Source organism: Aquarana catesbeiana, linkage group LG12 (assembly GCF_042186555.1).
Source record: "Aquarana catesbeiana isolate 2022-GZ linkage group LG12, ASM4218655v1, whole genome shotgun sequence".
Classification (NCBI taxonomy): domain Eukaryota; kingdom Metazoa; phylum Chordata; class Amphibia; order Anura; family Ranidae; genus Aquarana; species Aquarana catesbeiana.
The window spans coordinates 43,049,248-43,121,336 of NC_133335.1; the positions used below are offsets into that span (position 1 = coordinate 43,049,248).

Here is a 72,089-nt window from a genome sequence, read left to right on the forward strand (position 1 = left end):
TTTTTTTTTTTTTTTTTTTTTTTTTTTTAGGTCATTGAGACACTTTGCTAATCCCAAAATAATACTCACAGTTTGGGTGTAATATTTCCGCCTCTGTCTGTTTTCGTACTGAAGAATAACTTAAAAAATGTGATGCTGGCTGTTTCCATCTTGCTTGTGGGCATGTGAAGCCCACAAGCATTGATTTCCTGGATGGTGTATGCTGTTCATTCACAGTTTGTTCACGCACTGAATCTTGGGAAGCCTGACACTAAGCTCCCAGGAGACAGTGCGGCGCCGGGGAAAGGGAATAAACATGCCTACTCCCATGGGAGGAGAGACAGGAAGTGCCACAATAAAGTATAAAGGTAATTACAGCGATAAAAAAAATTTTCGTGCGGCATTTGAACATCTATGCAATTAACTGAAGGGGGGAAGATTAAGTTAAAAATTTGAGTCGAACCCTGCTTTAAAGTTTGAAAGACCATAAACTGGCCCTTTTAGAAAGTTAGGAGACCTCTGATCTAAAAGAAGAAAAATTATGATTGGCATACAAATGAAGCAACACACAAATTGTTTCAGTACAGAACTTTAATATAGAGCATTTCAGACAAATTACAACATGGTTAGAAAACAAACGAAAAAAGAAAAGTAACTCAATATAGGTCCAATTGTACATCACGTATTTCACTTTCATATGCGTTTTTTACAAGAAAAAAAAAGTTTTGCTTTAAAGCTTAAATGCTCTTTATGCATGAAGATATGAAAACTGTCTCATGTACAGACTCAAGTATATATGTTTTTTTTTTGTATTTTAATTTATAAGAGCTACATCCCAATTCCCCAGTGAAAACAGTTCTAGAGATTCAAACCATGGTTTAAAATAATAAAACCCTTGTTTAAAACAGTGATCACCACACTGCTGCAAAAGCAAAATATGTAAAAAGTTAACCGGCTCCCTAAAGGAAGGTCTGTTTGTGGGATATTAAAGGATGCCAATTTACTAATTAAGGTCTAGGTCAGACGGGTCGCATCTTGTTTTCTTTAAGAGCCACACTGTTCTAAAATCAAGCTAAACTCCGATTGTGGGGTTTAAAATAAATCCGTGCTTTACCATGAAGGGCAAAGCAACAGGTGTGCTTAACTTCTGCTCCCAGTAGCGCATACTCAACTTTACCTTCATGGTCGCTCCATTAAGCTACAGGAGGAGGAAACTGAGCCCAGCGTAAGCCCCAAGTCTTACATGGGGCTAAAAACTGCCTCCCTGAAGTAACAGCACTGGGCCAATCACCAGTGCTGTCACACCAAAGGAATGTGAGAGGCAAATGCTTCACCATAACCAGAAGTATCAGGTATTGGTGGAGACGTAAAGGAGCCCTGTGTAAGTTTTGAGTTGCTCTAGTCAGAGCTCACCAAGGGCTGAGGACTACCTACCCACCCCAAAACGGACAGAACTTGGCCAATCACCATGCACCAGTGCCATCACAGAAAAGGGAAGTTAAATAGGGCACATACTCAATACCCAGAAGCATTATGTATTTTCTTTGCACCTGCCGGGGTAGTGAAGGGAATGTGAGCATGAGCTGGAGAGGGAAGCATTATAGTGGAAGTCCAGACTTTTCCTAACTAGGTTTAAATCTGCAGCCACCCACATTCTAACTTCTATTCTAACTACCCTGTGAAAGGAAGATGTGTTTAGTTACCTATTCTGAAGATGCTCTGATCCAGTCACATGACGGTCAGTGGGTTCAGGGTAGGAAGGAAGACAAAGAATGCCCCATAGTAAGCCTACAAGTGATTCCACCGCACAGGCATTTCAGCCATTGTCGGCCACTGGAGAGATCATGTGACTGGACTGGATCGCTCTAAGAATAGGCAAGTATAAGCATCTTCCTTCTACAAGGTAGTTAGAAAAAGGAGGGTGGGAGCAGGTTTGAGCTTAGTTCGGAAGAGCCAGGACTTCCACTTTAAAAAGTGTTGCTTCTTACTGATTGGGTAAGGGTGTGCTTAAAGGAATGCATACTAGTCTCAAATATTGTCATGCTTCATACCTAGTGCAGTATTTGCCCTATTAAATTATCTGTCTGTATACATTCATGGGTTATGACCCTACCCTTCTATTCTGCTTTCCTCAAACTTCCATGGTCAACTGAACTAAATAGAAAATGACATCACTTAGTTATGGTGGGCACAATGGGGAAGATTTGCTAAAACTGGTGCACACAGAATCTGGTGCAGCTGTGCATAGTAACCAATCAGCTTCTAATGTCAGCTTGTTCAATTAAGCTTTGGCAATAAAACCTGGAAGCTGATTGGTTACTATGCACAGCTGCCCCAGATTATGTGCGCATCAGTTTTAATAAATCCCCCCAATCTGTGAAACCACAGCCACCAATGACATTAGGTCCCTGGCCACTGATGTTGTACATAGACAACCTACTGTACGAATTTCTGAAAAAAGGCACCATGGGAAAAAAGACCAAACAACTTCACACAAACTAAAAAACACACACCTAACAAATATAAATTATTACACCAAGGTTTACTTAGATTAACTTCAACCCCATACACAGCACTGATTTCAGAACGCTGCGGCTAAAGGACGTTTTCACAAAGCAAACACCTGTGTGTTTAGGCTCAGGAGGGGACCGTCATTCCCCAACTCATCTGCCACGCCAAATCCAAGATCCATTGAATGAAGGTTGAGCATAACTGCCCTGGAAACTAGAATGTGACACAAAGTTAGGAACAGCTGCTTCAACCACAGCCTAATCACCCGGGTGTTCTGTTTCCCGACACATCTTTTTAAAGAAAAGACCAAAAGCACCCATCAACTTTCACCTTTGCGTTGCTGGTGTTCAGACCTTGTTACACAGGGTACAGAGAGCTGCAAAAAGATAGGAATTTATTAACTTTTTACAACCTGCAGTCGTGCCTAAGCACACACAAAACTGGACTACACCCCCCCCTCCCACTTTTGGGAATCGAAATCACTATTTCCCTGATTAAATATATTTAAATTTTTGTTTTTAACAAAGCCATTTTATTTTAATACTTCAGTGAACTGTCAAAAGATTTACAAAATTATATATTTATATATTTAATGAATCCGCCTACATTCGTAATACATCCAGACTATGCAGTGTTCAATGTCCTCGAGACCTGAGCGCTTTGTATGGCAGGACACACCAAGGTCCACAAGCACGGCTAATGGACCTGGCCCCAGGCCACGCGTTTTGCCAGTTTGAACCAAAATTACCTGCAGTGTCTGCAATCTAGACAGCCTTCTGTAAGAAGTGTTCCCTTTCACCTGTACACCCCTCCCCTCCCATTGTTTCATTATTAAATGTCCGAGCATCGGGCCCTTTGGATGAGAAAGACAAAGGGGGCCGGGGACCGCAACACAGATGAGTTGGGTTTAATATATGGATGAAGTTAGTAAATTAGAATATGCATGTTCCTTCCAGATATGGAATAAGCCATACCAAAATATATGCTTCAGAGTGGGAGCAGACATCTCAAGAGCCTATGTAAGCCAGACTGGCGATGTCACATGCATGTATGACTGAGGGGGGCACATTCTATTCAGATATCTGCCAATAAATTAAAATTGCAATGGCTGCAACAGGTGTGCATGTAAACACAGTGCTGAAAATAGGCTGAGGTATTCAGGGAAAAAAAAAATAGAAATAAACCTGCAGTGCATGTCGTCTCACAAAGATATGTTTGTTAATTACTTTCCAGTCAAGTGTCCCCTCTGCATGTCATGACTCCAGTGTGGCTTTTTACAGTTCGCATAGACGTTATACAGCAGAAGTATTATCAACTAGACCTGATCAGATGGTGACCACAAATTAAAGCTGAAATCTTGGCTAAACAAATATATTAAATACAAGTAATGTGTGCATTTGTACTTGAATATGATGTGCTGTGCTTTGTGTACTTCCTTGAAATCTGTGCAGTAATCCAGCATGAAAACTCCTGGACTTTCCCTCTCTGCAGGAATTTCCTGTATTGCAGACCACTCTTCTTGTGCAGGGTGACTGGTCTTGTATCCGCCCCCTGCTGTAGTGGGTGGGCCTTCTGGGCCCCTCCCACAGCACAGGTAAGGTGCAGCACAGGCAAGTCATCATGGTATGCAAAAGCATTTGGTGCTCACAAAGTAGATTCAAACTCTTCAAGGAATATATCTGAGCGAAATAATTTTTGCCGAGAGGTCAGCTTTATTGCACATGGAAATTCAGAACATAAAAAAGCAGCTCTGTCCAGGCAATATTAAAGTAAAACATGTGATCATCACAGTCTAATTAGACAATCATGGTAAAATTTTTCAATCACACGTTTATATGAATCCATCTTGTTTTACCTGCAGTACAAACACCAGTCCAGGGAGTGCAAAGAAGTTCTGGAATCGAATTAATGACTACATATGTTTCAATATACATTATACCCAATCCACAAAGTTATGCCAACACATGCTATTAAGCCCCTTTTGCTTAAAATGAGACCCAGAACCCCTACTGATTAGCAATACAAAGTAAAACATTCATAGCTACTGTCCTTTCGTTTACTTGCAGATGTCCTATTATGAGAAACTACAATGATTTAGTCACAAAGTAACCCTAAAACGCCTATTATCTTATTTCTGCATGCAGTATTATCTTATGAACTACCGTCACTGTTTAGCTACTAGACAACATGTTTTAAATGGCAAGGTAGGGCATTATATGGATTACTTTCAATTTTGAATCAGATTAAAAGGTCTAATTCCAATACATATTTCCCATTATGGGAAAGTACACTAGAAGGCTCATTTTCGGGAAGGTCTGAACCAACTGTCTGTATCACCTCCCCCATCCTTTCTTCAGACCAATAATGCATGAGGTCCAAAGTTCTTTTTAAGGCCAGCAACTCGCCGATTTAAAAACTCCACAAGGTTCCATTATGTCAATGAGTATGAAGCAAGTTTAGTTGAAATTGTACTAACTACTGCTTCCCTGATCCATAGATCAGCAGTTTCAAAATGCAAATCGGAAATGCATTTTACTTGCCATGTCTTCCTCTAAAGCAGGGATATGCAATTAACGGACCTCCAACTGTTGCAGAACTAGAAGTCCCATGAGGCATAACAAGACTGACAGCCAAAGCATGAAACCCAGAGGGGGCAGAGGCATGATGGGACTTGTAGGTTTGCAACAGCTGTAGGTCCACGAATTGCATATCCTTGCTCTAAAGTTTACTAGACCCAAAAGGAGCCAGACTTTTTCCAGATTGGCTCAATGCAGGTGCACAGCTATGGATCAGGATCACAAAATTATGTGCAACACTCATCCATATTGGATCTTTCTGGAGTTCTTTAACCAGCTTCATTACGATAATGGCGACTTGGCCCACACCAGTATAGGATGTTGCCCAGGAGCCCATTTACAGTCACTACTAATTGAGTGGTTGGAGAATGGAGTTAGGGGTAAGCTGTACACAGGCTGTTGGAAGTGGTGGGTAGTGTTGTGTTCAGAAGGGGTTAATACTGCAAAGCACGTATAAGGCACAGTGTGAGATTGCTGCTCCCACTCGCACAGGCGTGCACACACACATTTATAAACACAGATGTGCGTAGAAATGACATGCCTGCCTGCGAGGCAGCAGAGGCGCTGGCCAGCTCTGCCAAGATGTTGAACAGGATGGGAGTTGGGTGGAAGAGGGGCGGAGAGAGGGTAAGGTTTCACTGTGAAAGGGATCAGTTCTTGTTCTTCAGCTGGTTGGACAGCCAGTCCAAGCCCTCGTACAGACCATCACCACTGGTCGCGCAGGTTGCCTGAATGTACCAATTCCTCTGACGCAGGGAATGCAGGCCCAATTTGTCTGTGATTTCTGCAGCATTCATGGCATTGGGGAGATCCTAGATTGAACAAGAAAGCATGTCAAATATATGCGGTACATCAAAGCTTTTAATTTCATTTGCTCCCAAGAAAACGCTTACGATATATCAGACGTAAAAAATTTTATTTACACAACATACAGGATCTTATCATGCCTGACTAATACATCCACTTGCTCTCAGTCAAGTTCATGCAGTGCAGACTACAAGTAGCATCACCTAATGCAGTGCAGCTGCCTGTACACCATCATTCCTCCCACCAAGGAAATCGCTACTCTGACGACTACTCTACTTCAGGCAGCAAATCACCACAGACATTGCTGGAGACCCCAAAACTGACAGTTATGAACACGAGGCTCCCGTCACACCTGTGCGACTTTGAAATGCAACTTTGGATGGGTGCGACTTGGATGTGACTTGCTGTCCCTCTGCAAAGTCAGAGCCACTGTTGCTCGTTAAACATTCAGGTATGACTTTCATGCAACTTTTGAGGGCCAACATTGAAGTCTATGGTAGTGCATGAATGACTTAAGTTGTACATATATGAATGATTATCACTGGGAAACATGGGGTATGACCTGTCATGGGACTGATGTCGAAAGTCGCATGACAAGTCGCACAAGTGTGAATGGGGTGTAAGACATACACTGCCATCAAGTACTGGCGCCAGTGGTCTGTAGAGATAAATGATTAAGTGGGAAACAAATCTACGAGTAACCTGGATATAGACACTTAAAATAAAAAGTAAGCCAGTCAGTTGAGACACTGGAAGATGGATGATAGAGTGACTACAGCTAACAACCTCAATAGCATGAGACCTCTATGCAGACATAATACGACACTATAGGAACGAATAAGGATAAAAATTACCTGCTTGTTCGCAAACACTAGAAGTACAGCGTCCCGCAACTCATCTTCTGCCAACATCCTTGATAACTCCTCTCTGGCTTCATTAACTCTCTCTCGGTCATTACTATCAACCACAAAAATGAGACCTGCATAGAAGAACTCCAGATTAACAATGACTTCTTACGAACCAAGCTCAAAGCACCATTTTTTCTACAAAATTTAGAACCCTCAAACGAATATGAAATATACATATATAATTTTACACACACCAGTTGCAGCGATACCTCACAAGTGGTTCAAACGCTGTTTAATTATGCAAGCGCAACCTACGTATGCGTTCCGTTCTGCGTGTGAGCACAAGGGGACTGGGGCACTTAAAAAAATTCCTATTAAAAACTGAGCACGCCGCCCCATGGCTATAAAAGAAACATCAGGGAGCAGGAGCTAGTGTTGGGAGAAGACATTACCAGAGAAAGACGACACGGAGGACATTCTTCATTTTTAATAAACGACTGTCAAAAACCTGTGTACAGTTTTTATTTATTTTAAAAACTTTTTGGGGTGAATGAGTAGAGGTTCAATGTACCCCATTACTCATTCACATAGGGAGGGGCTGGATCTGGGGACTTAAAGGGGGCTTCCAGATTCAGATAAGCCCCCTGCCTGCAGACCCCCACAACCACTGCCCAGGGTTGTGGGGAAGAGGCACCCTTTGCCTTAAAGCACCCGCACACACCCCCCTTTCCTGACCTACTGGGCTGCATGCTCGGATAAGGGTCTGCTACGGCTTTGAATTCGTGCAAGTTCAATTTCAAAGCCGCATTTTAGTACTACTTCGGGGCGGCTTGAAAGACATCTGTGTGGGTTCATGCACAGATGTCTATTGAAATCGCCCTTGAAAACGCCAATAGTAGCGCAGGAACGACTTTTGGAAATCAGTGCGGTGCTGCAAAGTCTGCGTCGCATCGATTGGGATGCTGCTATTGCTGGCAATAGGCTCCGATTTGACCTCTGACCAATGTGAACGGGGGCTTATTGTCAAAGCTTAAAGGGTAAATTCACCTTAATAGAAAAATCTGCAAGGTGAACTTACACTGAATAGCCTCCTCGTCTTGCTGACCTAGAGCCCAGCGATCACACGCTAGGAGACCGCGTATAGCCGCCTCCCCAGTCCAGGGCTTAGAAATCCCCTCAGCTTAATCTCTTAAAAGTACCTCATAAGCAGGAACGTATAGGAGCATGGCAATTGGGTAGCACCAACCAATCAGAACCCGTGTAGCCCGTTGTGTCACCGCAGGCAAAGAGAAAGCCGCAGGGGATTTCAAAGCACCGGACCGGTAAAGCGGCTATACGATCTGTCAGAACGGGTGCTCACCGGACTACAGGTTAGCAGGACCAAGTGCAATGGGAAGGGGGTCCAGTGTAAGTTCACCTTACAGATTTTCTGTAAAGGTGAACTTACACTTTAAACAAGCTGATTAGTTACTCTGCACAGCTGCACCAGATTCTGTGTGCACCAGTTTTAGTAAATCTCCCGAATGCCGTCATTTCTTGAAAGGTCCTTCTTTACAATTCTTTTTTTGTATTTATACACAGTTGTCCTTTCACTCACAACTATGCTTGCTATTACTCCAGCCTCTGGTCTTGTAAAATTTGCCTACACAAGGGATGTTAAAGTGAGTCTCCATGTAATTACATCATTAGTAGGTGTTGCGGGCATGACGTCTCAGACTCCCGTTCTGCCCTGCACACTCAGTGCTTCATTTAAGTGACAGGCCAGGACATTCCTGGTCACAAACAACCACTGTGCCTGTATCAGATTTACAGGTGCTGTGTGACTCCATCACTGTAGCAGGAACTGGAATCTATGCGGAGGGAGTGCAAGCATGACTTTCTTACCTCTACATTAATTCCCAATGCATAAATGGGAAATGTAGTATAAAAAAAAAAAAAGTGGCCCATAAAACAATAAAAAAAAATCCCCATCACAACACAGGAACTGAATCTTGTACTTCCAATATCCATTGCTTTGACCCAATAGAAGGAAAAGTAGTATTGGTAAGATTTTTTTTTTTTTTTTTTGAAGTTCAGCCTTAAAGTGAAGGCTCGTTTTTTTCCCTATAAAAATAACAAACACGTTATACTTACCTGCTCTGTTGCAAAGGATTTGCACAGAGTGGCCCAGATCCTCCTCTTCTTGGGTCCCTCTTCTGTGTTCCTGGCCACTGCTTCCTGTTCAGTGTCCCCACAGTAAGCAGCATGCTATGGGGGAACCCAAGCCGAGTCACAGCTCCCTGTGTCCATTCAGACACGGAAGCCCGACCCCTTCCCCTTTCTCCCCTGACTGGCAGTGGAGCCACTGCTGCGCCTCAGCCAATCAATCTCGGATGGGTGAGTAGGGCTGGGGGAAAAAAAAAATCGATTTAAATCTTGAATCGAGTTGAGAGATCAAATCTATTCAAAATTTAAGCAAATCGTTTTTTTTTAGATTTTTTTTTTCACCGCGCCAGTCCTGAGGAGCTGCGGGCAGGAGTTTTTAGGTGAGGCCGTACGCCGTGGACTAGGCCGAAGCCTCGCCCAAAAAACCCTGCCCGCAGCTCCTCAGGACCGGAGCGGTGTCAAAAAAAAAAAAAAACAAACAAAAAACAACTCGATTTGAATCGTGAAACGAGTTTTTTTTAAAGAAAATCTCAGTTTTGTTTTTTTTTTGTAAATCTCCCAGACCTACGGCTGAGACACTCCTGGACATCACTGGACAGAGAGGGACCTCAGGTAAGTGTTAAGGGGGCTGCTGCACACAGAAGGCTTTTATTTTAATGCATAGAATGCATTAAGATAAAATAAAAACCTTCTGCCTTTACAACCCCTTTAAAATGTAGCAAATCAGGGAAAAAAAACAAAACAAAACCACACACTTTTGCATACCCAATGCCCAATTAGAAGCAGCAGACCACCTCCACCCATGTGTCTTTGCCCAGGAGTTTGTTCGGCATTTAATGCTTCTGATTAAAATTGATTGTTTCACAAAGGGCATAGAAGCAAGCAGCAGAAGTGTTTCATACATAAAACTGCACAATGGAAAACAAGTGGGCACCGATAAATCAGCAGCAGCACAATCTCCACTGTAACATATCAATAATGAATTGTCTCATACTGTTGCTCAGGTTGAAGCTTGCTTTAAATTGAGTGACACATATATACAGGGTACACACACTGAAGACAAAACTAGTTAAAGCTTGTAGATGGGAACAAAGGCACCTGGAAGATATCTGCAAGCCTAGGGAAATCAATGCTGCTAAGCCTGGTGGGAAGTAACACAGTACTACCCCAAAGATACCCACCCTGAGTGTTCTGGAAATAGTGACGCCACAGAGGCCGGATTTTGTCCTGACCGCCAACGTCCCAGACAGTAAAGCTGATGTTCTTGTATTCTACGGTCTCAACATTAAAACCTGAAAAGCACCAAAAAAGTCATGTCAGAACGAACAATGGTGTTAGACATCGGTCAAAAAATTCACAAAATGATAGATAGACATAGCTTACCTATGGTGGGGATGGTGGTCACTATCTCACCCAACTTCAGCTTATACAGGATGGTGGTCTTTCCGGCAGCATCCAAGCCCACCATGAGTATTCTCATCTCTTTTTTGCCAAAGAGGCCTTTAAACAGACTTGCAAACATGTTCCCCATTGTAGTGTCTTTTTATCTGATAAAAAAAAAAAAAAAAAAAAAAAAAAAAAAAAAGCAGCAGGTAAGAATGGAGATGAAAAATGTAACAGCTTCATATGCAAGCTCAAACCACAGTCTTTCCTGAGCACGAGGGAATCCCGTGATATTGCTTTACACATATATGTATATAATGATTGATTTATATTAATAGCACATCATAAGAAGCACTATAGTACAAGTGAAATCAATATCTGCATAAATATGTAGATATCTCCCCATATACAGCCCTGTAAAAGCAAGCAATGCTCAAAACCAGAAACACAAGCTACCATTATCATTAAAGTGAACCTGTCACAAGTTTGCATTAACCTCTTGGCCCTGGCAGCACGCAAATATGCAGGTGGGACTTGGTGCCAAGCGGCCACATATTTACATGAATTGGTGCAAACAGAGCTGTGCCAGGAGCGGGCACCCTATGTGCTCCCGGCACAGTCCGGCAGCTAACGGAAAGTTCTCGATCACTCCGTGCGTTCGGGAACTTTTCGTTCATGTGACACCCACAATATAAGCAATCACATGATCATAAACCACGCCCAGCCTCCTGGCATCCCAATCATCTTAAAGGGCCAGGGGGCACCAGCGCCAAGAGGTTAATAAATTCCTGTCGTAGAATACAGAGAAACAGTATTTTTCAGAAAAGCTGTGACTGAGCACCAGTCCAGTGCTAAGATGTCACTAGTGTGCTGCAGGCAGGAGGAAGCATTTCCTCAGTCTCCTTCCCTCTAGTTATCAGGCTGTACATAGTCATTTTGTAGCAAGTCACAAGAGCAGTCTGGATTTATATGACGTCTCATCCGTCTGGGTAGTAGATACTGCCCCTGAACAAAGGATGGCTTTGTCGTTGGCTTTTGTACTGTGATCTCCGAGTGGTAATCATTACATATTACCAAGTAATGCTTCTAACATGAAAAAATAGATACTTGGTCTACTTTAGGGGCTGGTTCACACTTCCTGCATGGTAAAACACTACACAGTTCTGGCTGGCAGTGCTTCTGGCTTTTAAAAGCACCATTTTAAAGCGGAGTTTCACCCAAAAATGGAACTTCCGCCCATTTGTCCCCCCCCCCCCCCCCCGTGCCACATTTGGCACCTGTGGGGGGTAGGGAGCGAATACCTTTCCCCACTTCTGGGAGACTGGGCCGTGGCAAATTAGGTCAGCAGCTTGGCTCCCCTCTCCTCCCGCCGCCGGGCCAGTAGGAGAGCACAGTGGTGCCTCGTGCATGCGCAGTAAGGACCCGGCATGAAGCCGTAATGCTTCACTACCAGGTTCCCTTACCAGCAATGGAGGTAGCAGCACCTGACAGCTGTTGGAAACCTCAGCTGCAGTGCCGACATCGCTGGACTCCAGGACAGGCAAGTGTCCTATTAAAAGTCAGCTGCACTATGTGTAGCTGCTGGCTTTTAATTCTTGCAGCGGTGGGCGGACCTCCGCTTTAACTTTATTGAAATGCCACAGTGTGACATTCATTCAATTTCTACGCACTGCAGCTGAATGAAATGGTGTAGTTGCTGGCGAGCTGCGGTGCGGGACGCAAAAATGCAGAAACGCTGTAGATGTCCACACCACGGCTCACCCAAAGGCTGCGTTGAAGGGTTTCCTGTGTGCCATTGTACTGATTGGTATTTTTTTTCAGTTCAGAAAACCGCCGATCTCTGCACAAAGTGTGAACGAGCCCCTAAGCCATCTACGGCCTCCCTTTGGCAAGTCCATCAAGTCATATATCAAATCAATTATTATAACAAATCTCCATGCAATGCATTTTTTTGCTAGTTAAGTAATAAAAAAAAGCCATTTATGAAGTAGTAAATGTAAACTGTCATTTAAAAGAAAACAAAAATGCTCTTTTATGGCACTAAGCACGATAAAACCTCATCCCATGCTTATTTTACAAGGACAGTTTCCTTGGTCAGATAACAAATGTCCTTCACTGTCCATTACAACAGAGGAAGATTCAGCGTAAGAAGGAAAGGAATGGTTGTCATGGCAACTTCAGACATCTGACAGCACAGTACGTTGGTGCACCGACTAACAGGAACAAGGGGGTGGATGGAACATAAAGCTTGTATACAGAACAGAAGCTACATAGCTAACGCTTAATGTTACATCAGCACAAAGGGTCAGGGACAGAGAAGGTCGATAGAACGTGTACATCTCTGCACCAACATCTAAGATGTACTAAAGAGCCAGTAAAAAACACAATGTGTTATCATACCTAAAATGGTTGTCACAGTAACACCAACCAGATATACAAAAAGATCTCCTACATGCACAAGGCGACAAATACTACACATAGAAAACAAAAAAAAAAAAAGGAGGGGATGGAGTTTACCTGTTTAGGACCCCTCTGTATACAAAACGGAGGAATTCTCCTAAGGCTCCATCCACACCTAGGCGATTTGAATCGGGCGGAGGCACCGCACATAGCAGCAAAACGTGGGACGCGTTTGCAACGATATTACTTCCTCCTAATGGCACACCAATCGCGGTACGATTTTGCCGCTATAATCGCACTGCAATCGCAGCAAAATTACAACGCGCAAAGCTCAAGGAGCTTCTTTTGGGCGACAGTGTCACAATTTGCCGCGATTGCAGTGTAGTAAGGGCATTACAAATGCGTCATGCCACGATTTGGAGCGATTCAAATCGCCTAGGTGTGAATGGAGCCTAACAGCACTCACATATGGTCAGGGAGACAGATGCAAATGCAGGTTCCACTGCCACCTGTCTGCCAAATCTGGTTTTACGACAAACCCATTAAAGTGGAATTAAACTCGCTTCAAATAATGCTGACCGGTTGGGTTTTCATGACAGAAGAGACCCTATAGGTCGCTTCCGTTATAAACGCTTTTCCCTGCCTGTCAACTAATGTACACTGAGCTGCGCATGCACAGCGCCACTGTACACCTGTGAACATTCGTGGGAATGACATCGCAACCTGGCTATTGAAGGGATCCAACAGACAGAACCCAGAAGGAAGATGGGGAGAAGATGGCAGTGCCCCTGGCCAACAGCAGACAGAGCATCATTTACCAGGCATGGCGATGCATACTAGCACATTATGGCATAAACCTCCTGGTGGCCCATAAAATAATTTAGGAGTAAGTGAGGGTTATAAGCCCTGTTCTTTTGTTCCCCATTGGGGACATTTCCCCCTCACTTCCTGTCCCCTAGCCAAAACATGAAATGAGAAGAAATCCCTTCAAAATGAAGGAATCCCTGGTTGTCACCAGAACTAGTGTGCCCCTTGGATGATTTCCCCTCTATTCCTGCTCTGACAACTCAAAATTCTCTCACTTTCACCCTGATGACTCTTGGTGAGAATGGTAAACAGGAGGGTGAAACGCCCTTATCGGGCACAGACAGCGATAAAAACCTGACAGGTGTTTTAATTCTTCTCTGAAACAAAAATTGCCTTTAGCTATAAATTTACAGCTGAACTAGGGGCATACTGCTATTAGTTCCCTTGTTTTTTTTAAATAAATAAACCCTGATCTGATCATCCAGAGGGTCAAATGTAGCAGATGAAGCCCTCATTCACACCGAAGGCTGGTTTCAAAATGTTCAACTGAACTTGTACAATTTTAAACCAGTATTTCAGTGCGAGTTCAGGGACGATTTGAAAGACATCTGTGCGGGTTTATGTACAGATGACTATTAAAATCGCGCCTGAAGTCGCCAAAAAGTAGTGCAGGAACTACTTTTGAAAATCGGTGCAGCACACCAAAGTTGGTGTCGCACCAATTGGGAAAATAGACTGCAATTTGCCATGGGACTTGACATGTCAAATCGCACCGATGTGAACGAGGGCAAAACCTACATCTAGACCAACCTTTTAAAAGGCACCTGACCCTAGGGTGTCTTCTGGGTTCTTCCTGGGTGCCTTGGCAAAATATCTAATAATTGCTCCAACCAGCGGGTGGATCAAGATTTCTTTTTATTACATAATGCCACAGGTTTTCTGCAACATTACAACTTTGGGGATGGCAGCAGCCGGCATCCGAACACCACCTGATGTCATCGATTGATGAGGACACGGGGCACACGTGCACAGCATGCTCGTTTGACACCCCACCCCGCTCTGTCAGCACTGGGGTCATGTTAGCTGTGTAGGGGAAGAGAAAATGAGGAAGAAGAAATGATGAAATACTAGTCAGTACCATTTAAGAAAAGTGGATTTGCTTTGAAAGAATAAATCACCTCTAATGTTGAGTGTTCTCTGTGGATGTTGCTGCATTAGGTCAAACTATTAGTTTTATACATTTTAGAATGGGGTGCCCCAAGATCGTCTAGAATTTTAAAAGGGTGCCTTGACTGCAAAAAGGTTGAGAAACACTGAACCAGACAAAGGAAAAAATTATCTACAGTTCCAAATAGTCTTCTAATTTCTTAAAAAAATAAAAATAAATCTAAAAGTTTTCTATGCAAGATAAGTTCATAAATGTGTTTATTCAGCATGAAATGGAGCTTAGTTCTGTAGCATGAGGCTGTATATTCTGCAATATTTACATTTTTGGTAAACTCCTTCAATGAATCCAAGCTCTGCAAGCTGAGATAACATGCACTGCATTGATGCATTCACACAATTTCACAGTAACCATGAGATAAAACAAAGTTCAGGAGTATTCCTTTATCCCATTGTTTTACAAATCTATGTACACTACAAACTGTATGATTGAATCGGTTCGGATAGCTGTTTTACTAACCTGACAGTTTATTATTCTAAATAGGAAACCTTAATTTTGTTTGCAAATATTAAAAGATTCTAACTACCAGCAAGAATAAGTCCTTACATTTAAAGAGCACCTGTCATTTCAGATTCATCATGGCAGCGCCTGTTAGCGGGGCGTCCAATCACCTGCTGTAGCCACGTCTCCCACCTTGTTGTGTCACTGCCGTATCACCAGCCGTCCCATTAAAGTGAACAGGACTGTTGGTGAGTCAACAGCAGGTCAGAGGAGGAGCCACTGCGGGACAGAGATGACAGTTGCTCTTTAAAAATCAAGTCTTTTTTACTGATTTTATTCAAATCCACCCCGCTTCCACACCTGCACTATAATATACAGTATCTCACAAAAGTGAGTACACTCCTCACATTTTTGTAAATATTTTATTCTATCTTTTCATGTGACAACACTGAAGAAATGACACTTTGCTACAATGTAAAGTAGTGAGTGTACAGCTTGTATAACAGTGTAAATTTGCTGTCCAGTCAAAATAACTCAACACACAGCCATTAATGTCTAAACCACTGGCAACAACAGTGAGTACACCCCTAAGTGAAAATGTCCAAATTGGGCCCAAAATTGTCAATATTTTGTGTGGCCACCATTATTTTCCAGCACTGCCTTAACCCTCTTGGGCATGGAGTTCACCAGAGCTTCACAGGTTGTCACTGGAGTCCTCTTCCACTCCTCCATGATGACATCACAGAGCTGGTGGATGTTAGAGTCCTTGTTCTCCTCCACCTTCCATATGAGGATGCCCCACAGATGCTCAATAGGGTTTAGGTCTGGAGATATGCTTGGCCAGTCCATCACCTTTACCCTCAGCTTCTTTACCAAGGCAGTGGTCATATTGTGAGGTGAGTTTGGGATCGTTATGTTCCAATACTCTCCTGCGGCCAAGTTGTACACTCAATATTTAACAGTGTAGCAAAGTGTCATTTCTTCAGTGTTGTCACAGGAAAAGATATTATAAAATATTTACAAAAATTTTGAGGGGTGTACTCACTTTTGAGAGATACATTGTTCTAGCTTGGTGTATGTGCCTATCAGAAAAATACTGAGCCCGATACCGTGTACTTAATCTGTGCCTTAGCAATTATTGATGATTCATACAGCGCAAAGAATGCAATGACAACGTAAAGTGCTGCAATGTAGGCGGATGTCTATCACAATTCTGTGTGTGCTGGCAGAACAAAAACCCACATACAGTGGTTACTGCACCTCCCAGTGACACACAGCCTAATCCCTCATTCAGCATGTCAACCCACAGATTTTTCTGATTGGATCATCATACAGAATAACCTTTATAAGATTATGTGCAACCACAACTTTTTCTTTTTTGGTGGCATTTCCTATTCCTAGAAAAATATTTTTCACCAGGGGATCAAAATGTACAGTATGTATCAGAAAACTTTGAGGTGCCTTTTCAGAATCCATTACACTCTTACTAGTGGCCTGAGCTAAATACACCCGCTCTATCCTATGTTGGTGGCTGGCCACAGAGGCCCTCATACTGGACAGGGGATAGCATTTGGTGGAGCTTAGTCCTTAAAGTACGAGGGGCGTTCAAGTCAAACTTTTAATTTTACAGGTATAAAGACAGGACGCTAGCATGACGGTACTACACACAGTAGTAATTGGCAAGTGTGTCCCATTAGTAATACATGGCGCACATGTTGTGGGCCAGTCCAGAGACCATTTTTTTGGGGGGACAAATGTGCCATTTATTCATGTGGATTTTCTACCCCGCGGTGCCACGGTCAGTGAATGTCACCGCTGTGATCTGAGTGATGAGCATACGCGATTAAAAAAAAAAAAAAAAAAAAAAAAGAGAAGAGGAAATCTTCCAATGGGGACACTCATTCTGGTGAACTAGGGTCCCCAAGGGGTTCCCTTAACCACTTGCCTACTGGGCACTTTTGCCCCCCTTCCTGCCCAGGCCAAATTTCAGCTTTCAGCGCTGTCACACTTTGAATGACAATTATGTATTCATGCAACGCTGTACCCAAACTAAAATTTTTATTTTTTTTTCCCCACACAAATATAGCTTTATATATTGGTGGTATTTTCAAAACTTATACAAAAGTACACAAACAAGGTGATCGCGATCAACCATGTGCATCCAGATCAGATTTATAATTACAGCAAATATATCGTAAGTCACATTGATGGTATATAAAAGTATAAAAGGGCAGCAGAGAAAAATAAAGTAAGCAGCATCGACCTGGCAAGTAACGATGTTGGTCAAGGGCCGACCCAGCAGCATGGAGGCCATCTTGATCCTCTTAAAGGAGTTGTAAAGGCAGGGTTTTTTTTTTTTTTATCTTAATGCATGAAGATAAAAAAACAGCCATCTAGTACACTCCTCTTGATTGCCTGAGACAGGGCAGTGGAGCTATTGGCTCCCGTTATGTGTCAAAGTCAGCCAGCCAGCCAATCAGGGGAGAGGGGGCGGGGCCAGGCCTCCGTGTCTGAATGGATACACAGAGCTCTGACTTAGCTTGGGTGACAACCTGTAGCAAAGCTGCTGGCTGAGGGGCACTCAAAGGAGGGAGGAACTAGGAGCAGCAAAGAGGGATCCGAGAAGAGGAGGATCAGGGCTGCTCTGTGCAAAACCAACTACGCAGAGGAGACAAGTATAACATTTTTTTTTTTTTAATTAACAAAGGGCGAGCCTTTACAATCACTTTAATAGTTGTAAAGACAGTCGATGGACTCCCAGAATGGGAGCACCACTCAGGATGTTTACCCTGGTGCCCATAGTACGGTCCATTGAGTGCCAGATGTCACCAAAAAAGTAATATTGAATTATCTTCGTCAAGTAAGCATTATTCCCCTAGCACCTATTATCTCATGAGTGCAATACAGGTAATAAAACAAAAAAATAAAAAGAAAAGAAAAGAAAAACAAGACGTAGGGTAGAATTGGGCGGCTGCTTGTACCTGGCTAAAAACTCAAGACCACTCACACTAGTATGGACTTTTATGCAGAGAAGATGATTTGTTATGTAATATCTTACATGGAGAGATGAATGAACAGGTCTCCTCTATTCAGAGATCAAGTGAGTAATCCAAAGCTAGGGTCTTCTAACTTCAGGAGGAAAACATCAAGGTTGGATGGAACAAAGTCTGAATCTCTAGTATGCTCTTGTCAGGCCACCCTGACACCAAGTTGTACAGAATCGTTCCAACTTACCCCACAGCAGGTCGCCATCCACTCCTCTGCCTCCATGATGTCATTAACCTTCTTAACCCATTCCTCTCAGCCAGGAATCTGTACCCACCTCCAATATATAGCTATTACTCGTTTAGCGGCATTTAAAAGATGCGATAATGCACATCTTTTATATTGGCAAAGCGTGATAGAGAGCACATGGAAGAGGAAGTGAAGTGGTGAGAGAGGGAGAACAATGTACAGAGTTTGCTGGAACCGAGTTTCAACATCCACCCAGAAAGCCTGATTTGCTGGCACTGCCACCATATTTGCTGGTCACAACCTCACCAACAAAAGTATTTTGGTGGTATTTAATCAGCACTTTTTTTTTCTTGCCAAAATGAAAAAAGTCCAAAAAGTTTTTTTCCTCTCCCCCCCCAAAAAAACCACACACCTTTCATAGTTTGTTATAGAGGAAATTGAGTACTTCCGTGATACTTTTTATTTGCACTAACATACAATTTTTCATATGGCTACAATCACATCAAGTATAGTTTGTTATAAAACACCCAGTGGGCACTGTGTACTTGCCCTTTCACACAAGCCAGTTATCGGCTCTCTTCTCCTCATGTTGTCAGCATGAGGAAAGAAATGCAGATAACCAGCTTCTGTTTATATAGTGATCAGCTGTAATTGGACATGGCTGATCACGTGGTAAAGAGCCACCGATTGGCTCTTTACTCCAATCTGTGATCAGCAACATCTGGAAAACATGCGAACACAGAGTGTGCCGCAGCGGGAGCGATCATGGGAGAATGTCGCGACGCCCTCCCAGAACTGGACAGCCGCGCTGTAGCCATCAATCGGCTATGGCATAGTCAACAAGTAGTTAATTTGCAGAACTTTCTCCTCCCTTCCTGTTTTGGCTATGGGACAGGAAATAAGGTAAATCTCCCCAAAAAGGGACACCGCAAAGAAAAAAAAAAAAAAGTCAGGGGTTATATAACCCCCATCTTACTTATCCCAAAAAAAGTTTTGGCTATAGTTCTACTTTAAGTCAGGCCCTTAATAACAATGTAAACTGATGTCAAACACAGAGGATAACAAGGCTAATAATAGGTATCATGATGTTTGGATCTGCTTTTAAATGTTAAAACAGCTGTTGGGTCCTGATGCAGTCTACTTAAACCAGCCATTTGCCTACTCGGAGCAGAGGGAAAGCTTTGCTTGATATCCCCCTCCTCAGCAACATATATACTTCCTATTTCCTTCACTCGGATTAAGCTACCCATACAGCAAAGGGCTGCCTGCACCCAAAATTGGTATTTCGGTTTTGCAGTTACAAGCAAACTGAATCACAAGTTGCCTTCTTACATCTCTTCAGTTTGTGAGACTACGCAGAAGATTTTTCAGTTCCGCACAATTGTATAAATTATTACAAATGCCGAGCAATGCGCGCTACCGTCATGCGAACATTTAGGGTTAAAATAGTCCTTAACGTGACAAACTCTGGTTTAAAGAAAGAAAGAAAGAAAAAAAAAAAAAAAATCTATTCGACTATGTATTCTTAACTCAAAAATTTGTTTTTTTATGGCTCTCAACCTCCAATTTTATATTATTTTTTCTGCTGCTGTGATTTAACTTCCTTTTAGAGGGTGGCTTCATTCCCCAAGGTCACACTTTATGTTGTCACCCTCTTGCTTGCTACCAAGTGGCTATGGGATGTGTAGTGCGCACAGAGCCATGCACTGCTCTTTTCAAATAAAAAGTGGTGACAGGGAAAGGAGAGGGTCGGGAACTCAGAGGATGTTATTAAGGATGCAGAAAAGCACAGTAAAAAACAATTATATAAAAACATAATTACAGGACCTTTTAGTGCATGTATATGGTTTATTTTTGGAGGAGAACAATATCATTTCGTGTCACTTTAACCACTTGCCTACCTGGAACTTTTACACTCTTCCTGCCCAGGCCAATTTTCAGTGCTGTCGCACTTTGAATGACAATTGCACGGTGATGCTACACTGTAGCCAAATTAAATTTTTATTTTTCTCAAAGATCTTTCTTTTGGTGGTATTTAAAAAAAAAAAAAAACACAACTTAAACAACATGTTATACTTACCACCACTGTACAGTTCGTTTTTGCACAGAGTGGCCCCAATCCTGCTGGTCTGGGGTCCCACGGCGGCTGTCTCGGCACCTCCCCGCTAAAGCTAACCCCCTCTGGGAAGCGCTCTTCTGGGGGGTTAGCTTGCGGGCACGCTCCCGAGTCCTGTATCCGGGTGTCCATAAGCCACTGACTACAGGACTCGGCCCGCCCCCAGCGTCATTGGAGTTGACAGCAGTGCGAGCCAATGGCTGCTATCAATCTACCCAATGAATAGCCGAGAACAGGCAAGAAGACCGGGCCGACAAAGTGCGTTCTCAACGCGGGACTTTCGGGGGGGGGGTGCCTGCAATCACCGAATGTTTTTTCACCTTAATGCATAGGAGGCATTAAATGTGAAAAAAAACATGAACCTTTACAACCCCTTTAATCACCGCTGGGGTTTTTTTTTTTTTGCTAAAAAAAAAAAGTTTGTAAATAAGTAATTTTTCTCCTTCATGCGTGCTGAAGTGGCTAAACCGATCTGCATCACTGCTGGGCACGGTTGGGGCTGCACTTATAATCAGTGTCCAGATGATTAGTACAGGTCTCCCCCACGAGGAGATGCTGCTGATTCAGCTCTCCTCACACTGTCAGTGTAAGGCGAGGAGAGCCGATTACCGGCACTTCTATATTTATATGTGATCAGCTGTGATTGGACACAGCTGATCACATGGATAAAAAGCCACGTCATCGGCTCTTTACCATGATCGAGCCATGTCCCGGGGGCGCGAGATCGCGATGAAACTGGGCAACGTCGGCCCAGAACAAGAGAGGATCTCGCCCACCGTATAGACAAATGGCAGTTAAAATCTCAAAACACTGCAGCATGTGTAATAAAAAACGTATAGGCTGTAAACAAACAAAAAATAAAAAAGCTGGGTCACCCAGGGCCTAACGTACTGTCTGACCATCCCAGCAATCAAACACCTTATCCCTTTCCTGTTCCTAGGACAGGTCAGAACCCAAAAGGCACAAACTGCTACTGCAAAAGGGAAATCATAGATAACAAGGAACCGTTTAGTCAGTTATTTCATACATGAGGCACTAAAGTTCCTCATTTGTCCAGTAAGGATGCAGACTGTAAATTACAGCTAGGAACGTAATAGCAGCATTTCCTGAGACGCATTTCCTGGAATGCCCTGCTCATGACTAACGCCAGAGAGCACATGACATGGACATCAGCTGTGCAAACACATAGAGTTCACTGGAGACAATAGAGCTGCATGGCTTCCAGCCACCAATCCAATACAATCTTAAGTTGTGGCGTGATGCAGTCGCCTTCAATTCTGCTATAGGTTTGTGCCACAATAGCTCTACATCAATTGGGAAAACATCAGCCAAGGAGGCGTACAAGTCTATCAGGATCCCCAATGTCATACTGGAGAAAAACTGAAATTTTTTTTTTATAATAATATATATATATATATATATATATATATATATATATATATATATATATATATATATATCTATCTATATCTATATATCCCGACTAGGTCACCTTCAGACCTACCCAATAAGCCTCCAATGCAATGGAAGAACCCAAACCATTTCAGATCTGACCCAAGAAAGACTTTTGTGCCATGACAGAAGCTGCCAACATTCACGCAAATAACACTGGGCTATATTAGTAAAGTGCAACTCACATTTGTACAAGAATCTAGAAACAGACATCTATGAATAGGCCATCAGATATACAGAATTACCTTTATCTGGAAAGTTTCAAACTAAACACCCGACTGGCCGATAATGCCGAGCAAAGAATCAGGTTCTTTAAACCACCTACTCTTATATACCCTCAATGAACTTGCGGGAGTAAATAAAATAAAAGCCCTGTATAAGCTTAAAGGAACACTAAACTGATTTTAAAAAATCCTATTCAAGTATGTATTCTTACCTCAAAAAACCTTCTCTTCCCAGCCTGATCCAAGTCCACTTTGGACTATGGGTTGTGTAGTGTGCATAGAGCAGTGCACACAACTGCAACTAATGTGCACTGCTCATGCCAAACAGAACTGAGTGGGGAGTTCGAGGAGGACAGGTTAATATACAAAACAGTAAAACACGTTAATGAAAAACTAGATTGCAGGGCTATTAATGTTGAAGTGTATGGATTACTGGAGGTAGCCCACCCCTCTTTAAAAAGCACAGGGGCACACTGGACACCCAGCATATGGCACAATGGCAGCAAAGGTGTTCAGCGTGTCCCCTCACCAATTACATCAGTAACAAATGGCCACTGCCCCCCACCTAATAACTGGCCTTCACAGCAAGGAGCACATGGAAGGGCAACGCATACAAACCAAAAACCAAAGAATATTCCCAGCTCAACTAACCAGGTAGGGCTGGGCTACCTTCCGGCTCACATGCCCTTTATGTATTAGAATGCATGTGCTTCTTCTATGGAAGCTTTCATACATTTACAAGAGTTAGGACTGCAGATAATGGGGTGCCTTGGAGTGGCTCCGCAGCTTACACGTGTATTTGAAAAAGGTGTGCTAGCTAAACCCCTGTTTACCACAAACTGTTACTCTCCCTCTACTTCCGTATCTCTTGTCTAGGAGAGGAGGATGTAGCACTTACTGCCCACTGGTCCCAGACCAGAAATGTCCAGAGGACAGAACCCCAAGGAGCAATGGAAGTATATGTGCACCCACATTGCTGCTACTATCTCAATGTGTAAACAAAAGGATTCCTTTGTTGGAGTCCTGGATGTACATACACAGGTTGTTGTGCATTATCACATGAGGGAAACTGAGAATACACTCCCCGCCCCTCAGGGAAGATGGCGGCAAGGCAGTGAACAGGCAGTCAGAACGTCAAATAATTTAGCTTCCATATGTATGCATTTAGCCATTCATCTGAAGTCCAGCTTAAATTATAAAAAAAAAAAACCTGGGATTACAATCTGTCTGCTAATAGAACTATGAGTTGGGTCTCAGCAGACATTTCTTCCAACTGCCTGTTTCCAGTCTTTAGAAAATTCTACACGGATCTTATTTTCATTCATTTATACCTTCTTATTCATCAATTTCCTTCCCACTCTAGAAATGGTGTAGGAAAATTTGTGTTGGGCAAAATTTGTTTGCCCAACACAGACCTGCATCTTCTTCCTGTAACCTGGTACCAGCCCTCTGACGCTTTTAGTCTGATTTCCAATCCAGAAGAGCAAACTCAACCATCAGTAGAAGTTTTCTGTGAGCCAATCTATGATCAGCACCATAAGAAATAGTGGAAGACAGGAGGGCTACTTGAACCCAAACTGGAGACGCCCTTTCCAGAATGTTCTAGGCAAGCAGTCAACATGTAATCTATGGCATAGCGAAGGCTACATAAAACACAAGTACCACTTTAAGAACCTTGCAGTCGAAACCTGCATCCGCAGAAGAGAAGACATCCACCTGGTACAAGTGTGGAAATGTAGACAGCTGGGCTATGGAGACCTTTTGCTGAAACTCCCAGATCTGGTGGAATGTGCACATAAAAGCACAAGAGGTGGTCTGTTCTTGAAAGTATAAGCTCTAACATTCAGATTTCTTACCCAACTCATGATGGTGAACTTGAAAAGCTAAGAGTGACTTCTCCGTGAAGAGGAGGTCAATGACCCTAGGACACAAGCCAAAAAAAAAAAAAAAAAAAAAGACTAGCAGAGTGCAGTAGGGTTATAAAGTGCCCACGGGGGGTGTCCTCAAAAGCTTTCCAGTATCCAATCACCTGAAGGTACAAGCCTATAACCCAGGACTATGAATACTTTGAGGTTGCCCTGTACCGAACGGTTAGGATATACAGTATGCATACCTTCACACTGAAATGTAAACATGAAGTGAGGCAAATCTGTCATCCCACCAAGATAAATGTCATCTAACAGTTAATGCTGGTAAAGTATTCATTGCACAGAAAAATAGAAAATAGGACATTCATCACAGGCTGCTCAATACGTGCTAAATGGTCATTACTCATTAACCAACATGCAACACCCACTCAACTTAGTCTAAAAGTTTGCCAAATGCCTAAGACCAAACCTGCAGATTTGAAACACCCCATTCAAATCACTGTGTTGCAAAGATGACAGATGAGAGCAAGAGGCTACCCAAGCAACAGTACAAATAAAACTCACCTGTGTAGCTGAGGCCCACTTACACTTTGTCCTAACTGCGAATCGACAGCATGAAATAAGGTGAACCCTGCAGTGTGCCTATCGATCTTTTAGATTCTGTTATGCATGTCAATGGACAAAATTATGCTGCAGCTGTGTCTCCTGGAAGCCACAAAAGGGGTATTTTACTCTGTATGGCACATACAGCCACCAAGAGCCCCTAAAAAGAGAAGAGACAAAGCTCTAAATCAGGGGTCTCAAACTGGCGGCTCTCCAACTGTTGCAGAACTACAAGTCCCATGAGGCATTGCAAGGCTGACAGTTACAAGCATGACTCCCACAGGCAGAGGCATGATGGGACTTGTAGTTTTTCAACAGCTGGAGGGCTGCCAGTTTGAGACCCTGCTCTAAACCAAGTGCACTCCTGTGACTCAGATTTAGCCAACAGCGGCTAAAGTCCGCTGACTTCTTACGCCACTCAGCCAGTTCAGACTCTGAAAGAATTCCAACTAAAATGTTGGGGATTCACCCAGATCCCTGTCTGACAGCTGGCTCAGCCTCTCAGAGCCCGCTGTTCCCACCCCCCACAGCCCAGGGCTCCAGCGAGTGCTGGAGGGGCAGAGCAGAGAGTAGTGACTGACAGTCGCCGGTTCTCTGCTCACTGAAGACCAAGAACTGAGCAATTAGCGGTGTTTGATCGCTCAGTTTTTGGTCTTTGAGGCGGCGGGGGACAGATGCAGAATCGGACCAAAGCTGCATCCACCCGAGTACGTAGGTTTGATATTTTGAAATCCTGCACTTCCCTTTTAAAGAAAAGCTGCATTGGGAAAGATGGATGAACTGCCACTGACCACCTTCAGAAACTGCCAGCTGCTTTGTCGGCCCTGGCATCAATATTTTAAGAGTCACTGGCCCAGACCAAGCATGTAGCAAGTGAAGTTTAAGCTCCTAATCAGTCACATCATTCACGTAAAATTCAGAAGCCACTGGGCTAGAATGGCAAAACTAGGCAACTAGCATTTCCAAAGTTAAGCCTAGTACACATGGGCCAAATATTGGGTGGCATCGGCCGGTTCAATAGAAACCAATCATGTTTACTGCAGTCGGTCCGACAGAAGCCGGTCAGAACACAATAGCACAGCAGAGGAGATTGCTGTACTAACATAGTATAGTTAGTACAGGAGCTCCTCCGGATCGGCCAGTTTTTTTAGTTCAGCCCTACTAGGCTTTAGCCTACAGCAGTCTACAAATTTCTCTTTGTAGTCTACAGAAAGCTTAGAATGTTGCCAACTGATAAGAGTCGGCTGTGTAACAGTACTCAGGCCTGGCCAGGCACCAAGCAATACATTATGGAAGGGCAAGGGTAGTGTCACTTGTTCCTACAGACCTGAATACACCAGATTTTTAATCCAAGTGGCAGTAGGGATCGAAGTTGCAAGCAGAAGCCCTAAGGCTTTGTTCACACGTGCAGCTTGGGGGGCAGTAAAAACCAGGTGGTTGAGCTGCGGTTGTACGGTCCAACTGCCCAGCTGAACTTGGGCATGCAGCCACTCAGGCCTGTACACATGCTGCAGTAAAAAAAATTAAAGAGCGCATTCGGCAGGTGTTACTGGCGCTGAACATGACTAAAGCAAGCTTTTGGGGCTGTGCTGCAATTATGCGGTTTACAAGGTTAAATCAGGTAGTGAACATAACAATTCCTCCTCACCATCTATAATATTCTCTCTGAATAGCAATCAAACAGATTACTCTTCTGAAGGCACTGTGCATGTGTACAAAAGGGGTGAGACCTTTAGCTTTTTTTTTTTTTTTTTTAATTCCTTTCCAACTATCAGGTTCCATAAAAAAAAAAAAATAATAATAATAATAATAATACCGGCTAAACAAACATTAGAATGTATGCAGCCTTCAGTGATATCAGATACACAGATATCAGACTGATCCTATTGTATAAAATTGTCCTAAAGTCCTGCCTTTAGCAAACATTCTCCCTTTCATCTTTTTAGTGTATTATGAACATTTCCATTCACGTTTCACAAACAGAAAATGCTCAGATGTAGAACTCTAAGAGTCCAAAACACAACACTGCACCCAGGTAAAGTATAAGAACCTTAAGAACCTTTGGGTCCATACCCCCACACAGGTCAAGTATAACGACAATCAATGTGATTATAGATCAAAAATGGCCTGGCCAATATTGTAAAAGGAAAGACAGTAACTCTACCTTTTGTATATACAGTGCCTTGCAAAAGTATTCACCCGCCTTGGCTTTTTACCTATTTAAAGATATAAAGTTAAATTTTTTTTAATCTGAATTAATTGTGATGGATCAGAACAGAACAGAATAGTATAAGTTGGTGAAGTAAAAGTAGAAAAATATATACAAAACTATTTTTCAGAAATAAACTGATAATTGGCATGTGCGTATGTATTCACCCCCTTTGTTATGAAGCCCATAAAAAGCTCTGGTGCAACCAATTACCTTCAGAAGTCACATAATTAGTGAAATGATGTCCACCTGTGTGCAATCTAAGTGTCACATGATCTGTCATTACATATACACACCTTTCTGAAATGCCCCAGAGGCTGCAACACCTAAGCAAGAGGCACCACTAACCAAACACTGCCATGAAGACCAAGGAACTCTCCAAACAAGTAAGGGACAATGTTGTTGAGAAGTACAAGTCAGGGTTAGGTTATAAAAAATTATCCAAATCTTTGATGATCCCTAGGAGCACCATCAAATCTATCATAACCAAATGGAAAGAACATGGCACAACAGCAAACCTGCCAAGAGACGGTCACACACCAAAACTCACAGACCGGGCAAGGAGGGCATTAATCAGAGAGGAGCACAGAGCCCCAAAGTAACCCTTGAGGAGCTGCAGAGTTCCACAGCAGAGACTGGAGTATCTGTACATAGGACAACAATAAGCCGTACACTCCATAGAGTTGGGCTTTATGGCAGAGTGACCAGAAGAAAGACATTACTTACAGCAAAAAACAAAATGGCACGTTTTGAGTTTGCGAAAAGGCATGTGGGAGACTCCCAAAATGTAAGGAGGAAGGTGCTCTGGTCTGATGAGACAAAAATTGAACTTTTTGGTCATCAAAGAAAACGCTATGTCTGGCGCAAACCCAACACATCACCCAAAGAACACCATCCCCACAGTGAAACATGGTGGTGGCAGCATCATTCTGTGGGGATGTTTTTCAGCAGTCGGGACTGGGAAACTGGTTAGAGTTGAGGGAAAGATGGATGCTAAAGCAACACTTGAGTGGTTTAAGGGGAAACATGTAAATGTGTTGGAATGGCCTAATCAAAGCCCAGACCTCAATCCAATTGAAAATCTGTGGTCAGACTTAAAGATTGCTGTTCACAAGTGCAAACTATCCAACTTGCTGGAGCAGCTTTGCAAGGAGGCATGGGCAAAAATCCCAGTGGTAAGATGTGGCAAGCTCAGAGACTTATACAAAGCGACTTGGAGCGGTGATAGCCGCAAAAAGTGTCTCTACAAAGTATTGACTTTAGGGGGGTGAATAGTTATGCACATTAACTTTTTATGTTATTTTGTCCTATCGTGCAAAGTTGTGGGCATGTTCTGTAACTGAAATGATACAAATCCTCAAACAAACCATGTTAATTCCAGGTTGTGAGGCAACAAAACACGAAAAATGCGAGTGAAGGGGAGCGAATACTTTTGCAAGGCACTATACACTTGGCAGATTTATAACTTTACACAATCATTTCTCAAACTGCCAGCAAAGCAGGAAGGACTGCTTTCACGGTCACCAAACAAAAAGCCCCAGGACAGTATCAGACCAAAAATTAAATTCTTATCACGGGTGATAACCGACATACTTCACACTCTGTGTAGACTGTACATACACACTATTTGATTTTCTGCAGATTTTTGTCTTCAGGATTTACCAAAACCATATAATATGAGGTCAAACCTTAGGAGTTTCAATTTGTATGCAATCAGGCAGGCCCTTGTACTACATGGTTTTGGTAAATCTGAAGACAAAAATCTGCAGAAAATCCAATAGTGTGTATGGGGCTTAAGAAGCAGCAGCGATCCAATTACAAGAGCAAGACGTGGAAAATTACTGGGGGTATTTCATACACAATTATGGTAGCGTTCCCCTCAGGGTTACTATAGCAACAAGGAAGCAACATTTCAAAATCGTTGGCATTAATACAAAAGCATATCTGACTGCAATTTCCCCACACTTTCTTTAAAGCTGCCATCAGCAAAAGTGACATCTTTCTCCAAAGCCTAAAAAGACTAACATTCAATCTCAGGTATGCAAAAAGCACAGAGCTTTCGATTTAGCCTTACATTGTGTAGAGGGAAGTATTGTCCTCTACAATCAGGCTGAGGACGGGGAATCCTAACAGGAAGGAAGTCTAGTTAAATCTTGGCTTCAAAAAAACAAAAAACAAAAAAAAAAAACCAAACAAAAAAAAAAACAAAAAAAACACATAGTGCCTAATAACCACAACGGTATGCAGAAATAATGGATCTCATCACCTACTGCAATTAGTTTGGGCTTAATTTTTCTGTAGTGATGACTGGTGACCATCTTTCATAATTTATTCAGGGAAGCCTATCCCACACCCACATAACTGTCCCTGAGCCACCCCCATCAAATCATTCTTTGCAGCTATTACCTTTTGTACCACCACCCCCTCCCTTTAGAATGTAAGCTCTACGAGCAGGGCCCTCCTGTAACTTTTGTATTGAACTGTACTGTAATTGTGATGTCCCCCTTATACATTGTAAAGCGCTGCGTAAACTGTTGGCGCTATATAAATCTCGTATAATAATGCAGTAAGTACTGCCTTAAAACTATGTGATGCGTGTTACAAACGGGCAAAGCACTTACCTCTAGACCCCACAAGTAGAGCGCCATTAACAATGAAGGGAAAATCTTGCATGGAGTAGAACCCTGAGCATGTGACCTGTTAAAGTCATGTGACCATGAGACAATCTAGAACTCAGCGGGACACTGCAGGCTGCACACAGTGACCTTTACTTTTTTAATGGGATATAAAGAGTGAGTGATAGTGTGCAGTGGGTGATAGCGGGGTCCTATATGGAGAGACAGTAAGTTCTCCCTTCAATACCTTCCATCATGAGCACTTTATGCAACACATAAACAGGGCAACCTTCAGGCAATTTCAATCAGTGTTTGAATGGAAGAAAACATAATGGTACAAGATAACATATCTGGGCAGTATCTATAGCTTCTTTTACAGTTTACCCTTTGGTGGTAGGTTGTCTTGAGTCTTTTCATCAGCTTCACAATTAGAAGCCGGCTAAATGTCCCTCAAAGCACCTTCTAGCACCATTCCTTGGCTTGTCCATTCTATTGCTATTCATTAATGAATGATTATGAATCTTCACATTACCATTCTTGTTTTATTGTCATTCTTATGTGTGTCTATTATAACCCCTCTATAGCCCCGATGAAGAGGAATTTTCTATCCTCAGACTCGTGTTGGTTGTATTTTGTTTTCTTGTGGTTACCAGTTTAATTATTAAAAAGACACTGGACTGTCAAGGCTTTGTTCTGACACTTTTATTGAGCTGATTACATATGCAACTCACAACCTGGATGACCCCCCCCCCCCCCCCACTTTCAAAAAGGTGATTGTTCTGTGGAGAGCTGCCAAACCCAAGCCATCAGGATCATGCAATGACCTTGTCCATCTTCTAAAAAGGTGCGTCCAGCATCTCACCTCCACCTGTCAGACCCCTTTCGCACTCTTGCAGGCATTTTAGTGCTAGAAATAGCGCCTGTAAACCACCTCCCATGAATGTCAGTGTGACTTTTTTTACTGGGGCGGTGTGCTTGTGGGATGTTAGGAAAAGTCCTGCAAGCACCATCTTTTGGGCGGTTTAGCGCTCCCAAAACGCCCTGCCCATTGAAATGAATGGGCAGCGCTTCCAAAGCGCTGCAACACGGGTGCTTTTAACCCTTTATTTGGGGTTAAAAGCTCCCCGCTAGCGACTGAAAAGCACAGCTAAAACGAGCGTCACTTTAGCACTAACGTGGCTGCGGCCCCAGGGTGAAAGGGGTCTCAGGAAACCTAAAAATGATTGTACAGCAATTACAATGGGTGTGGTCGGCTCCAATAAGAATATCTTGTTATCTAGGACCATAGTTACATTAGGAACTTATTTCCAAGGGATGAGTTTCCAGTACTCCAGTGTATGCAAGCCCAATCTGATCCTCTAAGATTGTATTGCTGCCCCTCCACTGCACAGTCCCTCCTCTATACTAGTGATCATTGTCATAAAGACAAAGTAAGGGGAACTCCAACATTTTAGATTTGTCAGGAGAACAAGAGGGAAATCCTCCAAGGGGGATAAAGGTCCTAGGGACTACTAAGATGCTTTTGGGCACCTGACATAAATTACGGGAGGTATTTCCATGCCTAGGAGAGACCTGCAGGGTACAGCTGGCCCTAGTAATGAATGGCGGCACCCAGGTATATGCGGTCATTGTGTAAACTCCTGCATGTGTGCAAGTCCCTAAATGAGGCATTTTTGCATCCAGGGATTTACACACTACAAGAAAATAGCCACATATTACCACTAATCTGGAGAGATTTTCTCCCACTTCCTGTTGTGTCTTCAAGCCTGGAGTAAAAGGGGAGAACGTCCCAGCAGGACACTGACAGACAAAATATTCTACCAAGAGTTTTAACCTTTCTTTACTCTAAAAGAAACATATTGTCTTTACATGCACAAACCAGAACACTGAACAATTCAAGGTCCCCCGGCTACAGAATTGTATTTCCTCACTCCTGAATTCTAAACTGAAATCTTCCTTTTCAAATACACATTATTATAGGACAGAGAGGTCAGCAAACATTTCCACATTAGGTGGACAACCGGCACACCAATGATCTATCAACTGCAGATCAGACCCCAACTCCCGCACCTTCCGACCACGGCTCGGGCCCCAACTCCCGCACCTTCCGAGCACGGGTTCAGGCTCGGGCCCCAACTCCCGCACCCTCCGACCCCGGCTCGGGCCCCAAAACCCGCACCCTCCGACCCCGGCTCGGGCCCCAAAACCCGCACCTTCCGACCCCGGCTCGGGCCCCAACTCCCGCACCTTCCGACCACGGCTCGGGCCCCAACTCCCGCACCTTCCGACCACGGCTCGGGCCCCAACTCCCGCACCTTCCGACCACGGCTCGGGCCCCAACTCCCGCACCTTCCGACCACGGCTCGGGCCCCAACTCCCGCACCTTCCGACCACGGCTCGGGCCCCAACTCCCGCACCTTCCGACCACGGCTCGGGCCCCAACTCCCGCACCTTCCGACCACGGCTCGGGCCCCAACTCCCGCACCTTCCGAGCACGGGTTCAGGCTCGGGCCCCAACTCCCGCACCCTCTGACCCCGGCTCCCGCACCTTCAGACCACGGCTCGGGCCCCAACTCCCGCACCTTCAGACCACGGCTCGGGCCCCAACTCCCACAGCAACTCCCGCACCTTCCGACCACGGCTCGGGCCCCAGCTCCCGCACCTTCCGACCACGGCTCGGGCCCCAGCTCCCGCACCTTTCCGACCACGGCTCGGGCCCCAGCTCCCGCACCTTCCGAGCACGGGTTCAGGCTCGGGCCCCAACTCCCGCACCCTCTGACCCCGGCTCCCGCACCTTCAGACCACGGCTCGGGCCCCAACTCCCGCACCTTCAGACCACGGCTCGGGCCCCAACTCCCACAGCAACTCCCGCACCTTCCGACCACGGCTCGGGCCCCAGCTCCCGCACCTTTCCGACCACGGCTCGGGCCCCAGCTCCCGCACCTTTCCGACCACGGCTCGGGCCCCAGCTCCCGCACCTTTCCGACCACGGCTCGGGCCCCAGCTCCCGCACCTTTCCGACCACGGCTCGGGCCCCAGCTCCCGCACCTTTCCGACCACGGCTCGGGCCCCAGCTCCCGCACCTTTCCGACCACGGCTCGGGCCCCAGCTCCCGCACCTTTCCGACCACGGCTCGGGCCCCAGCTCCCGCACCTTTCCGACCACGGCTCGGGCCCCAGCTCCCGCACCTTTCCGACCACGGCTCGGGCCCCAGCTCCCGCACCTTTCCGACCACGGCTCGGGCCCCAGCTCCCGCACCTTTCCGACCACGGGTTCAGGCTCGGGCCCCAGCTCCCGCACCCTCCGACCACGGCTCGGGCCCCAACTCCCGCACCCTCCGACCACGGCTCGGGCCCCAACTCCCGCACCCTCCGACCACGGCTCGGGCCCCAATTCCCGCACCCTCCGACCACGGCTCGGGCCCCAACTCCCGCACCCTCCGACCACGGCTCCCGCACCTTCAGACCATGGCTCGGGCCCCAACTCCCGCACCTTCAGACCACGGCTCGGGCCCCAACTCCCACAGCAACTCCCGCACCTTCCGACCACGGCTCGGGCCCCAGCTCCCGCACCTTCCGACCACGGCTCGGGCCCCAACTCCCGCACCTTCCGACCACGGCTCGGGCCCCAGCTCCCGCACCTTCCGACCACGGCTCGGGCCCCAACTCCCGCACCTTCCGACCTCAGATCAGGCCTAAAATTCCTGCAAATTAGGCCATCTCAAATTTCTACACAATCACAGGGTTTTTACATTTATTCTGGCAATTCCACTAGGAGGATTTCTTGACACAACTTGGGGAGCCACGAGGGTGGCCTAACCTGGTACAGGGAGAGGGACGATCAGTGCGGTCAGGCTGGCCTCTATGAAATGCTTGGGGGGCTCAGGCTTTGTAAAGAACCGTGTTGTCTTCAGTGTTACCCGGATGGTGGTCATGTGGCACAAAGACCGGTATGGACTACTGCCCCGAAGGATCCCGGGGTTGTCTAGTCCATACCGGTCTGTGCCACATGACCACCATCCGGGTAACACTGAAGACAACACGGTGTGCCGCCCCAATACGTGTGCCTTAGGTCACCAAGTAACATTAATACAATAACATCCAGACAATACACTACATTGCAGAACTCCCCATACAAATAATCACTGGTCACCTGACGAGGAGGGGTCACCCATAGAAGGATTACACGGAATGAGGCCCAGGTGACTCCCCCGGGTTGATAAACGCGCATCTCCCACCATGATTACAGGATGTCCCTCCCCCAACCCCTCCATATCACAACCAGCACAATCATTTCCAATTCTACCGTCTCTTACCGACGTCTGCCCTTCACCAGCTTCCTTGTTCCGCCGCCTCTTCCCGGCTCCTCTGTCACACGAAATGGCGGCCACGGCTCACGTCACCCAGAGAAGAGAGGCGAGGGACCGCCCTCCTGCGCACGCTCAGCCCCCAGCCAATCGCAGCTGGCGGTTCCCCACGACCAGTGGGCGTGCCTGGACGTACGAGCAACCCCACCGGCCAATGAGAAGACGTACCGTCATGCCGGTACAACAATGAGGAAGCGAACGGCAGCCATGTTGCTACTCTCGCAGTTGTTGACGACAGCCCCTCCTCCGCAGAAAACGCTTCGCCGCGAGCAGGGTCCCATCCGGGTGCTGAAGAATGTTGCTCTCGGTTGCACGTACTTGGCTCGTTCATTAGGCGCGACCAGGTTAATGCATCGCCAGAAGCCGTAAGGTGTTGCGCTATTTCCATGGTTACTGGGTGTAGCAAGAGGGCGGCCGTAGGATGACACCGGGGAGGTGCGGCGAGGCCAATCAAATGGCTGAATGTAAGGGTGAGAGACACGCCCTGTTTCGGGGATACGAATAGGGTGCTGATTTGCCTGACAGACTATGTGGGCGGGGCCTTAAACAGCGGAGTATATAAGGCGGTTCTATTCCGCTTTGCTATATATAGCATTCGATTCATGTGGTTGGGCAATACGTGGGATGGGTTTGTGGGGAGGCTTCTAGTTCTTCAGGAAACATTTGTAGTGGGCCTTGATGGTTGAATATGGTAAATGTTATAGGCCCCCAATTGGCCTGACCCCGATCTCACTTTCCAGCCCCACATCCAATGTTTATCCAAATCATTCCGCCTTCACCTCTGTAACATTCACCCGTGTACGCCACTTCTTATCCATATACACCACCAGGTTAATCATTTACTCCCAGATTATCTCTAGACTCTACTATGGCAACGCCCTCCGCACTGACCATACTCTCTACAGACTTTACCCTTCAGTCTACCATTCATGCTGCTTCCCGACTCATCTACCTCGCCAAAGTCCGTCAACCCCTTTCACTGGCCTTCAATTGCCTGAGAAATAAAATTCAAAATACTAACAACACCATCTACAACTCTGCCTACAGCTACATCACCAATCTCATCTCAAAATATCTACTTCCTCCTCTCCTCTTCCTTTCTCTCTTGGGGTCCCCAAAGCTTCTGTTCTTGGACCTCTCTTATTCTCTATTAGGGATGAGCCGAACACCCCCAGGTTCGGTCCGCGGCAGAACATGCGAACAGACCAAAGATTTGTGCGAACACGCAAACCCCGTTAAAGTCTATGGGACTCGAACATGAAAAATCAAAAGTGCAAATTTTAAAGGCTTATATGCAAGTTATTGTCCTAAAAAGGGTTTGGGGACCTGGATCCTGCCCCAGGGGACATGTATCAATGCAAAAAAAAGTTTTAAAAAGGGCCGTTTTTTTCGGGAGCAGTGATTTTAATAATGCTTAAATTGAAAAAATAAAAGTGAAATATTCCTTTAAATATCATACCTGGGGGGTGTCTATAGTATGCCTGTAAAGTGGCGCGTGTTTCCCGTGTTTAGAACAGTCCCTGCACAAAATGACATTTCTAAAGGAATAAAAGTCATGTAAAACTGCTTGCGGCAGTTTTGTAATGTAATGTCGGGTCCCGGCAATATGGATGAAAATAATTGAGAAAAACAGAATGGGTAACCCCCCCAGCCCATTACCAGACCCTTTGGGTCTGGTATGGATATTAAGATGAACCCCACACCCAAATTTAAAAAAAAAAAAGTGTGGGCCCCCCCAAGCCCTATATACTTTGAACAGCAGCAGTATACAGGCGGTCCCCGGGTTACAAACAAGATAGGGACTGTAGGTTTGTTCCTAAGTTGAATCTGTTTGTAATTTGGAACAGGTACATTTTCTAAGTGTAGCTCCAGCTAAAAAATCTATTTAAAAGCTTTTTGTATAACATAGGGAAGGGTTATCATCACCCCTGTAACATTTGTTTTGCTGTCTGTGCACCTGTTCAGAAGATTTCACCTCACTTTCTGTCCCAATGAGAATTGGATTTTGAAAATGTTGGGTTGTTGTAAAAACAAGGATTGGTGATAAAGCATCGGTGGAGACACCTTTTACACTCTCTTACAGGAGAGAATTTCCCTTCCTAGGGGTAGATTTCCTCTCACTTCCTGTTGTCTCCCTCCGTTTGTAAGTAGGATGTTTGAAAGTTGGGGACCGCCTGTATATACTATACGGCCTGCCCTATATACTCTGCAAAAAAATTGGGCCTTAGGTGTTGGTGGTACCAGAACACTGTAAGCCCTCACGGTTACTCTTGGAGGGAGCTGGAATGGACCCTGCTGTGAAATATTATATCAAGAATTGTAATTACATGCCACTGTTAAACAGGGGCAGAAAAATTGGGCCTTTGGTGGTGGTGGACTGGTGGTGGTGCCACAACACTGTAAGCCCTCACAGTTATGCCCCGTACACACGGTCGGACTTTGTTCGGACATTCCGACAACAAAATCCTATGATTTTTTCCGACGGATGTTGGCTCAAACTTGTTTTGCCTACACACGGTCGCACAAAGTTGTCGGAATTTCCGATCGCCAAGAACGCGGTGACGTCAAGCACGTACAACGAGACTAGAAAAGGCCAGTTCAGAACCAAGCGCGGCACCCTTTGGGCTCCTTTTGCTAATCTCGTGTTAGTAAAAGTTTGGTGAGAGACGATTCGCGCTTTTTCAGACTCGTGGCTTTCAGATCGTTTTCTGCCGTTCAGTTTGTGCTTGTGGGTTTGTATCTGCTCTTCAGTGCGTGCAGTCAGTTCGTATTGGAGTTTTCTGTGCGATCTTGTCCGCTCGTTGCTGTTTTTCAGGTCGCTCTTCACAGGCCTTGCTGTTCTTCAGTGCGTTCTGTTACTTCGTTCTGAGCAGCCGACCGTTTTCTAGCCATGTTTCGTATGCGTACTCCTCGTAGAGTTCGTGCTGTGCGGGGGCTTGGTGTTGGGGTCCTGACCTTGACACAAGTCCCGTCCATGAACAGGGTGGGGAGGAGTTCATGGACCAAGAATTGGTTGCTTCAGCGTGACCAGTTCTGTCATATGCCTTTGCTCCGTGAGATCCGTGAGAATAATCCTGATGATTTCAGGAACTTTCTCAGGATGACAGACCCCGTATTTCACCGTTTGTTGGCTTCGCTGACCCCCTATATTAGCAGGCAGGATACCTGCATGATCAAAATCCCCAAAACTATACCTCTCACACGTGTACAGATAGAGATAGCGGCGCTAATATAAATTGTGTAAAATAATGGGTCAGAGCAGTATAATGCCTATGACCCTCTACTTATGCATACAAATATTAATAATCATAGTGTCAAGAGGATACCTGCATGAGGCAAGCCATCACTCCGGAGCAGAGGTTGGTCGCTACCTTGCGGTATTTGGCCACAGGGAGAAGTCTGCAGGACTTGAAGTTCTTGACAGGCATCTCCCCCAGGCTCTGGGGATCATTATCCCAGAGACCTGTTCTGCCATCATCCAGGTCCTGCAGAAGGAGTATATGAAGGTAAGATTTTTATCCTTTTATATCACATTTTATTGTATTGAATGTTTGATAATATATTGTATTTCTTCCCTCATTCCATAATTACCATGATTGTAATATGCTGTGAATGTCCCCTTTGTCCTCATGCATGCTGGATTTTTATGTAATTATTATTTTAGGTCCTTCATACATATTTGCCCTTCAATAACCTCCCCAGCATGGTGTCTCCTGCCCTATATTCACCTCATGTAGTCACTTAACAAAGTATTTTATCAGTTCCATAGTAGTGCTTTACCCCAAACACCCCCTAAAATGTTTTGAAATGTTATTTTTGATTTAAATTCAGGCAGAGTGGCAGAGGCTTTTTTTTGTGGTGTCCCCAAATTTTTTGTAACCCTCCCTCCCCCAACTGCTAAGTCAGCTGATCCCAATTCTCTATCTTCAATCATCTATCTGCTGACTTTGCCAAACCCATACACACTATACCCATCTCTTTAGTGCTCAGATTTATGGATTAATTCCCCAAAGCATGTAGTGCAAGGGCCTGCCTGTATACTTTCCAATGGTACTGTTTAAAGTTCTTGTATCCTATTATGATCTTGATAGGTAATAGCAGAATGTCCAAATGTGCTCAAATGTGTACAGTGTGTATTTATATCTTTGTATTATGACACTTCTTACCTGTCCAGTGGGCTGCCAATAGTGTAACTAAGGAGGGGCTGTTCCAAGTAATACCCTGTATTTAGGCATTCATCTCTCAATGAAGTGAAGAGGGTTACCTGTCCAAGAGTTCCCCCCCCTATAATGTAAGAAATGGCCCATGGGGGGGGGAGGGGGAATATGATAGGTGTACCTTATACTTTGTTGTTGTTAAATTCCCCTTAATAAATGCTATCTGGAGGTTGACCCATAATGTTTGTGTCTAATCTGCTTGCCAGGTTTCTGTGAAAAAATAGTAATGTTTATTGTTTTTTCCTCAACAGTTTCCTTCCACGCCACAGGAATGGCAGACTGTGGCCTCCCACTTTGCCCAGCGGTGGGACTTTCCTAACTGCGGAGGGGCAATTGATGGGAAACACGTCCACATCGTCCCACCACCCAACTCGGGGTCGTACTATTATAATTACAAGGGGTTTAATAGTATAGTGATGTTGGCGGTGGTGTCGGCTAATTACGACTTCTTGTATGTGGACGTGGGGAAGAATGGCCGGATGTCCGATGGTGGAGTCATCGCCCAGACGGAGTTCTACAGGCGTCTCCAGAATGGCAGCTTGGACTTGCCACCTCCAGAGGACAATGTTGAAGGTCTCCCATTTGTGTTCGTTGCTGATGAAGCATTTGCGCTGGGGGACCACCTGATGCGGCCATTCCCGATGAGGACCCTCACCCCAGAACAGAGGGTTTTTAATCACCGGCTGGCCAGAGCCCGAAGAGTGGTGGAGAACACATTTGGAATCCTGGCCAGCCGGTTCCGATTATTTATGACACCCATCCATATGGCGGAGTATAAACTGAACCATATAATACTTGCCTGCTGTGTTCTCCATAATTTTCTACAAAAACATTCAGCCAACTATGCTGGCTCAGTTGGGCCTGAGGCCGGAATCCCAAATACATCAACAATGACGGCACTTGAAAGCGGCCGTTCTGGCTTGCCCTCCCTGAATGCCCGTGATGTCCGGTTACGATACCTGGAGTTCTTTGCGGGTAGGGGGGCTATCAATATGCCAGACAATCTGTGACACCTTTTTCAAATAAAAAACAACCAAAAGAAATTCTTGGTGGACATTTACTGCTTGTGTTTGTTTTAGCTGACCCTGCCAGAAATGTGTTGAGTGCAGAAAATGTCGTGATTGGGTAACCTTATAAAAAACAGTGTTGGCTGGTATTTCCTAAATGCAAAAACACATTTCACTACAAGTGCACTTGCAACTGCACTGAACCTGCACTTGTAGTGCAAAGAGGATTTGCCCTTAGGAAATAACCCCCATTTGTGCATAAAACAACAATTACATCACCCCAAAAGTGTTGTAGTGTTGAGACAATAATCCACACATTCTTGAGTAAGGCACTATTTTATACCTGCACAATCACATGCGCATTTACCAAAGGTTTTTAAAACAAACCAACATGTTTGTTGTATAACAATGTTTGCAGTAGCATTATGAAAAATCAAAATATCCATTTCAGATAAAACAGGCCTGTGTAAAACCAACAAGAAAGCCAAAAAACTTGAACTTACAAAGTTCACATTAGGTAAAACCTGAAGGCTAGATCAGACATCAGTATTTAGGAACTGGGTTTGATCTAGCGTTCAGATGGGGGGAAATCACCCCTGGAAAAGCCAAATTTGGAAGATGCACACCAATTTACGAATGGCAACATGTGCTATCTGCCATCAGGGGGGATCAAGGGACGTGTTTTGGGGGAGAAAGCCTTTCCTCAATGCGACTTTATAATTGAGGAAGGTGTTGCACCCCCAAAACGCGTCCATTGATCTCCCGTAATGGCAGATAGCACATGTTGGCACACTGTGTGCATCCTCCAAATTTGGCTTTTCTAAACATTTTAAAAATTTTTTGAAGATTGGACCACATTAAGAAAACAGGTGATTTTGTGGGGTTTAAATTCGCCCCAAAACATCAATGATGTTATTATTTTTTTTAATAACATCACTGATTTGGTTCTGGATGTTTTGCAATTGGAGATTACACCCCATGATCTCCCAGATGAGTATCTGGGCACTTTCTGAAGTAAAGCGTTCAGGATCCCTCACATCACGATCACCTAAAAAGAGATAAAGAACAAAAAAAAGGTCTCAAAAATCTGCCACCATCCATCTCTTTTACCTGAGCCTGTGGTCGCAGACACTCACCTGTTGTGGTGCCAATCTCCACCACGTCTTCTTCTTCCTCCTGCTCTTCTTCTTCGTTTGGGGGTATTTCACCTTCTTCCATAGGTGGGGGGTCTGTGGTCTCCTCGGATAAGGGGTGTCCTCCGAGTCTTTTCTCCCCTATGTAAAACAAAAATGGTATAATTAGCACACAGATATTTGATGGCAGAACTAGAAATAGGAAACATTGCTTGGAAGTGGGGTACAATTGTCTATTTTAGCCGAGTTCCAAGATGTATATTTTTTTTATTGCCCTTTGTCAAGCTGCAATACTTTACCTGTTTGGTACAAGCTTCACAGATGTAGCCCCCCCTATAGTATACACTGGAGCACCTGTGTGCCCCCCTAATAAAAATGGTGTTCTGGGGTCCCACACTAGTGCTCCAGTGTCCAGATGTGAAAACAGCTGCTCAGTGTCCTCTCTTTACACACACTCTAGTTGTCATTTCATTCTAGTAACAAACCCATCTACACAAATCTTTTGGCATCCAAGTAGGCCCCAAAAAATGTGTGAAAATGCATATGGCCTAAACAATGGTGTTTCTAGAGGCCGAAATAAAAATGTTTGATACGAACGAATAATGGGCCCATGAACATTAAAGTTGCCCTTTTAAACGTTACAATTAATAAAAGCATATGGAGCAGAACGAACGTAATAAAGACAGAAAGAATAGGAACACAGCACAACTACTTACTTTTTTGCAGCACTCTCCGGATCTTTCGGTACTGCTCTGGCTCTCTCAACTTCAGGTCCGACCACCGCTTCCTGAGCTGATCTTTAGACCTTCGTACCCCGAAATTCCGCTCTAGACTCCTGACCACTTTACCAATGATTTTTGCCTTTCGGATGTTGGGGTTGGGGTAAGGCCCATATTTTCCGTCATAGTCGGACTTCCTCATGATGTGTACCATCTCCAACATCTCCCCAAACGACATATTTGTGGCCTTAAAACGTCTCCTTCTGGATCGGGACGTGCCTGGATCCGGCCTTTCCTCCTCCTCGTTGCTATAATTAGCCCGCACCTGCTGTAACTCTGCCATCATGCTCTTCACCCACTGCGCCGAACGAAAAGGGGCGAGGAATACACTAGAAAGAACGTCAGGGGCGGGCGGAGTTACACGCATGCGCAGTGTGTATAAAGTGTAACACGCGTGCGTATTACGTACGATCTGTGAGCGGAGGAAGGAGCATTGGACGCGCCGATCGTAAGAACGAAGGTAAGAGACAAACTTGTGCCTATACTGCTTCTAGATTGAGGCCTATATTGTAACAAGATTAGGAGAGTTTTGTCTGACATTAGGCTTTGTCTTGTGTTGTGTCTTGCAGTGAACATGGATATCTTAATGAGAGATACTGACTTCATGTCACTATTCATTGATATGCTAAGTGAGCTGCCCTGTCTGTGGGAGATTACCCACCCCAATTTCAAGAACCAAGCAAAGAGGAAGGCAGCACTGGAGCAATTGTGTGAAATTGTGAAGCAGGTGATCCCCACGGCAGACATCACTTATTTAAAGATTTTCATTGGTGGCCTGAGGAGCACATATCTAAGGGAGCGCAAGAAAGTCCTGGATTCACAGAGATCCGGAGCAGCAGGTGACATCTATGTCCCCAGGATGTTGTACTACAACAGGCTGCACTTTCTGGCAGGCCAGACTGAACCCAGGCCATCCCTCTCCAGTCTTCCTTCCACGCTTCCTTCCCCCCCGGCTGAGGCTTCTGACGCCCAACCTGGGCCTTCCAGGCCGCATGTGGTGGAGCCCAGATTGAGCCAGGTATAGCATTCCTTTAAATATTTCTGCTTGTCCAATCAATGATGTTAACTAGATGTTAGTTTGGAGTACTAATTTAGGATTGTGATTGATGATGCAAAACATTACAACTATGTCTCTTTTTCATACACAGGGAAGTCTCAGCCAGGAGGTGGCCGGGCCGAGCCGGCTGGCTGATATCAAGGTCCCTCCACCCCCCCTGAAAAGAGAAAGTGGCAGTAGGAGGAGTGCCCTAGAGGAGGCGGCTATCAGATTCTTTTGGAGGGCTACAGAGGTCCTGGGAGCACCACAGACCAGGCAGGAGAACATTGCTGCCTTCATAGCATATAAAATGCAGAGGATGGAGGAGGGCCAAAAAGCCATGTGTGAGGCCCTCATATCAGAGGCTCTGGAGAAAGGTATGAGGGGCCAAATTACACCTCACACACAGCTTTGGGATGGTCCTCCTCCTCCTCCCTCTCCTCCAGGTCCTCCCAGTCCTCCTCCAGGTCCTCCCAGTCCTCCTCCAGGTCCCCCCAGTCCTCCTCCTCCTCCTCCAGGTCCTACTCCTCCTCCTGCCACATCTCCAACTGCACAGCCACAGCCCAGAAGGAAGTGTGAAAGGAAGACCAGACAGTGATTGGCCTGGGTCCAGTCTGGTCGGCCAAAAAATGCAGCCTCTTGTGGTACCACAGCCTGGGGACACACATGTCATCTGCTGCTATCCGGATCTCTTCGAATTCTGGACCAGACTGCACTCCCTTACATATGGACTCCTCAGGCCACCAATTTTGATGTTGAAGAATTGATGTCTGCCGTGGGGGTCCCAGGCTTCGCTAATTTCTCCTGTTGATCCAGTGTTGCCTTCCTCTTTGTTTGGTTCTGATCCCTTAATAAAGGATTTTTGTTTTGAATTATACTCTCCTATGTGTTTTACTTCAAAAATGACAGTTTGTTTGTGAGGATTCAGGTACATTTCTAATATACAATGTGAAATGAACAAGGGACACCAACACCAAACAATCTCCTTGAGATTAAATAATAAAAGATATCAATGGTGTTGGGGTAACTTGCCACACAAAACACACACAAAAATATTCTGGAGTAAAAATAAAAATAACATTGAACAAAGATCAGCCTTGGAAAAAATACGAACATTAAAGAAAAAAAAAGGCTTAAAAACAAAATAAAAAAAACATAAAAAATATAAAACTGTCAGATGTGACAACTAATAACAATATATTGAGGGAATCCCACTAAAAAAACACAAATAAAAGTTTGTGAGAAGTGTGTGTGAATATGAGCAGCTAAACTACTTAATTCTTGTCACATTATAAAGAAGAAGAGAGTGCGCTGTATTAAACCATTTTTTACATTGCAGCGTGACGAAAGTGCTGTATCCATTGCGAACGCTAAGTTTACCAGAACGAGCTGTCCCGTGTCGGAATTTCTTCTGAGCATGCGTGGCACTTTGTGCGTCGGAACAGGCCACACACGGTCGGAATTGACGCGATCGGATTTTGTTGTCGGAAAATTTTATCTCCTGCTGTCCAACTTTGTGTGTCGGAAAATCCGATGGAAAATGTCCGATGGCGCCCACACACGGTCGGAATTTCCGACAACACGCTCCGATCGGACATTGTCCATCGGAAAATCCGACCGTGTGTACGGGGCATTACTCTTGTTGGGCGCTGGAATGGACCCTGCTGTGAAATATTGTATCAAGAATTGTAATTACATGCCACTGTTAAACAGGGGCAGAAAAAATTGGGCCTTTGGTGGTGGTGGTGCCACAACATTGTAAGCCCTCACAGTTGCTCTTGGGCTCAGGAACGGGCCCTTCTGTGAAATATTATGTCAAAAATTGTAATTACATGCCACTGTTAAACAGGGGCAGAAAAAATTGGGCCTTTGGCGGTGGTGGTGCCACAACACTGTAAGCCCTCACAGTTACTTTTGGTGGGTGCAGGATTGGGCCCTGCTGTGAAATATTATATCAAGAATTGTAATTACATGCCACTGTTAAACAGGGGCAGAAAAAATTGGGCCTTTGGTGGTGGTGGTGCCACAACACTGTAAGCCCTCACAGCTTCTATTGTTAAGTGCAGGAACGAGCCCTGCTGTGAAATATTAGAGCAAATATTGTAGTTACATGCCCCTGTTAAACAGGGGCAGAAAAATTGGACCTTAGGCTGTGGTGGTGGTGGTGCTGGAGGTGGTGGTGGCATAACACTGTAAAGCCTCAGAGATACTCTTGTTGAGCGCAGGAACGGGCCCTGCTGCGAAATATTACAGCAAAAATTATAATTATACACTCCTGTTAAACAGGGGCAGAAAAATTGGGCCTTAGGCACTGGTGGTTGTGCCCTGAAACAAAAATGCTCTTAGAAGCTATCAAGATGAACATTGAGGAGGAATAGGCTAGTCACTCAGCATAACAGGGTAGTCACTCAGCATAGGCAGTCTTCAAGAGATCTCACAGTCATAGAAAAATTAATCGGTTACATCAGCATCAGGTGCTTGGTAGATGGTGATCCAAGACTGATTCATTTTTATGAAGGTTAGCCGATCAACTTAGTCTGTGGACAAGCGCACTCTGTGATCGGTTACAAAGCCTCCAGCAGCACTGAATGTGCGTTCAGAAATAACGCTGGATGCAGGACAGGCCAGTAGCTCAATTGCCTATTGTGCAAGCTCTGGCCAGTGATCCATCCTCAACACCCAGTAACCCAGTGGATTTTCATTTGGAAAGGTCTCCAAGTCTCTGATCTTGCCCCTAGGTATTCCTGCATCATGTAAATCAGACGCTGGCGATGGTTGCTGGAACCGATCAGACCTTGGGGCTGCGGACTAAAGAATTGTCTGAACGCATCGGTCAGACGGCCACCTTCTCCATCGCTTCTTCTATGACTAACCGAAGCCTCAGCAACACGTTGTCCAGGAGGACCAGGAAATTGTAACCTCTCAGGCTCTGGAAACGCATTGCACAAACCTTTCTGCAAGGCCTCCTGAAGATGTTTCATCCTCTGCTCCCTCTGTGAAGGCTTGAATAGTTCCGCAACCTTACCCTTGTAACGTGGATCAAGAAGGGTTGCCAGCCAGTAATGATCCCTCTCCTTGATACCACGAATCCGAGGGTCCTTTCGCAGCCTTTGCAGGATCAGGAAGGCCATGCAGCGAAGGTTTGCTGAGGCATTCAAACCGGAGTCCTCTGGGTCACTAAGGATGGCATGAACCGCAGCCACCTCCTTCCAGCCCCATACAAGTCCATGGGTTTCTGGGGACTGAAAACGATCCCTTGAAGACTGCTGCTGATGCTGAGTGCCAGGCTCCACCTCCGTGCTGACACAATCCTCCTCCTCCTCTTCCTGTGTGATCGGCGGGCCCGCAGGAAAGGAAGGTAAGGAGGTAAGGTAAGGAAGTTCTTCTCTTCCTTCCTCTGTTCTGCCTCAAGTGCCCTGTCCATTATTCCACAAAGCGTGTGCTCCAACAGGAAGACAAGAGGGACAGTATCACTGATGCATGCACTGTCATTGCTCACCATTCTCGTGGCCTCCTCAAATGTTGACAGGACAGTGCATGCATCCTTGATCAGTAGCCACTGGCGTGGCGAAAAAAAGTCAAGCTCACCTGATCCTGTCCTGTTGCCATACTCACACAGGTGCTCATTGATGGCCCTCTGCTGCGTGTGCAGCCGCTGCAGCATTGCCAACGTTGAGTTCCACCTGGTGGGCATGTCACAAATGAGACGGTTCTTGGGCAGGTTGCATTCTTTTTGAAGGTCAGCCAGCTGAGTACTGGCATTATATGACCGACGGAAATGCCCACAGACTTTCCTGGCCTGCCTCAGGAGATCCTGTAAGCCCGGGTACCTGCACAAGAACTGCCGCACCACCAAATTAAGGACGTGAGCCAAACAGGGAACATGGGTCAAGGGTCCCTGTCAGAGGACGGAGAAGAGGTTGGTGCCATTGTCGCAAACCACCATTCCTGCCTGAAGCTGGCATGGCGTTAACCACCTCTGAGTCTGCCCCTGCAGAGCTCACAGAATCTCTGCCCCAGTGTGGCTTCTGTCCCCTAAGCAGACCAACTCAAGCACCACTTGGCATCTTTTTGGCTGAGTGCTTCCATAGCCCCTTGAACAAGCTCCAACAATACCGCACCCTGTCCTGCATCCTTCCCAGCTGCCAGCAGACTTACCCAGTGCGCCCTGAAAGAAAGGTAACGTCCCTGTCCATGCCTGCTGGACCATGAGTCAGCGGTAATATGCACCTTACCGCTTACCGCCCTGTCCAACGACGCCAAGACATTGCCTTCCACATGCCGGTAGAGAGCCGGAATGGCCTTCTGTGAAAAGAAATGGCATTTGGGAACCTGCCACTGAGGTACCGCACATTCCACAAATTCATAAAAGGGGGCAGAGTCTACCAGCTGAAAAGGCAGCAGTTGGAGTGCTAGCAATTTAGCCAAACTAGCATTCAGCCGCTGAGCATGTGGATGGCTGGGACCAAATTTATTTTGACGGTTTAGCAAGTAGGGAAATTTGCCTGCTACAATCACATGTTGGTGTAGCGATAGCAGATTGCCCACAAGTACTTGACACACCTAATTCTACACCTTTCTTCCTCTCAGTGCAGGTTTCTGAGAGGACTGAAGGTATAGTGGGGTTGGAGATCCCAGCTGATGAGGAGCAAGGAGAGGTCCGCCTTGTTCTTTGGTGTGGGTCTTTTAAGTACTGTTGCCAACGGACTGCATGGGAAGTTGTCATATGTCTGGTCAAGCATGTGGTGCCCAAGTGGCTACTGTTTTGGCCGCGCTTCAGACATGTTGCAAACAGCAACGGTGCGATCTGCTGCACACGTATCAAAAAAGGCTCACACCAAATAACTTTTCAAAATATGCGGGGAGTCAGCAGCACCCTGCACATGTGGAGCTCTGTGGTGTGATGCAGTCGGGTGGCTGCCCTTAAGCTGGCCCCTGGAGGGCATCCTGCCTCGTTGGAGATGTGCCTCCTCCTCTCTTCTATCAGGCACCCATGTAGAGTCAGTGACCTCATCATTCCCTCCCTCCTCGTCACTGGAGCAAACCTGGCAGTATGCTGCAGCTGGGGGAACACAACTGCCAGTTTCTTGTCCTTCTTGGGCACCCCCTCTCTCTGGGCTCACGTTACTGCCTTCTTCAACTTGGGTACCATCATCGGAGCCTTCAAAACACTGCGCATCCTCCTGCAGCACGTACCCGACACTGTGGTCGAACAGTTCGGGGGACTCCTCCATGCATGATGGTGGGGCTAAGGAAGGAGTGACTGATGACATTGAGCCGATGGAATAGGCCGCTTTGGCAGCTGCATTGGCAGGCAAACTGCTCTGAGCCTGGGTGACAGAGGATGAGGAGTAGGGATGAGCCGAACACCCCCCTGTTCGGTTCGCACCAGAACATGCGAACAGGAAAAAAGTTCGTTCGAACATGCGAACACCGTTAAAGTCTATGGGACACGAACATGAATAATCAAAAGTGCTAATTTTCAAGGCTTATATGCAAGTTATTGTCATAAAAAGTGTTTGGGGACCTGGGTCCTGCCCCAGGGGACATGGATCAATGCAAAAAAAAGTTTTAAAAACGGCCGTTTTTTCAGGAGCAGTGATTTTAATAATGCTTAAAGTCAAACAATAAAAGTGTAATATCCCTTTAAATTTCGTACCTGGGGGGTGTCTATAGTGTGCCTGTAAAGGGGCGCATGTTTCCTGTGTTTAGAACAGTCTGACAGCAAAATGACATTTTGAAGGAAAAAACTCATTTAAAACTACCCGCGGCTATTGCATTGCCGACAATACACATAGAAGTTCATTGATAAAAACGGCATGGGAATTCCCCAAAGGGGAACCCCGAACCAAAATTTAAAAAAAAAATGACGTGGGGGTCCCCCTAAATTCCATACCAGGCCCTTCAGGTCTGGTATGGATATTAAGGGGAACCCCGGCCAAAATTTAAAAAAAAAAATGACGTGGGGTTCCCCCTAAATTCCATACCAGACCCCGCCCCCCTCTGACGCACGGTGACTTGACGGGACTTCCCTGTGATGTCACGGGGAATGCCACAGGGAAGTCCCGTCAAGTCACCGTGCGTCAGAGGGGGGCAGGGTCACCGGGTGGCCCCGCCCCCCCGTTATTTAAGAACTGTCAGACGAGGAGCGCCGTCACACAGCGGGAGCCTCCCTCCATGCCAGCATGGATTGCGGAGCGGCCCGGAGAAGAAAATGAAGAAGAAGAGAAGAAAAGAAGAAGAGAAGAAGAGAAGAGCGGGAGCCTCCCCCCCATGCCATGGGTGCGGAGCGGCCCGAGGAGAAGAAGACAGAAGACGCCGCGGAGGAGATGCTGGACGAGAACGCCGGAGGAAGAACCAGAAGAACCAGAAGAGCCAGAAGAACCAGAAGATGAAGCAAGATAGAAGAAAGAAGAAGCATTTAAATAAAGGAATTGTCAAAAACTGTCTCTTGTCATTTTTAACATTTTTGACACTTTTTTCGTGAAATGGTAGGGGTACTTATGTACCCCCTTACCATTTCACACAGGGGGGGGGGCCGGGATCTGGGGGTCACCTTGTTAAAGGGGGCTTCCAGATTCCGATAAGCCCCCCGCCCGCAGACCCCCACAACCACCGGCCAGGGTTGTGGGGATGAGGCCCTTGTCCTCATCAACATGGGGACAAGGTGTTTTGGGGGGCTACCCCAAAGCACCCTCCCAATGTTGAGGGCATGTGGCCTGGTACGGTTCAGGAGGGAGGGGGGGCCGCACTCTTGTCCCCCCCTCTTTTCCTGCGGCCTGCCAGGTTACGTGCTCGGATAAGGGTCTGGTATGGATTTTTGGGGGGACCCCACGCCGTTTTTTTTTTTTTTTTTTTTGGCGCGGGGTTCCCCTTAAAATCCATACCAGACCTGAAGGGTCTGGTATGGAATTTAGGGGGAACCCCACGTCATATTTTTTTTAAAATTTTGGCCGGGGTTCCCCTTAATATCCATACCAGACCTGAAGGGCCTGGTATGGAATTTAGGGGGACCCCCACGTCATTTTTTTTTTTTAATTTTGGTTCGGGGTTCCCCTTTGGGGAATTCCCATGCCGTTTTTATCAATGAACTTCTATGTGTATTGTCGGCAATGCAATAGCCGCGGGTAGTTTTAAATGAGTTTTTTCCTTCAAAATGTCATTTTGCTGTCAGACTGTTCTAAACACAGGAAACATGCGCCCCTTTACAGGCACACTATAGACACCCCCCAGGTACGAAATTTAAAGGGATATTACACTTTTATTGATTGACTTTAAGTATTATTAAAATCACTGCTCCTGAAAAAACGGCCGTTTTTAAAACTTTTTTTTGCATTGATCCATGTCCCCTGGGGCAGGACCCAGGTCCCCAAACACTTTTTATGACAATAACTTGCATATTAGCCTTTAAAATTAGCACTTTTGATTTCTCCCATAGACTTTTAAAGGGTGTTCCGCGGCATTCGAATTTGCCGCGAACACCACAAATTGTTCGCTGTTCGGTGAACTTGCGAACAGCCAATGTTCGAGTCGAACATGAGTTCGACTCGAACTCGAAGCTCATCCCTAATGAGGAGGGTTATCCACTCTACCAACTTTTCTGCATGTTGTGGATCAACACGGCCAGCTGCCGAAAAAAAGGACAAGCGTGCCTCACGGCCACGTGCTGAGGATGCATGCACTGCGTCCATGACCAGCACTGTTGGCTGTAGACACAGAGCCTGCTTGCCCTCTTTTAGTGGCCTGTGAACGTCTGCCTCTCCTTGGTGGCCTTCCAGACACGCTGTAAAATTTTATTAGCAAAACACTGCCTGAAGTTTACTAGAAAAAGTACACCAGGAATGGCCTGCAGTCAGATATAGGCTTGGCTGGACTAGAAAGCAGTGGATATATATATATATATATATATGTAGGAGACTGTACATATTTTTTATGCACTGCAGATCACTGAATCACCTGCCTGAAAGTGTATTTGAAAATGTACATCAGGAACTACTTGCAGTCAGATGTAGGCTTGGCTAGACTAGAATGCAGTGTATATTTATATGTCGGAAGCTGTATATATATTTTATGCACTGCAGAACACTGAATCGCCTGCCTGCCTGGAAGTGTATTTGAAAATGTACACCAGCAACGGCCTGCAGTGAGATCTAGCTAAACTGTATGCAGTGGATATATATATATATATATATTAGGGGTGCAACGGAACGTTGCCGATCCATGATCCGTACGGATCACCCTCCGCGGATCGGCACACCCGCGATCCGCGGAGCACTTTTCGGCCTCAGCCATAGGAAAGGCCGCGGCTTCGGCCTAGCTCCGGAGCGGCGGCCATCTTAGTACACCCAGAAGCGGCCGCTGTCTCGACAGGAAGTGACGTTTCGTCGCCGCCATCTTGCTACACCCCACACTCCTGCACAGTACAATAATGATAGAGTGAGAAGGGGGCAAGCGGACATCTTGTTACACCCACCGGAGTTTTAGATTTAAAAGCCATTTTCAACACAAAACTGAGCTTATATGCACAAATACTGTATTTATGCATATAAGCTCGGTTTTGTGTTGAAAATGGCTTTTAAATCTAAAACTCCGGTGGGTGTAACAAGATTTGTGTGTTTTTATTTTTTTTTTGCTGATCGGAAAATGATCCGATCCGTGACTCTGATCCGAGGATCGATCCGATCCGTGAGATTTTTGATCCGTTGCACCCCTAATATATATATATATATATACACTAGACTGATTGTGTATATATATATATATATATATATATATATATATATATATATATATATATATATATATATATATATATATATATATATATATATATATATATATGAAATACACTGCAGCTAACTGAATCACCTGCCTGCTAGAAGTATAGTAGAAACAGTACACCAGCTCAATATAAATGACACTCTCTCTCCGTCCACGCCGGCAACGACACACTACATGAGGCCGACGTGCAGTCAGCCTTATATAGTGTGGGCGTGGACTTCCTTCCCCTGAGTCATGATTGGCGAAAGGCACCCTGCCTTTGGCCAATTATGGCTCTCTTAGCTGAGGGCGCTGTGATTGGCCTAAGCATGCAGGTCATGGTGCATGCTCTGGCCAATCATCATAGAGCAATGCACTGTGCTCCCGCAGTGCATTATGGGCCGTTACGCGCCTCTTGAATTTGGCGCAAACGGCCCATAATGTTCGGTTTTCGACGAACGGGTGAACAACCAATGTTCGAGTCAAACTCATGTTTGACCCGAACAGAAAGCTCATCCCTATTCTCTATCTAGACCTCCTCCTACAGACATCCAAATCTATTTAGCTAGCCATCAGCTCATCCCATCAGGTCCAATTCCTGCACCTTCACTCCTCAGATCAGCCCCAAATCCTGCGCTTTCACCCCTCAGATCATCCCCAAATTCCTACGTCTTCACCCTTCAAGTCATTCATCCTCAATTTTTGCACCTTCACTCCTCAGATCAGCCCCAAATCCTGCGCTTTCACCCCTCAAATCATCCCCAAATTCCCACGCCTTCACCCCTCAGGTCATCTTAAATTTTCGCACCTTCACTCCTCAGATCAGCCCCAAATCCTGCACTTTCACCCCTCAGATCATCCCAAAATTCCCACACCTTCACCGCTCAGATCATCCTCAATTTTCGCACCTTCAATCTTTACATCAGCCCCAATTCCTGCACATTCTCCCCTCAGATCAGCCCAAATTCCCACTCTTTCATCCCTCAGGTCATCCTTAATTTCACCCTTCATCTTACAGGACAGCTACTTTAGAGATGATTGGCTCCACCTTCTACAGGAAACACAAATCAGACACAATTTAAAAGGCCCCTCCCTCTCCCCTGACCCTCAGTTGTTTTGTGTTTCCAGACCTCCAGGAGTATGCACCATCATGTTTGTTTCTTTCATTTGGTCTGGTGACTGTGGTTAGCGGACCCCCTTGTTCAGAATGCTCAGACCGGTTGTGGCCATGTCTGCGGTATTTCTGCTGCTTTTAGCAGCCTGAGAAGGGCCCCCCTTTTTTCTGGTGGTTACTTGCATTTGTAGGGAATCATCTGCAACTACCACCCCCCAGCGTCCTGGTCTGGCCTTGGAGGGCGCTTCCTCATGGTTTTTTCATCGCTTTGGGTGTACCAAAATGGCGGCGAGTGCACTTCCGGTGTTGTCACCGCAAGTGGTGTGACGCACTTCCGGTCGCTGAGTCTTCATTTTTGAAAAGGACCGGCTCGGTTCACCATGCTGCTGCGGATGTTTGGCTGGCTGTACAGCCAGCGGACAGCGTGCAAACACATTAGACCTCCCTCCTGCCTGGTCCTCCTCATCATGGATGTTAAGGACATCCCTGAGGATGGAGCACCCGCTCAATTTGATCCAGCGGCTGCATCTGGGTCCTGTGTTACCCATAAGGTTAGTACCTCTTCTGTAATGAGAGATTATTTATTCAGGAGTAAATATTTTAGAAAGTGTAGTTGAGCCTCCTGAACAGATTCTTGGTTTACAGGCGTTTCCAGATGGAAAGCATTTACTCACCAAGACATCTGTTATTGTCAGAGGTATTCACGGTGACCCTGGATCTTCAGGATGCTTACCTTCATGTTCCAATATACCAGGATCATCAGAGGTTTTTGAGGTATGCTATCCTCTCGGAAAACGGCTTACGTCATTGGCAGTTCAGAGCCCTTCCTTTTGGTCTGTCGGCAGCCCCGAAAATATTTACAAAGGTCATGGCCGAGGTCATGGCCTTTTATTTGTTTACAAAAGATTTCAGTCATCCCGTACTTGGACGATTTTTTGATCTTTGTCCGGGACAAAGAGGACCTGGGTCGGGATCTACAAGTAGTTCTGCAGACCTTCCAAAGATTGGGTTGGAAAGTCAATCTGCAGAAATCTGCTCTGGTTCCCTCCCAGAGCTGTCTTTTTTGGGCTACCTGATAGACTCAGTCGCCCAAAGAATTTTCTTACCAGAGGAGAAGATCTCCAAGATCCTTCTCTCCCTGCAGTCCCCAGGCTTCCCTGCGTCAGATAATGCAGCTGTTGGGCTTGATGACTGCAGCAATTCCAAGAGTGCCCTGGGCCCAATTGCATTACAGGTCCCTACAGGCATTTCTTCTGCATTGTTAGGATCACAGAAAGGCCTCTTTCGATCAGGTCTTGCAGCTTCAAAAAGATGATTCTCTTAATCTGTCCTGGTGGGTCCGGCCGGAGAATCTGCAGGTAGGGAAGGCTTGGGCCCAGCATTTCCCTGTAAACATTACCACAGATGCCAGCTTGTGGGGTTAGAGGGCGCACTCAGAGGACTGGCAGGCCCAGGGAGCCTGGCAGCCAGAGGAGGCAGCCCAATCCTCAAACTACAGAGAACTGTTAGCAGTAGGAAAATCTTTGGTCGCTTTGAAAACCAGGGTCCTGTTGATTTTTTTGGACAATGCCACGATAGTGGCTTACCTCAACGAGCAGGGGGGGTACTCACTCAGACAGCCTGCTAGTTTTAAGTTAGGAGATCCTTTCCTGGGCAGAGGACAATGTTTCCTCAATCACGGTGGTCCACATCAGTGGGTCGGCAAATATACTGGCAGATTATCTGAGCAGAGTAACTGTCACTTCCAGCAGTTGGGAGCTGACCCAGGAAACCTTCCGGGAGTTAGTTGTCAGGTGGGGAATGCCCAAAGTGGATCTGTTTGCTTCCACCCACAACAGGAAGCTTCCATTTTTTTTTCCCTGGAGAGAGAAACAAAGTCCCTAGGGACGGATGCGCTCTCTTTCCAGTGGAATTTTCCCTGGCCTACGCCTTTCCTCCAATTCCACTATTGCCTCTGGTGGTCCGAAAGATTGTGCAGGAACAAGCAGAAGTGATTCTGATTGCTCCATGGTGGCCCAGGAGGAGTTGGTTCTCCGGAACTGACAGCACTTTCAATAGAGTCCCCCTGGCCCCTGCCAGAGAGAAGAGACCTTCTCCACCAGGGACCAATGCTCCATCCAAACCCTCGGATTTACCGTCTGACAGCTTGGAGGCTGAGCGGCGCATCCTACAATTAAAAGGATGTTCAGCTAGGGTTATTGAGACTATTCTAGACAGCCATAAATTAGTCGGAAGGAAAGTTTGGAGGACCTTTGTAGCCTGGCAAAAAGTGCTGGAGTAGACTCGTTTTCTATCTCCTGTGTTCTGGATTTTTTACAGAGAGGGGTGAAAAAGGGGCTTGCTGTCAGCACTCTTAGGGTTCAAGTTGCTGCCCTGTCTCTGTTCATGGAGAAAAGACTGGCGGAGGAGCCATTAATTAAAAAATTCCTCTTAGCTAGGGCTAGATGTACACCCAGAGTAGTCAAGCAGTTTCCCCCCTGGGACTTGTCATTGGTGTTGAACGCACTTACCAGAGCACCTTTTGAGCTACTTCATGTGGCCTCTTTGAAATTAGTCACCTTAACCACTTAAGGACCAGCCTCGTTTTGGATTTTAGGTGTTTACATGTTTAAAACAGGTTTTTCTGCTAGAAAATTACTTAGAACCCCCAAACATTATATATGGTTTTTCTTCTAACACCCTAGAGAATACAATGGCGGTCATTGCAATACTTTTTTTTGCACCGTATTTGCGCAGCGGTCTTATAAGCGCACTTTTTTTGGAAAAAATTCACTTTTTTGAATAAAAAAATAAAACAACAGTAAAGTTATCCCAATTTTTTTTTTATATTGTGAAATATAATGTTACGCCAAGTAAATTGATACCCAACATGTCATGCTTGAAAATTGCGCCCGCTCGTGGAAAGGCGTCAAACTTTTACCCTCAAAAATCTCCATAGGCGACGTTTAAAAAATTCTACAGGTTGCATATTTTGTGCTACAGAGGAGGTCTAGGGCTAGAATTATTGCTCTCGCTCTACCGGTCGCGGCGATACCTCACATGTGTGGTTTGACCACCGTTTTCATATGCGGGCGCTACTCGCGTATGCGTTCGCTTCTGCGCGCGAGCTCGTCGGGACAGGGGGGTTTTAAAAATGTTTTTTTTTTATTTTTATTATTTATTTTACAATATTTTATTTATTTTTACACTGTTTAAAAAAAAAAAAATAAATTGTGTCACTTTTATTCCTATCACAAGGAATGTAAACATCCCTTGTAATAGAAAAAAGCATGGCAGGACCTCTTAAATATGAGATCTGGGGTCAAAAAGACCTCAGATCTCATATTTACACTAAAATGCAATAAAAAAAAAAAAAAAAAGTCATTTAGAAAAATGACATTTGAAAAAATATGCCTTTAAGAGGCGTGGACTGAAGTGACGTTTTGACGTCGCTTCCGCCCAGCAGTGTCATGGAGACGAGTGAGTGCCATCTTGGCCTCACTTGTCTCCAGACAAACCACGGAAGAGGACGCGATCGCCTCCGCCGCTATCGACGGCTCCGGTAAGCGGCGGAGGTCACCGGATCGCTGCGGGAGGCGGCCCTCTCCCGCCACCGATAAAAGTGATCTCGCGGCGAATCTGCCGCAGGGACCACTTTTATCTGAAAGCCGGCCGCCGCACGAAAACGGGGATACCGGGGTTATTGCAGCTAGCTGCTGCCATAACAATGATATCCCCGTTCAAACTTAGGACGTATATAGTCGTGCGGCGGTCGGGAAGTGGTTAAAGATGGTTTTCCTTTTGGCTACAACTTCTGGGATAAGGGTTTCTGATTTAGGTTCTTTCTCGTGTAAAGATCCTTTCCTAAAGATTTTAGACGACAGGAGAGTAATCAGGCTTGACCCTTTGTATTTGCCCAAAGTTTCGTCTAACTTCCACAGATCCCAGGAAGTAGGTCTTCCTAGCTTTTTTTCCTTCCCCAGGAATCTGGAGGAGGAAATATTTGTTTTTTTTAGATGTAATGCCGCGTACACACGGTCGGACTTTTCGGCTACAAAAGTCCAACAGCCCGTCCGACAGACTTTCAACAGACTTTTGGCGGACTTGCAGCGGACTTTCTAACGAACGGACTTAACTACATACGATCACACAAAAGTCAGACGGATTTGTACGTGATGACGTACGACTGGACTAAAATGAGGAAGTTGATAGCCAGTAGCCAATAGCGTGGACAGATTTGCGAATGGAAAAGTCCGCTGAAGGTCCGGTGAAGCCCACACACGTTCGGATTGTCTGCCGGATTTGGTCCATCGGCGTCCGTCGGACCAGTCCGGCCGAAAAGTCTGACCGTGTGTGCGCGGCATTAGAAGATGTCTTCTGCACTACTTAGAAGTTACTATTGAATTTAGGAAAGATTCCCAATTACTGATTACTTTTAGTGGCCCCAAAAAGGGTTCCAAGGCTTCCAGGGGGTTTCATTTCCAGATGGATTAGAGAAGCTATATGTGAGGCCTACAGATCTTCAGGGCAATCCCCTCCTTCCAGAGTTAGGGCTCACTCTACTAGGTCGCTAGCTGCATCTTGGGCAGAAAGAGCGGGTGCATCATGGGAAGATATTTCCAAAGCTGCTATCTGGTCCTCCTCTCATGCATTCGTCAGGCATTATAGAGTCCAGATGCTCTCCAGCCAGGACCTCTCCTTTGGAAGGAAAGTACTTCAGGCTGTTGTCCCTCCCTAAGGTATAGAATCTTGCTTATCCTCTCAAATAGCTGTCCTGGAAGATGAAGGGGGAAAACCCCCGTTAGAGTTACCGGTAACGGTATTTTCATGAATCTTCCAGGACAGCCCACCCTATTCTTATTCACTGGTCCCCTTAATTTGACCTGGTGGTGGTGTGTTAATGAGTTTCTGTTATTCCTCTTCTGAGTTCACTTTTGGTGGAGGTTTACTTGATCTTCATACAACTGAGGGTCAGGGAAGAGGGAGGGGCCTTTTAAATTGTGTCTGATTTGTGTTTCCTGTAGAAGGCGGAGCCAATCATCTCTCGAGTAGCTGTCCTGGAAGATTCATGGAAATACTGTTACTGGTAAGTCTAACGGGGGTTTTTCGCACCTTCACTCCTCAGATTAGCCCCAATTCCTGCATGTTCACCCCTCAGATCAGCCCTAGTTCCCACGCCTTCACCCCTCAGGTCATCCTCAATTTCCACACCTTCATCCCTCAAATCAGCCCCAATTCCCGCACCTTCACCCTTCAGATCAGCCCCGATTCCCTCACCTTCACAACTCAGATCAGCCCCAATTCCTGCACCTTCACCCCTCAGATCATCTCTATTTCCTGCACTTTCAGCCCTCAGATCAGCCACAATTTCTGCAACTTCAGACCCCTGACCAGCCCCGTTTCCCGCTCCTTCAGGCCTCAGATAAGCCCCAATTCCAGCACCTTCACCCCTCAGATCAGCCCCAATTCTCCCACCTTCAACCCTCAGATCAGCCCCAAATCCCACAGCGTAGACCATTCCCAGTGGAGTATATACGGCTGGATCAATGTGGTAAATGTAATAGGCCCCAACTGGCCCAACCTCTGCTTCCGGCCTCACGCCCAATCTTCATCCAAATCTTGCCACTTTCACCTCTGCAACATTAACCTGTGTATGTCCCTTCTCCCAACTCCCTCCTGACTGACCATCCTCTCCACAGACTATCCCCTTCAGTCTACCACTAATGTTGCTTTCTGATTCATCTACCTCACCAATGTATGTCACCCCTCTTTGCCAATCCCTCTGGACATGTGGTCTGATTCATTTCAAGGCCTCAGACAATAGTAGGAGTTGCTGTGATTTCTCGTTTTCAATCCTGTTGTGTCAGTCCCTCTTCCTTCTGTACAAGTGGTGGAAGTTCTCTGTAGTACAGTCTTATCTTACCAGTCATCCAAATCACACCTCACACCTTCCCAGGAAGAAAGTTCCCATGTCTGAGGCAAGATTCTGTGCAATGAGCAGTTTTTCTGAGGTCTCACCCAATTGTGATCATCTATAACAGTGTTCTGTTCAGCCAGCACTCCAGTCTATTTTTCTCACCCCATCTCCTTTAAGACTGTCCTCTTTCTTCTTCTTAGCAGAAGCCAGTCACTGTCCTAGGATTGACCCAGACCCAGCCAAGATGATTGCTCCCTGCACTGGAGACACTCTATAGATGAACATTGCAAAGTGATATCCTTAACCACCTCAATACAGTGCACTTACACCCCCTTCCTGCCCAGACCAATTTTCAGCTTTCAGCGCTCTCACACTTTGAATGACAATTACTCAGTCATGCAACACTGTACCCATATGAAATTTGCGTCCTTTTTCACACAAATAGAGCTTTCTTTTGGTGGTATTTAATCACTAGTGGGTTTTTTTATTTTTTGTGCTATAAATAAAAAAAGACCGTAAATTCCTTCTTCTTTGTTTCTGTTATAAAATTTTGCTAATTAGTAATTTTTCTTCATAAATTTTGGCCAAAATGTATACTGCTACATATCTTTGGTAAAAATAACCCAAATTAGTGTATATTATTTGGTCTTTGTGAAAGTTATAGAGTCTACAAACTATGGTGCCAATCACTGAAAATTGAACACATCTGATCAGGCCTTCAGTACATCAGGTGAATCTCATTTCTTGAGACACTAACAAGTCAGGAAAGTACAAATACCCCCCCAAATTACCCCTTTTTGAAAAGAAGACATTCCAAGGTATTACGTAAGTAGCATAATGAGTTTTTTTAGGTTGTAATTTTTTTCCCACAATTCTTTGCAAAATGAAGATTTTTTTTTTGACAAAATTGTCATATTATCAGGCTATTTCTCACACACAGCATATGCATACACCAAATTACACCCCAAAATACATTCTGCTACTCTTACCGAGTATGGCGATACCACATGTGTGAGACTTTTACACAGCGTGGCCACATACAAAGGCCCAATACTGAAGTAGCACCTTCAGGCGTTCTACGAGCATAAATGACACATCTCATTTCTCAACCACCTATTACACTTTTGAAGGCCCTGGAGCACCAGGACAATGGAATTGCCCACAAAATGACCCCATTTTGGAAAGCAAACACCCCAACGTATAATCTATGAGGCATAATGGGTCTTTTGAACGGTTCATTTTTTTCCAGAAGTTTTTGGAAAATGTGCAAAAAAAATTAAAACGCATTTTTTTTTACACAAAGTTGTCAATTTATAAGATATTTCTAACACATAGCATGTATATAGCAAAAATTACACCCCAAAATACATTCTACTACTCTTCCTGAGTATGGCAATACCACATGTGTGAGACTTTTACACAGCTTGGCCACATACAGAGGCCTAACATTGAAGTAGTACCTTCAGGCGTTCTAGGAGCATAAATTACACATCTGATTTCATTCCTAGCTATCATACTTTTGAAGGTCCTTGAGCACCAGGACAGTGGAATTACCCAAAAAATGAACCCATTTTGGAAAGCAAACCCCCCAACGTATATTCTATGAGGCATGGGCTGTAGATAGGTACTCAGGTACTCTGATGGGCTGGTGACTGGTATTCGAGTACTCTTAAGGGCAGTGACAGGTACTCGGTACTCATATGAACTGTGACAGGTACTCAGGTACTCATATGGACTGTGACAGGTACTCAGGTATTCATATGGACTGTGACAGGTACTCATATGGACTGTGACAGGTACTCGGGTACTCAGATGAACTGTGACAGGTACTCGGGTACTCAGATGAACTGTGACAGGTACTCGGGTACTCAGTAGGAACTGTGACAGGTACTCAGATGTACTGTGACAGGTACTCGGGTACTCAGATGAACTGTGACGGGTACTCATATGGACTGTGACAGGTACTGGGGTACTCAGATGAACTGTGACAAGTACTTTGATGGGTGGTGACAGGTCCTCTTTATTGGGGGGGGCAACAAGTGTGATTGGTGTACACTGTAAGTGGTAACGAGATGTTACCGCAATCTCCTTCTCACACACGATCAGTGTGTGAGGAGGAGAATCCGGTAACATCTCGTTACCGCTCTGTATTTACATTTAGTGATCGGCTATGAAAGGATCACAGCCGATCACGTGATAAACAGCCGTTGGCCAGTGGCTGTTTACCAGCATGTCAGGGCTGGCTCAGCCCTTCCTTCTCTGAGCTGGCCGCTCAGCCGTCGGCTAATTGCCAGCTCTCATCTCTCTCCACAGTTAACCAGCTGTTGTGGATCTGCTCGTCAATCCCGCCTACTTAAAGATCTCCAGCTCACTTCATTCCTGCCTTTGCCTTGGTCACATCACAAGAAACCATCTCCTGCGTTCCTTTTTTAAGACTGGCTTTGCTGACATCCCTTCTGGCTCCTTATCCTGCTTGCTGTTCCTCTACTTGGATCCCTGACTTCTGGTCTGGCTGATTACCCAATCTGGTTACTGAACTCTGGCTTGGCTGACTACCCGATCCGGTTACTGGACTCTGGCTATGCTTTGACTACCCTTACTTTATTTACCTTTTTATTTTTATTAATAAACAAGTGTGATTTTACTGTACTTCTGTCTCAGTCTGGTTCATTGTTTCTGACAGTAGGTGAAGGCCATGAATTCAGAAGATACAGTCAATCCACTTGTTGGTAAAATTTTTTCCAGATTGGATGAGCAAGATCACCGCATGGATCAGTTTGCCATGGCGTTACAAACGCTCCTGAGTCGCACGGCTCACCTGGAATCCCCCACTGTGGCTACTCCGGTACAACCTGAGTTGCAGGCCGTCCCTGCTGCTGCGCCAGTCTCTGTGCAGGCACCCGCCTTGAGTATTACCTCTATAAGAGGTATGTCTGGTTCCACCCCGCTTCCCCAGCGATTTGGGGGCAAACCAGTTCAATGCAGAGGGTTTCTTAACCAAGTTGAGATATACTTTGAGATGCTGCCCCAGGCGTTTCCCACGGACAGAAGCAAAGTAGGGTTTGTGATGTCTTTGCTTTCTAAAAGAGAGCCTTGGCCTGGGCTACCCCTCTATGGGAGACACAAAAACCTGTTGTTTTGAGTTACCCTGAGTTTGTGGCCTCCTTTAAAAGGGTATTTGACATTCCCGCACGCTCCGCTTCTGCTGGCTCATGTCCATCAAACAGAGTATGAGAACTGTTACCGACTACTCCATTGAGTTCCGTACTCTGGCAGCAGAGGTTGCTTGGAACAATGAGGCCCTCGTGGCTACTTTTTCTCATGGTCTCTCAGATTCCATCAAGGATGAGATAGCAGCCCGAGATATACCCACTGAGCTGGAGAGCTTGATCTTGTTTGCCATCCTCATTGACTTCAGACTCAGAGAAAGACTTTCTTTTAAGGAGCACTTGCGGAAGCCTCCTGTACATCTATCTCCAAGCTTTGCAGTTCCACCCGTGCCTCCCTCACCTCTCATGCCTCCTGGTACCGAGTCGGTCAGTGAAGATGAACCCATTCACTTGGGCTTCACGCGTCTCTTTGCGGATGAGAGAGCCTTTAGGAGGAGGGAGAGATTGTGCCTTTATTGTGGCCAGGCAGGTCACTTTTTGAAGTCTTGTCCTACCCGTCCTGTGAACACCCGAACCTTGAGGTCCTGTCATGGACAGACCTTAGGTGGTGTTGTGTCGTCCCCAGTTATCCAGAAGGATATGCCCTTGGTTTCGGTCACCCTTTCTTGGGCTAAGTCGTCTATCGAGACACAGGCTCTAATCGACTCTGGGGCTGCAGGCCTGTTCATTGATGCTTCTTTTTGTATCAAAGCACTCAATTCCACTGCAGCTGCGTGACACTCAACTTGCCATTGAGGCTCTTGACGGGAGACCTCTACAGCCTGCCCATGTGACTCATGAGACAGATCCGTTGTCCATGGCCATAGGGGCTTTTCACCATGAGATAATCCAATTCCAAGTGATTTCCTCTCCCACGTTTCCGTTAGGTTATTGGTTATCCTTGGTTACAGAGGCACAACCCCTCTTTTGATTGGCTCCGTGGTGAGGTTCTCTCCTGGTCACCACAATGCAGTGAAAAATGCTTCCGGAAGGTAGCCAAGGTCCTGTGTACCTCTTCACTCTCCTCCCTGCCAGAGGAGTACCGTGATTTTAGCGATGTCTTTGACAAAGGTCAAGCCGTTAGTTTTCCTCCACACCGGCCGAATGATTGCGCAATTGACCTTCAACCTGGTGCCACTCCCCCTCGTGGCCGGGTTTACCCTTTGTCGGTCTTGGAGGATAAACCCATGGAGGAGTATGTTGCAGACGCACTTTCTCAGGGTTTCATCTGCAAATCCTCGTCTCCTGCTGGTGCTGGTTTCTTCTTTGTGAAGAAGAGGAGCGGTGAACTGAGACCTTGTATTGATTATAGGGGTCTCAATCGTTTCACAATTAAGAATGCCTACCCGATCCCATTGATTACAGAGTTATTTGTCCGCCTCAAGGGAGCAACAATTTAACTAAGCTTGATCTGAGAGGGGTTTACAATCTCGTGAGGATTAAGAAGGGCGACGAGTGGAAAACTGCGTTTAATACCAGAACAGGCCATTATGAGTATCTCGTAATGCCTTTTGGCCTTTGTAACGCCCCGACAGTTTTCCGGGAATTTATCAACGATGTCCTCCGAGATTTGTTGCAGTTATGTGTGGTGGTTTATCTCAATGATATCCTCATATTTTCCAAGTCCCTGGAGAGCCACCACACAGATGTCTGTCGTGTGCTTCAGAAATTAAGAGAGAACAATCTCTATTGTAAACTGGAGAAGTGTGAGTTCCATCGGGAACAGGTTAAATTCCTGGACTATGTTATTTCCACTGCTGGTTTTTCGATGGACCCAGAGAACGTTTCGGCAGTCCTACAGTGGCCTTGACCCATGGGGTACGTCCTCTGCAGCGTTTCCTGGGTTTTGCCAACTAATTTAGGAAGTTTATTCGTAACTTCTCGTCTCTGGTCAAGCCCCTGACCGATATGACTAGAAAGAACGGTAACCCACAGATTTGGTCTCCGGAGTCCATTAAGGCCTTTGAAAGTCTCAAGGCTGCCTTTGTTTCTGCTCCTGTGTTGGCACATCCTGATCCTACGTTATCTTTTATCCTTGAGGTTGATGCTTCTGAGAATGGTATTGGCGCCCTTCTGTCTCAACGTCCTACCTCTGAGAGTGCTATGCATCCTTGTGGCTACTTTTCCAAGAAATTGTCACCTGCCGAGTGCAATTACAGATTGGTGACAGAGAGCTGTTGGCAATCATTTTAGCCCTGAAAAAATGGAGACATCTCCTCGAAGGTACCACTGTGCCGGTTCTCATTCTTACTGACCATAAGAATCTCACATTCTTGTCTGAGGCTAAACGCCTCTCTCTCCCAGAAGGGCGCGATGGGCTATTTTCTTTTCAAGTTTCAATTACATTGTCTCATTCTTACCCAGTACTAAGAATGTAAGGGCGGGCGCCTTGTCACGACAATATTCCTCCACTTCCGAGTTGGAGTCGGCTCCGGTTCCTATGATTCCTCCTGATCGTATTCTGGCTATGGTTCGCACCAGTCTTACTTCTCCTTTGGGTGACAAAATTCTTGCTGCTCAGGTCGATGCTCCTCCTGAGAAACCTTGTGACCGCTGCTTTGTCCCAGAGTGTCTCCGTACTGCTGTGCTCCAGACCTACTATTCTCCCAAGGCAGCTGGCCACCCTGGTAAGAATCGACTTGTTTGTGCCATTTCCCAACAATTCTGGTGGCCTAGTCTACGTGCTGATGTAACTGCCTTCGTAGCTGCCTGTTCCGTGTGTGCTCAGAGTAAGACTCCATGACACCTTCCAGTGAGCCTCCTACAACCCATACCCAATGAAGAGAGGCCCTGGACCCACCTGTCTATGGATTTCATTGTGGAGTTGCCCAACTCCCAAGGCAACACAGTTATCCTTATAGTGGTTGACCGGTTCTCAAAGATGTGTTATTGTATTCTACTTAAGAGGTTTCCCACTTCTAAGGTACTGGCTTCCATTTTTGCTCGGGAGATCTTTGGCTTACATGAGATACCCAAGGTGATTGTCTCGGACAGGGGTAGTCAGTTTGTGTCCTGGTTCTGGCGAGCCTTTTGTGCACAGCTGGGAATTCAGCTTGCTTTCTCCTCTGCGTATCACCCACAGTCTAATGGGGCCGCAGAATGAGCCAATCAGACCTTTGAGCAATTCCTTTGTTGCTATATTGCTGACCATCACAACAGCTGGTCAGACCTATTACCATGGGCAGAGTTTGCTCACAACAGTGCCTTGAATTCTGCTTCCCGATTGTCTCAGTTTATGGTGAATTATGGTTTCCAACCTTCCATGTTGCCTGACTCGTTTGTTCCGCAGAGTATTCCTGTGCTAGAGGAGCATCTCCGTGATCTTCGCTCCACTGGGGCACAAGTCCAGGAGGCTTTGCGTCATGCTAATGATAGTTACAGACTCCATGCTGATCGCAGACGCCTGCCTGCGCCTTCCTACTAGGTTGGGGACAGGGTCTGGCTGTCATCTCGCAACCTCCGACTTTGTGTTCCCTCACTGAAGTTCGCACCTCTGTTTATTGGGCCTTTCCGTATCCTTCGCAGGATTAACCCAGTGGCTTACATCTTGGACCTTCCTCCTACTATTATACGCATCTCAAATGTGTTTCATGTCTCCTTATTGAAACCGTTGGTCTGCAACCGCTTTACCACCTCGGTGCCATGTCTTCACCCTATACAGGTTGAGAACCATGAGGAGTATGAGGTACAATCCATTGTTGACTCCCGTAGGTTCCGTGGGTGCATACAGTACCTGGTGCATTGGAAGGGGTACGGTCCAGGGGAACGCTCCTGGGTCTCATCCTCGAACGTACATGCTCCTGTCCTCCTCCGTGATTTCCATAGACGTTTTCCCCTCAAGCCCGGTGGTCCTCTGAGGGGGAGTGGTCGTTGAGGAGGAGGGTACTGTCAGGGCTGGCTCAGCCCTTCCTTCTCTGAGTTGGCCGCTCAGCCGTCGGCTAATTGCCAGCTCTCATCTCTCTCCACAGTTAACCAGCTGTTGTGGATCTGCTCGTCAGTCCCGCCTACTTAAAGATTTCCAGCTCACTTAATTCCTGCCTTAGCCTTGGTCACATCACAAGAAACCATCTCCTGCGTTCCTGTTTTAAGACTGGCTTTGCTGACATCCCTTCAGGCTCCTTATCCTGCTTGCTGTTCCTCTACTTGGATCCCTGACCTGGCTGAATACCCGATCTGGTTACTGAACTCTGGCTTGGTTGACTACCCGATCCGGTTACTGGACTCTGGCTATGCTTTGACTACACTTACTTTATTTACCTTTTTATTTTTATTAATAAACAAGTGTGATTTTACTGTACTTCTGTCTCGGTCTGGTTCATGGTTTCTGACACAGCGTCGTTGACGAGCAGTGTTACCAGGAAAACGCTTCCACCAACGTGCACGCGATCGCGAGCATGCGCCGTGCAAAGTGGGGTGGTACCATCTGTGATCAGCCGTGACTTCATCACGGACGATCACGTGGTAAACAGCCATGCCCAATGGCTGTTCACCCCCCTCGGCGAGCGGTTTCTCCATAACACGCCGCCACCAAAGGTACAGGGCTGCACGCACATGATCGCGCGTATTCCCTGTTTAATCAGACATCATATGACGCCCGCCCAGAACGAGAGCCGCGCCGAATGGCCGTCATATGATGGCCGGCGGGCAGCAAGCGGTTAAAACTGGCTTCTGAATTAATGATAATTCAGTTTAACCCTGTCCACACTGCAGAAGGCTAATTCAGGGAAGCTTATCCTACCTCCTCCACCTAAGAACTGAACCTTAAGGGGTGGGTCACAATGAAACACACACGTTTGCACACATGTATTTTTGCATGTCCCTGCACATTCCATTTTTATGGTACAATATTTTTATTGGAATATAGAAAAAATACAAATGCAACTTTCCCATGCAGGGGATACCAAAATTAGGCTTAGCGAAACAGCATTAACAAGTACACATATGGAATATGTTTTAAAGGAAGTACTATGGAACAGGGACCCTCCCTAGGCCGGGGGTCAACTTAGGGTGCCTGGGTCTAAGGGCTCAGGAGCTGAGATGTGGAAAGAAAACAAAAAATTATGTTAAACGAGTCTTGGACTGGATATTCAAAGCAGTTAAGGTGAAAAATATTGTGGTGTGTGTGTGTGTGTGTGTGTGGGGGGGGGATAGGGGAAGAAGAGAGAGATAATAAGAAAGACGGTGGAAGAGGAAGAGAAAGGGTGGTAAAGGGGGAAAGATCCCTCAGGCTGGGAAATGAGCAGGGTCAATTAATACAGGCCTAGGCTGGTCAGATGCAGAGTAGGGAGAGCGTAAGACCACCACAGGGCCCACACCTTGGGAAATTTAGTGTGAGAGTCATAGAGCATAATACTCATCTTCTCATTGATCATAAGGGTCGTCGGGATGCTCCTCACCTCTGCAAATGAAATGAATTGTGCCTTTAGCGGCTATAGATAAGTGGTCATAGATAAGTGGTCAGCTTCTGTTGGTACAAGAAGAGACCCGGGAACGGGCAGTGAAGCAGTGCTAATTTGCCATCTTTACGAATAGGTACATGGAAGAGGGTAAACAACAATCCAAAGACCCTTGACCAGAACCCCACGGGGCAGGACCACCAGATATGAAGTTTGTTTCCTCGATGGCCGCATCCCCGAAAACATCTATCATTGTAGGATGGGTTCGATTTGGCGATGCGGGCTGGGACCCAATACCAGCATAGGAGCACCTTGTAGGCTGCCTCCAGAGTGGTTGTATTAAAGGAGCACTTTGCAATATTGGACCAGGCTTTACTCCAATCCGCCAAATCAATGGAGAATAGGTCTCATTCCTATCTTGATACATAGGATAGTGAGGCTGGGGTACTGCTGGAATTGAGGGAGGAATATATTAAGGAGTTGGTGCCTGAGGCTCCTGGGGAATTCAAACAAATATGTTCAAAGGGTGTTTTCTGGTATGGGGAAATATGGCGTCTGAGTGAAGATATCCAGTGTCGCAATTGTAGGTAGTGATAAAACTCAACTGAAGGAACTTCATGGGTCTCTTAGATCGAGGGCCAGGAGGGGAATGTGCGAGATCCGAGAAAGTGCCGAACCTGCAAGAACCCATGAGCGGGCCACCATAAGAAGATATGTGGTTGTTCTAGGCCCGGGGGAAACATGGGATTGTTCAAAAGGGGGAGGAGTGGGAGGAACGGAGACCTGAGCCTGCCAGAGTACCGGACTGAGTCCCAAAGCTTTAGGCTATGAGTCATTAGGGGGCTAATAGAAGGGGGGGCGAAGTTTGAGGGGAGCCAAAGCAGGGCAGAGATGGGGACCAGTGCGCAGTCAGGAATCTCCAGAAGAACCCAGAGAGGAATGTCAGATGTGGCCTGGAGCAGGGTGAGCTGAGAGAGTTGTGCTGCTTGGTAGTATTTCCTAAAGTTTGGAACTCCCAGCCCTCCTCGCAACTTGTGGGCATATGGGGTAGAGCGTGAGACCCTGGGGCGCTTGTAGGCCCAAATAAAGGAGAGGATTCTATTCTGAAGGAGGCGTAGGTGCGGGGACCCTAACTGGCAGGACCTCTTTGGGAGGACCGTTATCTTGACTGCATGTATGTGACCATTCCAGGATAGGGTGAGAAAAGTCCAGGAAGCCGAGCTGTGATGGAATGTAATAACGGGTAAAAATTGGTGGGAAAGAGGGAGGAATAGGAAGGGGTCAGGTTGATACCCAGGTAATCTAACGAGGAACCAGCCCAGCGATACGGGAAGGTAGCTTGAAGGTGTGAGACCAGGGATTCCGCGAGAGAAATGTTCAGTGCAGTAGTTTTATGTGGATTGATTCGGAGCCCCGGAAATGGCGGCAAAGTGGGTCAGAATGCCCTGTAAGTTAGGTACGGAGACTATTGGCTTGGTCAGGGTTAGGAGAGCATCATCTGCAAACATATTCACCTTATAACACTCACCTGTATATGGAATTCCGTTAATGTTTGGGTCAGCTCCAAGAGCTATTGCTAAGGGTTCGAGGATAAAAAGAACAGGAGATAGGGGGCACCCCTGCCGCGTTCCTCTGAAGATAGGAAACAAAGGTAATAGACATCCCGCGTAACGGACGATGGCGGAGGGGGAAAGTAATGAGCAGCCTACCATTGAAGGAGGAGGTCCCCAAAACCCCATTGCTTTAAGACGTATCGTAAGTAATCCCACGAGAGGGGATCAAATACCTTGTAGATGTTGTGCGAAAGGAGGAAACAAGGGATTTTGCGGTGGTGTAGGAAGGTGATCAAGTGGATCACCTTCCGGACATTGTCCTCTACCTGACGGCCTGGCACAAAGCCTACCTGATCCCTGTGGATCAGGGAGCAGATGAACTTGTTGATGCGAGAGCCTAAGATCTTCCCCATGATCCCCAGGCCTTCCACTTCATTCAATAGAGAAATGGGGTGGAAGGCCTGGGGATCATGAGCTTCATCAGTAGTTTTAGGGATCATAGAAATGTGTGCACGCAAAGAATCCAGAGAGGGCAGAGCACCCTGTTTCATACTGTTAAAATAAGCCGTCAAGTGGGGGAGCAAGAGAGATGAAAACTTGTGATAGTACAGGCCTGAAGAGCCATCTGGCCCCAGTGCCTTTGAGAGATGAAGGCTCTTAATAGCCTGGTCAACCTCAGTTTCAGAGATGTCAGCGTTAAGAGCTGTATGAGCCGCTGAGGAGAGAGGAGGGAGGTGGAGGTCACGGAAGAAGTCATCTCCTAGATCAAGAGGGAATGGTAAGGGTTTATTGTACAGCGAGGTCAAGTAGTCTACAAAGGATGCAGAGATTTTTGTTGGGTCTGAGGAGAGGTCCCCACCTGCAGAACGAAGGTGAATGGGTTTGTGAGTATAACCCGCCACGTTAAACTTTCGGGTCAGCATTGTGCCAGGCCTATTCGGGCAGGTGTAAAATTTGTGCTTGGTCCACCGCAGGGTTTTCTCTGCTCGGTCAGTGGCCATTAAGTCTAGTTCTGTGGCCGTAGCATCAGAGAGTTTCTTGTTTGTGAGCTTAGGGCTAGATTTCCATGACTTCTGGGTCATCAAGCTGTTCTTTCCATGGTGTTTCTCTGCTCCTGGTGACGTAATTTCCTTGTGCTCCACGGCAGCCCAGGCCAACTTCCTGGTGGCCACAGGATGGATAGCGGCTCTCCTGCACACCAGCCATACCCGTGGACGCTCGCTCTGGATGCCGGACTACACCTGCAACACCACACCATACAGATGAGCCTGTTTTTAACCGATCTCCTGTAAGTGCATTACTTACCTTGCCAATAAACTATATTTGATATACTACACTCAGGTGGCACTTCCTGTGTCTCCCTTTTCTAGTAAGTTGCATTTACACATGCGCATTGGCGTGCACATGGATGGGCTGCTATTAGTGCATTCACTTAAACAGACAGTGCATGAATGTGGATTACTGGTGGTTAAAAGTACCTTGAAGAAAACAGATTGACAGTAGGAGGTGTATATTGCCCTTTGGGAAAAAGCACAAGAAGACCTTCTATGATTTATAGGTTATCTGTATTTGGTGAGTTAGTCCAAACTAAGGGGGTAAAAAAGCACCTGGTATACCTTGGAACTGGTACTGTCAAAAAACATACTCAATCACAAAAAAAAATAAAAATAGAGGGCGGTTGGGGGTTAGGTGTGCAGTAGTACTGCTGGGACCTTGAAGAAGAGGAAAGCTTCTCCTGAAAAATTGTATGGTAGTGCAAATAAAAAAAAATATCTCGGACAGTACTCAATCGTTTCTGGGTTAAGTGAGGGAAACTTTTAGTTTCAGATGAAGGTGTTAAGCTTGAGTTAGGCTTTAATTTGTTAGTCACTTCGGTAATGTCCATCTAAATCTACTAGTCCATCTAATACTACCCTCTCCTCAGCTTGACAATTCTATTGTCCAAGTGTGGCTACATTGCTCCTCCATAGATACAGTGAAGGAGTGATTATAGCCACTCTAATGCCCCGTACACACGATTGGAAATTCCGCCAGCAAAACTCCGATGAGAGCTTTTTGTCGGAAAATGCGACCGTGTGTATGCTCCATCGATCTTTTGCTGGCGGAATTCCAGCCAGCAAAAGATTGAGAGCATGTTCTCTATTTTTCGGTCGGCAAAAGTTCCTATCCGAAAATGCGAGCGTCTGTACAAATTCTGACTCGCAAAATTCCTACGCATGCTCGGAAACAATTTTACGCATGCTCGGAAGCATTGAACTTCATTTTCTTGGCTCGTCGTAGTGTTGTATGTCACCGCGTTCTTGACGGTCGAAAGTTCAGAGAACTTTTGTGTGACCGTGTGTATGCAAGGCAAGCTTGAGCGGAATTCCGTTGGAAAATTTGCTCGTGTGTACAGGAGATGGAAGTGTGTTACTGGCTGGATCACCAGGTAAAAAAAAAAGGAAAACAAAGAAAATGAATGCAGCTACCACATCTAAGGACTAGTAATTTACAATATTTTAGTTTCTTATTGTTGGTTTTAGATGCGCTTTAAATGTGCGTTTCTCCACTTGGTATAGTGACACTTACAGAAGGGAGGTGCCCTGTCAATACAGTAAAACAGTTGTTGGTATCTGAGAGTAACACACTAATTCTTTAACCTAGGAACATTTTTTATCTAGAAATGGGGAGCAGCCCTCATGCTTGCAGATTTTGCTTCACTGACGAACATGACCTATGAAGCCAGAGCTTCACCCTATCCCTGAACCTTTTCATTCACCATGCTATTGCCTCAACAACTTCCATTGTTCTGCTTCCATTTGAGCCCAGTAATCACATTATATTATCCCTGGCCCTTAGTTGCCTCATTGCCTCCCTGGTCACCCTCACGCAGGGTGAGGTATGGCAAGAGAAAATCCATAATTCTTCCCTATCCATGAAGCCACGACATTTACCTCCTTTGATAGGGGCAGACCACAACCCTTTAACCTCACTAATATTATTTCCCTTTCCTTATGCTACCCTCTACCACTGTCAACACATCTGTAGAGCATCACCCTCATCAGTACTCCTTTGAACCTTTCCCTCCAGCCAGGGTGGCAGATCCAAATGCCATGATGACAAATAGAATGAAATAGAGGGAAAATCTGCCCAGCTAAGACACAGCAATTACATCTATAACCTTAAAAAAATGGCTTTAGATACACTTTAAGGCATATTATTCACTGAGCTATTAATTCTGGGAAACTGCATGTACTATTCTGTGGGAATAGGGCCAAAACAAATATTAATTTGAATTTCTCTCTGGGTCAAATGTGTTTCATTCATTCACAATAGAATGAATCAAGAAACTACCACACTATGGCCACTCGATGGAACTGATGATCATTGGGAATACTTATTTCTTACGATCATCAACTCCATCTAGTGGCCATAATGCAGGATTTTACCAATTCTTCCTTCTCATGCATGAAGAATATCCACTTTGGAGAGAAATGAACCTGGTAACATTAATTTCTGCCCCATTCACTCAGAACAATGTTTCGCGGGATGAATGGCTCTGCAAATTTTTTATAAATATACCTCTAATGCCGTGTACACACGGGCGGACTTTTCGACCGGACTGGTCTGACGGTCTTTCCGACGGTCTTTCCGACGGACTTTTGACGGACTTTTGAACGAACGGACTTGCCTACACACGATCACACCAAAGTCCGACGGATTTGTACGTGATGACGTACGACCGGACTAAAATAAGGAAGTTGATAGCCGGTAGCCAATAGCTGCCCTAGCGTGGGTTTTCGCCCGTCGGACTAGCATACAGACGAGCGGATTTTTCGTCCGGACTCGAGTCTGTCGGACAAATTTGAAACATGTTCCAAATCTAAAGTCCGTCAGATTTTTGACCGAAAAACTCGGCTGCAGGTCTGATGGAGCTCACACACGGTCGGATTGCCCGCCGGATTCGGTCCGTCGGACCAGTCCGGTCGAAAAGTCAGCCCGTGTGTACACGGCATAAGTGTTAATGCATACATATAGGGTAGTGATAGGTTTTTAGACAGATGCCACATCTTGGTGGGGTGGGGGGCATAGCAGCACACATTTTTTATTCTAATTTGTTTTAGGGACTGAACAGTTCGTTCACAAAGAAAAAAATCTGACAATTCCAAATCACACAATAGCTGTACAATTTTAGCTGCTGCATAAAATAAAAATGGATATAAAATGGTATCTATAGCAACTGCTGAGAAAGGTACATTCC

General features: G+C 45.8%; 1 protein-coding gene across 2 annotated transcripts; it reads right to left on the reverse strand.

The window, feature by feature from the left end:
- Positions 1-552: 552 nt before the first annotated feature.
- On the reverse strand, positions 553-33,916 carry LOC141114142 (ADP-ribosylation factor 1). 2 transcript variants are annotated; one of them, XM_073607651.1, is made up of 6 exons: positions 33,759-33,859; positions 26,784-26,835; positions 10,250-10,413; positions 10,048-10,158; positions 6,728-6,852; positions 553-5,878 (listed from the first exon to the last, which is right to left on the reverse strand). In XM_073607651.1, exons 3-6 carry the CDS (start codon positions 10,395-10,397, stop codon positions 5,717-5,719), a joined length of 546 nt encoding a protein of 181 aa, XP_073463752.1. In that variant the 5' UTR covers positions 10,398-10,413; positions 26,784-26,835; positions 33,759-33,859; the 3' UTR covers positions 553-5,716. The 2 variants fall into 2 exon arrangements, with proteins under 2 accessions (XP_073463752.1, XP_073463751.1); XM_073607650.1 differs by lacking the exon at positions 26,784-26,835 and having other exon boundaries at positions 33,759-33,916.
- Positions 33,917-72,089: the final 38,173 nt, after the last annotated feature.

Coding starts and splice junctions, on each gene's coding strand:
- LOC141114142 (XM_073607650.1), bottom strand. CDS start 10,397: ATGGGGAACATGTTTGCAAGTCTGTTTAAAGGCCTCTTTGGCAAAAAA. Junction 10,159..10,249: donor GACCACCATCCCCACCATAG/GTAAGCTATGTC, acceptor GGTGCTTTTCAG/GTTTTAATGTTGAGACCGTA. Junction 6,853..10,047: donor CTATTTCCAGAACACTCAGG/GTGGGTATCTTT, acceptor TCTTCTATGCAG/GTCTCATTTTTGTGGTTGAT.